This window comes from Malurus melanocephalus, unplaced genomic scaffold (genome assembly GCF_030028575.1).
Source record: "Malurus melanocephalus ecotype Western Australia unplaced genomic scaffold, MMel_1.1 scaffold_724, whole genome shotgun sequence".
In the NCBI taxonomy this organism is placed as follows: Eukaryota; Metazoa; Chordata; class Aves; order Passeriformes; family Maluridae; genus Malurus; species Malurus melanocephalus.
The window spans coordinates 42,094-107,440 of record NW_026623956.1 but is presented as its reverse complement, the minus strand read 5'-3'; the positions used below and the strand labels follow the sequence as shown (position 1 = coordinate 107,440).

Genomic DNA, 65,347 nt, shown 5'->3' with positions numbered 1-65,347 from the left:
CTATGTCAATAGTATAAAAAGGTACCTTGATCAGCACTGTATTGCCCTCAGGCCCTACTGTCTCCTGTAAGGGTGCTTGCAGGACCTGTCCCTGCTTCCCCCGTGTTCTGGCAGASACCAGGCTCTCTGCTGGAGAYGGYGTGTCCTCCGAGTCTGCCTCATCCTCTCGCTTCCTAGGAGGGGGCTTAAGAAAATCAGTTAATTCTTGTTCCTGTGTTGCTGCCTGATGAGCCATGTCTGGTTCAATACATCTGTGACCTATACTGCATGCTGAACAGCACCTCTTAACTCTGCTTTTTGTAGCTTTATTTTATCTTTCCAAAGCCACTACCATGGGGTCTTGTGGTGGCACAATCCCACAGTCTCTCTGCTGCTCAGGGTGATTTCGGACAATGAAAAAGATGTCTGCATAAGAGACCTCATCCCACTTTCCCTCTCTCCTCAAGAACAGCATTAACTGCAGGAGGGTTTTATAACCTAAAGATCCAAAAAGTGGCCATTTCGCCCCATCATCTAATTTATATAAAGGCCACCAATTGTTGTAATATTTAATAAGAAATTTCTYATTTTCCAGTCCTCTTGTTCCAACTATTTCTTTCCAGTGTACTAATATMYACCCGTGGGGGGTTTTTGCCATTATTTTGTTACCCTGGCTACTTCCAATTTTATTCCATTGTTATAGTACTCACTCCAGATCACTTGTATTATATTAACCACTTTTTGTGTACCTTTTATCTCCTTGGGTAAAACCACTGGAGTGGGGGATGTCTCTGGGTTAGTGTTCCCTTCCCATTTTTCTCTCCCCGCCCCGTTTAACTGCTGTGGCTTAAACTACCATACACAGCATGCAATCACACAACACACAGTCACAGCAAAGACACATTACACAATAAACTAATGAAGAAATATAACTTACTTCCTGAATCCGGGCTCTTGGGCAGAGCCACTTCCTGGTTCCTGTCTGTGCTTCACTTCCAGGATCTGGGTCTCCACATACACACATATACAGTCTCGGAGCTACATACAAACACATGAACAGGTTCTGCCCACCCTTTCTCCTGCCTCCTATACAGTCACTGGCAGGCCTGTACTCAGGTATCAGCAGAACTTTCGCCTCGATTCCACTTGGCAGATCTTGCGAAGTCCTTTCCTGGCCAGCAATCAGCCGGCACTTGCAAGCCTAACAGACACCTCGTTGTGCACCAGGCATCCCTGGTGTCTTACCACTGCCATGGCTACGCATACGGCTTGTAGACTTACTGATTGATATGCATATCGTTCCTATGAAGCACCAGTGGGTACTTGTCTGCCCGTGYGGTGGACGTACTGGAAGYGGGGTTCTTTCAGGGAAAAAGACCTGGGATGCGCCAAAGAGTGCAATTCTGGCCAGGCCCTGCGCCGGACCGAAGCTCTACTGGCTGGTTCGCCAGAATGATCCAAAAATGATCTGGGCAAGACTCCGCAACTTATATAATTTTAAGTTGTGAAGTAGGTATGTTTATTGCAGCRCCAGGTRTGCGGAAAGTATTCCTCAAAGCCGTGCACACCCCCAGCATGGCATCGCTTGGTATATATGTGGTTACATGTTACACATTCACTGAGTTTCAAAATTCGCCTATACATATGCATGACATATCCCCACTTCGTATTATAATGAGTTCAAAAGTTTCAGAAGGGGGTCTCGAGAGGAAGTAAAATATTCATCCTCTTAACTTGTGTTGGTTTTGCTTGGCCCAGTTTTTGGAAGTTGGGGGGCCAAAAAGATGGCTCCTGTGAGAAGCTTCTGCAGGCTTCCACCATGTCCAGCAAAGCCAATTGCTTTTGGCTCTGAGGATGATGGACATGCCACTGACAGAACCTGGGCCAATTGAAGATGGTGGTTACGCCTCTGTGAAAACATATTTAAGAAGAAATCAAAACAAATGGGGAGACACAGTAGTTTTGCCAGAGGAGGAGGAGGAGGCTGAGAATATGTGTGGGAAGCAGACACCAAGGTCAGTGGAGCAGGAGAGGGAGGAGCTGCTCCAGGCACCAGAGCTGGGATTCCTTTGCAGCCTATGGTGACGACCATGGTGGAGCAGGCTGTCCCCTGCAGCCCATGGGGTCCACAGAGGGAGCAGAGATGCACCCGCACCCCGTGGAGGAGGGAGGTCCCCACGCTGGAGTGGGCGGATGCTGAGAGGGGGCTGTGTCCAGCAGGATACCCGTGGAGAGAGAGGCCTTGCTCCCGAGATGGAACAGCCTGGCCTTGGGCCTGCACCCAGGGGACGAGGGACCCCACAGTACAGCAGTTTTGGAACAACTGTCTGCCTGTGGGGGGCTCATGATGCAGCAGATGTGTGTGGACTGCTGCTCGTGAGAGTGGAACCACACTGGAGAGGTTCACCGAGAACTGTCTCCCGTGGGAGGGACCCCACGGCAATGCAAAGGAAGGACTTCTCTCCCTCAGCAGCTGCAGACTATCGGGTGATGAACTGACCAACCCCCACACCTTGTTCTCCCCTCCCCTGCTTTGTACTGTTGGTGGGAAGTGGGGAGAGAGTGGGGAGAAGGTCRGTGTCTTTGAGGGTTTTATTTTATTTCTCATTCTCCTCCTCTGACTTTGTTAGTAAAAAATTCATGTCATCATTTAAGTAGAGCCTKTTTTGTTCTTCAAGCATTTCCTCCCTGCTCCTTATCTCAATTAATGAAYCCTTTTGTTAATTATTTTTTTCCTTCGCTCTTCTCTGCCCAGTGGTGGTGGGGGAGAGCAAATGAGCAGGTGTTGTGGGTGCCTGGCTTTCAGCCAGCATTCTAAACCACAACAGAACTTTTCACCGTTCTGTCTTGCACATGCTCTCTGAGTCCCTGGCCCAAGTCCAAACAACTCTGGTTTTAGCCAGCATAGGGGTTCCACGAACACAAGCTGGATCACWGTCCCTGCTTTTGTCAATAATCTTTTACTTCTCATTCTGCTTTGACAAACACAATAAATGTTAAGTAAGCAATATACACTGTCTAMCAAGCAGTTAGTGATATATACTGTTTAGCAAGCAGTTTCTAACAAGTTATCCCGTAACTTCTAACTTCCCTGCATCACAGCTACAGTGGATAGCTATCTCCTTAAGAATTTCTATTTAATATTTATCTATGTATATCTTTTACTTCTGTATTAATTTTTATCTCCTGATTGTTTTCYAATAGCACTCATGATGCTACGAAAAGATGAGGAAATGTCAGAATATTTGAAAAGTTTCTTCTAAATTTTATTAAAATCATATTCTCAAAAAAAGTTCTGAACAAATGTGGTAGTATCCTATATTTCTTTATGTTTATATGCTGAAATGTATGGCCTRAAAAAGCCCAGCCCAAAATTAATTGAAGCACTTCAAAAGAATATGTTTTTTTCCAGCTTTCAGCAGTTTATGCTAGGATTTAAGAATCAAGATAGATTCAAATTTTGTCTCTGACACAATATATTGTTTTGCTTTGCACATTTGTTTTCTGTTTGCACAAACAGAACAAATCCAGCTAGTCTTTATTCCTTAAAGTGTAGTAAGGAAACATTTACAATACTCTGAGCAGATGTACACATTTTGRAATATATGTATATTCTCATGTCCTAATTTCAAGTCAATATACTTGGTCCATGGATTATTTTGAAACCTTAAATTTGATTAAAATTGTGTTAAGATCCTGTAGCGATGTGTTTCTATGATTTCCACAGGGTTAGATTTGGAAATTACATACATTCAAAATAGCAAAATTTCCTTCAAATATGAGTCTGAGGCAGTACATTACAAATGGACTCTACACTGTGCTTTGCTGCCCTCAAGCTGRTGGATATTTAGCTGTATAATGGTCTGATATTTTGCAGAGCTCAAAAAGGTGTATATATAGAATGGATTCAAAATATTCTGCATGTATTTAAAAGCTTGAAGGCACTGTTACTGAAATACTGAAATGAATCTTACAAATAAACTATCTTCAAAGTCTACTGATTTTTCTTCCTTTGCTCTATCTTTTGTTAAACTCTTATCAATTATTTTGTCAAGTGTCTTTTGCCTTTCCATTAAGTTTGGACAAATAGAAATAATTGTAATACATTGCATTATGTTACTGCTTTTACTATTTATTTCTGACACGGTTTTGATTAGATGGAAAGAATTGTTGTCTTAAGCACTTAAATGCAGTGTCGTGAGTTTAACACAATTTTGTACTAAAGTAAAAGACTGCTAATGTTTCCAAACTTCAGGACTTCAAAATGCAGCATTGTTTCTTTGGGCAGCTACGGGAATGGGAGGAGGGCTCCAGTAGTACCTCCCATATGTTCAACAGAAGCTGGGTGGAGTGGTGGACGTTGGCCCTCACAGGTTCGGCCAAGTCTTTAGGGCACCCCTGAAAATCGGTGCTCATCTGTTAAAACCAACCTCCAACAGTGCCCTGCCCCGCCCAGGATCTGTACGTGCTCCCTTGGAGCATTCCTAACTTAAGAAATTATTCATCATGTATTTGGCTTCTCTTCAAGAAAAATTATAAACAGTTCAGCATTGAAAAAATGCCACATGTAGTGCCACAATGTAAGCATTACCATTTACAAAGCGTTATACTTTTTGTGRGCAGCAGAGCAGGCGAGTGAGGCTTTGCCCAGGGCCCACTGCTGCTCTAGAGTAGCTGCACCCTCAGAAGCTGCTGGAGCGARCTTGGCCCTGGAACAGCAGCTGTTCACCCCTTAAAATACAGAGCAGCTGTAAGCACCAGGTGGCTTGAGAGTGTTGTCCAAGCGCTTTTTAAACTTTGACTGGCTTGGTGCTGTGGCCACTTCCCTRGGGAGCCCTAGGGTGCCTGTTCCAGTACCCGACCACTCTCTGGATTAAAACGTTTTCCTAATATTTAACCTAAATCGCTTGTGACTCAGCTTCATGCCTTTCCCTTGGGTCCTGTCATTGGTCACCGCAGAGAAGAGATGCCTCCATATCCCTCACGAGGAAGTTGTAGACTGCTTTGAGGTCTCATCCAGGTTGACTAGACCAAGTGACCGCTCCTCGTATGGTTCCTTGGGTTCGAGGGTGGCGGGAGAAAAGGAGGGACACAGGGAGGGGCTGACGGGCGAGAGCGGCCGTGCTGTTCAGTCGTTTCCGCCGCCCCGCTTTGAACTTCCCGCCCGCCGCCTGCTCTTCCCGTTCGCCGCCGCACTTTCCAGGCTCTGCGGGCGGCAAAAGCAACGGGTGGCCGCGGCCTCTGTACGTGCCCTCTCGGGGCGGTGCTGAGGGCGGCCACCGGCCCGGTCCGCCCCGTTCCCTCGGGTCCGCACTGGGCTGGTGCCTCCGGCGGTGGCGAATCTGCTGGGCCGGTCCCGCTGCTAAAGCGGTTTGGGCGGTTGTCAGGGAGAAGCAAGATGGCGGCAGCGGCGGCGGAGGAGGATACGGAGCTGCGGGACCTGCTGGTGCAGACGCTGGAGAGCAGCGGGGTGCTCAATAAGATTAAGGTGGGCGAAGAAGAGCCTCCCGCCGGCGGGGAGCGTTGGCTGGCGCTGGCGGCAGCTCGCGGCCCTGYGGAGTGTGGATGAACCGAGGTTCTCCGGGCTTCGTCCCCTCTCACTCTCGCTTCCATCTGGTGCTCCCGGCCGGCGCTCTCCCTGGGCGTCGCGGCCTGGCGGTGGCGCCTGCTTCCCCGTGGCGTTCCCGGGCCGCTCGTGGTGGAGCTTGTTCGAAGGCCCGGGGCCTGACCGCCGCACGGCGCTGCCCTGGAGCCGCGGGAATTTGAGGTCCTCCGGACGGGCAGAGGGAGGAGAGCGCGGGGCCGCCGCAGGGAGCGCGGCGCCGGCGGTGCGCGTTCACCGTCGCAGGTTCCGTGTGCCCGCAAGAGCTCCCTTTTTGCCACGAAAYTGGCGGGAAGCAGTGGGCAGCCGGGTGGTGCGGAACCGGGTGGGTAAAGTTAATCGCTGCTTCGATACGGAAAGCCCTTACTGAAAATTTCAAGAGAGTTGTTGTGGGTCGCTATTAAAGCACTTGTTACTGAGTGTGGGTTGCTTCAGCTGTGCCTTGGAAGGCTTGTTAAGTCTAGAAACTGGAGATGCTGGCTGCTTACAGGGAGCAAATAACGCTATGTTAAAAAAATATACGGAAGATAGTGGAGTGCACACTACTTCTGAGTCTGTGGTGCAGCCTGAGTTTGTGTCAAAAAGGGTAGGAAAATTGGTTCCATGGATTCTTGTTCAAATGAGAAACTCTCAGCTGTAATTATTTGTATATTAGAGAGCAACACAGGTATGGAAGCCTAAAAAAGCATGGGTTTCCTTCAAGGCTAGAGGAGAAAGGAAGTGTGGATTTCAGATCAAGGATGGTGCTGTTGATCCACAGTGATCTGTTTTAAGCTTCCGGAGGTGGATGGTCGTTGCTGATACTTCAAGAACAGTTCAACTAAAGTGGTTAATGAAAGTGAGAGCATCTTTGTGTGTATAGTTTCAAGTCTACTGCATTTTGAACTAGTCATACTTTTCAACAAAATAATATTAAAAACCATATTGTTCATCCCTTTCAAATGGATGATCCTTATTTAAAATCTGTAAGTAGATAAAGATTCTAGCTCACGTAGCTGTGTTTTAAATAGGKAGAAGGTTTTTCTAAAAGATATGAAATAGGCATCTTGGGCCACCTGCTAACCACTCACATACTGTTAAACAATGCAAGTATAGTGATAATAAAATTGTAATTAAAAAAAGAATGACAAGACAATTGGGTCATATTTAGCTCATGAACTGTAGTTTCTTAATTCCTGCCTTTGTGTAGTATTTAAATTTTCATACTGTGGTTTCCAATTCATCGAGTTTTGTGTAAATATGTTTATTGTAGTTCACTATTCTATAATGCTTAAAGTGTGTGGTATCAGATATTGTGTAAGGTATCATTAAGGCAAACTAGCAAATTACTTAGAAAAATACAAACTGCAACCTCCTTGCTAGATTATATCTTTTTTTGATACAAGATGGGACTGTTCAAAACTGGTATGCTTATRGCTAAGGCTGTTGATTAGAGGAATTCATGGTGGTTTTTTTTCTTAGCTGTAAACCTTAATTGGCACGTGAGTTTGATGACTGTTGATTGGTAATGTTGAAGACTTACACAATTTGTTCCATGGCTATCTGACAAAAAACCCATTGCTGGAAGAATTAAGGTTCAACAAGGCTTCTTAAACGGTCATCTTTTAATTGTAATTAGATTATACCATTCATTTAAAAAGTTGCAGTCATTGTTTTATTAAAAYTACTTGAACATAATTTTGTTCAATTTCTTTTTATTCTGGGTAGAACTGAATGATTACATGTTATCAAATAGTTGCTTATTTTATACTTTCGAGTGAGTACTGATCATTTTTCATGATAGATGATGATAGAAAGATGTAATAATGCTTTTGTGATTTACTGAAGCAGTTACATTAAAGAGAAAAAATATGCGGTCAATGTATAGCTACACTGGTGTGAAGCACTATAGATAAAAACAGCTCTGGAGGGRTTAGAATTCAAGGGGAATTATTTCAGTGGATGGAATGTATTGGAGTGTCATACATTTGTAATGTAATAAGCGTAAGTTTTAGAAAAACTTATTGTGACAACTTCGTTCTCTGATAAAACATGATTTTATAATGGGTTGCAGTTAATTMGTGTATTCTTATTTTGAGATTAATTTCTTGGGTGCATTGGTGTTAACATAAATTATTTAGCTGAAAAATGTTACTTGTATGACATTTTAAAAATTTGTTCATGGATATGTCTTAAAGTTTGAGCACTGGAGTAATTAATGAAGTAATATTGTGAAAACTGGAAGTTATGTAAGCGTGTTTGCTGTTTGCAGTTGAGAATTTCCTGTATTCTCTAAGCTGCAATATGTGTGTGTAGATATATRCACACAAATATGTATAGAGAGAACAGATATATACTATATATAGTTTGTTAATCACTGGAATTAGTCTGATGGATAAGACAGCTTTCTAATGAATTCTGTAAGCATACAGAACGTAAATGTAGATATTTATACTTCAGTGAAAATTATCACTGTTTCTGTGTGATAGTGAACAAATAGGGATGTTGTGTCTTGAAAAGAATATGGTCTTTCTCTGAGGGAAGCTGTCATCATCTGAGCAAGAGAGGCCATTATGCTTCTTGTCTATTTCTTTATTATACTTTGTTTTGGTTTATATCTTTTAATCTCTTTTGTTTTGGAATAATTTAAGTTTATACTACCTGCATTTTTCATCTTCTCTGGAACTTGCTGTTGCTACGGTTATGACAGGGCTTAGCATCACTAATGCCATATGCCTAGTGGAGTATTTTTGAGATGCCACCTAAGAAGTGTTTGGGAAGCTTTTGAGATAGTAAGAGCTGCTGTCATCATTTCCAAGGAATCGCAGATGGAGGGAGCTGTTTTCCTGGGCAGTACTTAGGATACATACAAAAGGCTCTGTATTTGGAATAGGATAAACTTACCCAGGTTCTAAAGAAGGGTACTATAGATCAGTGCAGAAAAGACCCTTTTTTCATGGACTACAACTTTTGATTTATAGTCCAACAACAATCAGTAAAAAAGAGTATTTTCTGATGAGCTGTAAATGCCTGGAAGGAAAAGGGGAAATGTACTTTTGTTTCAAAAAACTGACCCATACATTTCTCTAATACAGACAGTATTTGTCATGTACAATGTTAGCCTTACTTGTTCTAGATCAGTGAAACCAAATTGCTGTTTCATTGACATGAGCTCTTGCCTGATTAAACTACTTAGGGATAGAAAAGAATGGGTACCTTTCACAGTGTGAGAAAGAAGTATGTAGGCTTGATGGATGTTAATATGGTAGACACGTACTCATCAACATCTGTCTCTGTTGACATAAGCCTGTTTTACTGAAGACTTATAATATGGTGGGGAATTTGAATATCAAGCTTTGGTCTGCTTTTACTACTAGACTGAATAAAGTTCTTCACAGTGTATTTAGATTATGTTGAAAACAGCTAGCAGAATGAGGCAGCGTGGAATAGAGAAATGTAGAAAATTATAAGAGCAGATTGCAACAATGTATRGAAAGCATTGGACTGGTGCCAAAGRGTGCCAGGGCAAAGGCAAATGCAAACGGTTCGCACTGACTGAAAACAAAAATGTGAGAAGAACACTAAAAATGGATTCATCTGTGTAGTTATATAAAACTTCCTATCTGCTGGTGGGAGCAAATTGCTGTGGCCATACCTGATGACCGTGATCTCAGGTTCAAATTCTCTGACTGGAATCAGGTCCTGAAAAGCCTTCATGGCATTGTCCACCTTACTGGTGTAGTATGATTAACCTTCTAGTACAGTGATTATTTCTTTGGCCTCAGCATTGTTACTGTTACTTTATACTTTCTTCTGCATGAACTTGAGAATCACTGCTTTAACCTYACATTAATTCTAGTGTATGGTTCTTTGTCTAAATTTGTCAAGAAGATATTTTGAGAATATTTTGCTATGATCTGAGCAATACCCACCTCAAAGTATGCAGGTCAGTGTCCTGCAGTAGTGTAAACCTTCCTTGTGGRGATAGGAGACAGTAGAGTGTTACTTCAAACATTGTAATGCTCACAGAAGTGAAGGGTCAATTGCAGGGCTTTGTATCAGTGGAAAGGCTTTAAGGTGGTATTCTACATGATGCAGGTAAGCTAAAAGGAGATGTAAATACCATTAGCATTGTCTTCTGGTGATCAGCTTGTGATCTTAAGTTTATTAATTGGGCACTTAGGTAAATAAAAATGAACCAGGKATTCACTGGAAGTGGCAACATCTGGGAGAAATTGACCATGTGTCATCACATAAATAAGAGGAAGAAAAGCACCTCAGTTGCTTTTCTGAAAAAATCTAGATTTTTTTTCTGAAAATCCTAGAAGCCATTGGATTGGACGTAGAGGAGCGGAGCAGGCAAACAATCCCAGTTATGTGAAAAAATAATGACAGTTGCGGTATTGTTCCAGAATCTCAGAACAGGTCAGGCTCTGAATTACCTGATGTACTGCCAGCTACTTTCAGACTTACAGACTTTGTTCTCCAGTCCCATGATCCACACTCGTAGGGMTGTTTACTCCTACCCATGAGCATTGGCTGGTGTGTAATATTTTGAAGAGCTGTAATAGCCAGTCAGGAATGCTTCATTGTTTTTGTTATCCTCTTATGTAAATATATTTGTTTTCTGTGGCCTAGGTGACAAAGAAAGCCTTGCAACTGTTTTACGTTTATCTTAGTAACGTAAGACTAAACAAACAAGTTATTAGCTGTTGGTTGCAAAGTTAAATGAAAACTGATTTTATAAGAATAATATTTAAGTTAATGGGGTGTAAAAGGTGGTACTGATTGACAACTGTAGCCCAGCACCTGAAAAAAAAAGGTAAGAATAATAAATAAATGAATTGCTTATGAGAGGATTTTCTGATTGAATGCTGTATCCCAGCAACTGAGAAAATGTGAGTGCAGTGTCAGTATGACCATTGCATAATATCGTAAGCATTTTACTCTTCTTTTGGTGAAAAATCATTTTACCTTTTTTGCATTATTTTTTGTCCTTCAAAAAGGTGTCCAAAAAGATGTTTGCTTAAAAAGAAATGTTTGTTTTTCCCGTGAAAGGTGTTTGGGTTTGTTTTTTTTTTGTTTGATTGTTTTTGCATTGGGTTTTTTTGGGTTGGTTGGTTTGGGTTTTTTTTTGTTTGTTTTGGTTCTTTGTTTGTTTGTTTTGGAACAGCTACAGGGTACTTCATGTGTAGTTACNAGTTGCTTTTGGGGCTTTTTTTTTATGTGATGGAACAGCTACAGGGTACTTCATGTGTAGTTACCTTTTGTAATAAAAATGAGAATGTCCAGTCATTCTTAATATTGATCTTATTCTTAGTTATGAAAATAAATCTTTCTTTAAAATTCTGCTTAATTTTTTGTTCTTGAGAAAGCATTAATATACTGTATTTTATAGTTTATTACTGCAGTGTTATCTACTGACTTATTTCAAAATGTCAGTTTAAGAGTTCAGTAAAGTAGCAAACTACTTCATCAGATGTATGTTATCCATTTGATGTGTTCAGTGAAAGAAGCAGGAAAAGTGTAGTGTTTACAAAATTTAAAAAAATAAGTCAAGGCTTAAGCTTCAATATTCAAAGTAGTCCTCATAAGAATTCTGATTCTTTATAATAATGTATTTAGAATTAGTTAGGTAACATATTACTACCAGGAGTATTTGAATGGCTGTGATCTTGTTCTTTTCCTTGAGAAGATCTAGGGTTTTGAGTGTAATCTGACAAGAAATCATAGGAATTTGTATATCTTAATGTTTAGGTTTTTAATGAGTTATTACAACCTATTTGCTCATGTTTCCTCAATGAATTGTAAATGAAGGGTAAGTGTTTCGAAGCTGCTTGAAAAAGATGGTTGTTTAGCTCTCAAAAGAAACTAATAGGAGATAATGTCGTTACTTTGGAATCTTTGTATGTACAAAGAAAAAAWTTAGGAAGTCTTGTATCAAATTCTGCTTCCCCCTGCCTTGTTCTCAGACTGGGAACTATGTTTTCTCTGCCTCAAGTCATCCTGTCTGTAATCTTAAGTGTTTTAATTGCACTGGTGTAGATTAGAGTCCATGCCAAGTTGCTTGAGGAGAAACAAATAGCTATAAAGCTACTTGCTAGAGCTCTTTGCATCCTATTTGCATAGTGCTTGTAGAAATGCTGTTTGTTTTGTTTTTTATTTGGCAGGCTGAGTTACGAGCAGCTGTGTTTTTGGCATTAGAAGAACAAGAGAAAGTAGAGGTAAGAGAACCTTAAAAATAATTCAAAAAGRAAAAATATGTTTCATGTAGAATTGAATGTAATAGCTTTAATTCTTCCTATTTGTAACAAGATAAAAGTATGCATTTCTGCTTAAGAGCACGATGCATAAAGACCACAAAACAGGACTATCAAGGTGTTTCCTGATGTTTAAAAATAGGAGTTGTTAAATAGCCTTTTGAAATTATAATTTTAAGTATCTGTCTCTGCTGGGTTTATATGGCTTCTGTCCAATTGACCAGAGTAACAGAAGATTTTCTCCATCAAATACATCTTTTTAAAAAGATACCTAGTTGACTGATCAAGATTTTTATCAAATTGGAATAATATCTTTTGAAATTGAAAATATTATACTGGGATTTTTTGACAAGTGTATTGTGAAAGCAATTTTATGCAGTAAAATGCCAAGTATTCTATTGTTATGGTATTTCCCAAAAGGATGTTGTAGGCTTGCTTCAGGATAATTTGCTTTAGTACTTAAAGATAAATTCTTAGTTAAGAGATGGACTATGTACTGATACTTCGACAATAGATAATATTAAGGGAATGAGATACTATAATAATTGCATAACAGTAGTGCTGTGGTATACAGATACCAGTTTTGTGACTTTCTCTACTGCCAGCTTTTCTTTATTTCCTCTGTCTTATCCATTTCCTAGAACTGGAGAGTAGAGAGTGCTATATGTCCAGCGTCTCAGCTTCAAAAAGAGAGGAGTGTAAAACTGTTCCATTCCTCTACTGGTTAGATGGTTGTGCTTYTTCTGAAAATTGCTTAAACGGACAGTATTGTGATGTTTGTAAGGAGGGGTTGTAGTTTTTCTATGCTATGAGATTCCATATTCCAGAAATTTAACATAAGATAGCTGGAGAAGGCATGATGGAAGAGTGATGGAAGAACAGTGCCATCTCTTTATGGGAAGCTTGAACATATTATGAAGCACTCAGAGAAAGCCTCCCATACTACCCGGAGAGTAATAGCACTGATGTGAGATATGCTACAGTAYATTTCAGCTCACCATTTCTCAAAAAGCTTACATATACCATGGTATTTTAAATTTACACTGCAGACACTGCTGACATGTTAATACTTACCATTACTCTGAATTCCTAAATATTAAGCCAGATAGATTTCCTTTTTTCAGGTAGCACTGTCTTGTGTGTTAGCATTTGCAACTGCAGTGATAAATACCTGTAACTTTTCTTACCCAGATTATGCATTCCATTGTAGGAATAGCTTTTAGAATTTGTTTTGAAAAATTCCAGAACAATTTTGACAAACCCAGACATACCATAGTGATTCCTTTCTGTTTAAAAATTGAAGAGGGCAAATCAAAACAAGGGGGGAAAACGCATTTTTTAGTATCTTTGAACATATTTTAATTAATAGAAGATTAGTATTGATTTGTGCTCCAGTAATTTGTGCACCAGAACTAGCATGGTTCACACTTCATCTAAAAGGTTTGTAAACTTGCATTTTTTATAAGGATGGACTGAATTTTCTTAAACAAACTTYGCACTGTATTAGAGCAGCAACTTGGGAAATTAATGGCTTAACTTATCTTTTGAGTTGTTAGRTAAATAAAAATCAGTATGTTTTCAAGAATTTTGATGAATTACTTAAGCTCCAAGCAAACATAATTTGCCTAAATTAAGCTACTGCTATATAGCTTTTACTTGTAGTTGTACAATTAATGCAAGGCTAGATTTTGAAGAAGTGAATTACATGGRCGAGCATCATTATGGAGCAGAGTACACCACAAAAATTGGTTGCTATGGTTTTCAGTTTCTTTTTAGCATGAGGCTTTATTAATTATTGTTTGTTTTTTGCTTTTTGTACAGAACAAAGCACCTCTGGTAAATGAAAGCTTGAAAAGTTTTTTAGGTACAAAAGATGGTAAGTTCTTTGTTTAGTATATACTTCTCAAGATAATAAAAATAGGAGACAGAGGATTAAATCTATGAATCTTATTAACAGTTCAGTCTCCATGATTTTAAGTATGCTTTTGTTCCTTTCATGTGTCCTAATTACTACTCATTCAGAATAGAATTCAATCTATGATTTGTAAAGTTAATACTGCTGAAGCTGTATTTTTAGCTGAGTTGATTAATGCATTGAAATTAGTATTTCATTATGATATGGTTGTGCTAACTCAGAGACATTCTAGACCAATAGAAGCAGTAACTAGTGCAAACTAAAAGTACAGGTACAGGAGTGAATGTAAACATAGGACAAATGTCAGAATAGTGTTTTTAAAACAGATGAATACTTTAAAAATTTCTGTGTAGCATTAATTTTTTGAGTAATCTGTATGCTCTTGCAGTATTACTGGCTGAAATTATTTTGATATGACAGCAGAGTTCGAAATTAGGGAGTTTGTATACAAACTTGCTGTGAGGTGGTAGTTTGCTGAATGGCTAAACTWTGTTTATACTGAAGCCATGTGTGCTGGTGTTAATGTTAAATCTTTGAAGTAAGATTTGTTTCTGTCTGGTGTATCTTTACTCTGCTTATTTTCTTTTTAGGTCGCTTGGTAGCAGGTCTTGTTGCAGAATTTCTACGGTTTTTCAATCTTGATTTTACTTTAGCTGTTTTTCAGCCTGAATCAAGCACAGTAAGATATACTGGTTTTGTTTGTATTCTATGCTCTCTGTTTTAAGTGCAAGGCAATGAATGCAGAAGCGATGGCAGATTTGTTTAAACCACTTACTTGTTTTTATTTTAAGTAAAAWTTTTAAATGTTTTGTCTGTAAAAGGTACCTGCTGTCATAAAAAGCATGTTTTTCAGGAAAGTGGRCAAATTTCAGGATTTTTCTCTGTGAAAATCAATGCTAGATAATAAATTAATTTGGAATCAACAAGCTGATAATTTTTATGAAATCATGTCATAGTATACAAATGCTGCATACCCCTGCAACTTTTCTTTCCACTAACTTTACTATGTCATAATATTAAGTTAGTATTGTTACCTGAAAATTAAAATAAAGTCAGTCACCTACTCTGAGAGAAATGTCAGTGACACAAAATACTTTGTGCAGACATACTTGACAAAAAGTGATTGAATAGAATAATTCAGTTCAGAGCAACCTACAGTGATCATGTGGCCCAATGGATTGCTTTAAGGTTTTAAATACTGAATTAGAGGGTTTTCATTATGTTTGTCCYTTTGTCTCTTTTTATTCATGTAAAGGTTTTAATAATAAGTTTGGGTTTGAAGCAGTTTCATTTCACTGCAGAATTTCGTGTTACATCTCAAATACTTTCTTTTTCTTGAAGTTGGTTTAAATAGTTAATACATTAAAAATCCARTTCTGTCAAATTAATCAGTTAGCTGACTTCTGTTTCTCAGAACTTCATGTTTCTTTTTAGAAGCTTAATCTAAGAAGATCCCATACACCTTTTGTTATTTGTCAAATATCCTTAGCTAAATTATTTAATTTATTAAATTAATAATTAATAAAATTAATTCCTAATTATTGCTAGAATACATCTGTACAAAGATTCATGGTCATGCTACCAAATAGAAACAAAAAAAAGCCAGTCACGCTTTGTGTTGTTGCCACTCATCCTTGGAAGCAGTGCTTAATTCGCATTGTAAAGGCATCTTATGCTTTTTGAAACACCCCCGTCTGTTTTCCAATAAACGTGTCCATTTCACCTATTGCAGTCCATAAAGGAAATTTGGCTAAAGTTAAGTAAGCTGACCAAGCCTGCTGTGTACGTGTTGAGTAGTTAGGTAAATAAAAGCAGTATGTTATTAAGAATGTTAGTGAAATTTGCTGAGAGTTTGATTTTGCCTTTCTCTACTAGCCCTGCCTCTGARCAGTTTGTTGTGTTGTCTCTTTATCCACCGTTTCAATGTGCTTGACTAGTGGTGGCTCACTTCAGTGTTTGCTTGACCAGCATTCTGATAGGAAGTGTGACTAAATAATAGTAAGAGATCAAGGTAAACTGGTGCTCTTTCAGTGTTGCTRTCTGGGATTGTGCTAACAAACATGGGTTTGCTGCAGCATTCTGCTTTTCCTCTCGTGTGAAATTCAGTTTGAAGAAGCCTTGTTGGGGGTGTCCTAGTTTTACTCGGTCCAATTTTTGTGGTGCGGAGATGGGACCAAGAAACCACAAAGATGTCTCCTGTCAGGAAGTTCTAGAAGCTTTCTCCTTCTTCTCCAGCAAAAGGAGCCCTACCCCAACAATAGGGTTTTAGAACCAATTCATTGTGGCTCTGAGATTGATGGACAGGCTGCTGGTCAGGCCTGGGCCAATTGCACATGCTAGGTACACCTCTGTGATGACGTATGATCTTGTACTTAAGAAGAATTCAAAACAAGATAGAGTGGGGCCGCCATTTAGTTTTTTAGTTAGTATTTCGTTTTAGTATTATGCACTGGGGAAAAACAGCAGGAGGGTGAGGAGATGTAAGCAAAAACRGTGACCCAAGATCACAGTAAGCAGAAGACAGGTGCTGTGCCATTGCTGTGGTGCTCGAACATGGAGAAAACAAGCYGTTCTCAAAAGGACTATTTCTTCAATGGAAGACCTATATAGAAAGAAAGAGAAAYCTTGCTCTGAGAAAAAACCTGGTCTTTGACTGAGCAGAAGCCAAAAAGGGAGAAGAGTCTTGGYCCCTTCACGTCTGAAGCAAGTTGACGCTTGGAAGAARTTGTGTTCTGCAGGGGGAAGAGGTGCTCCCCCGCCCCACATMTGAAGCAAGTGTATGCTTAGAAGATACTGTGTTCTGCCAGGAGATTTGTGATAGTGGCCTTACGCCGCCAAAATCATGCAGTCAGCCCTGGGGAACTGTTTTTCCTTTCTCCCACAAGGTAAAGAAAAGAAACCCATGCCATCAGSAGTTATACACTGACTGTTTCTTGAGAAAAGAGCTTCCACAGCTTGGAGCTGTAAGAATGCTTCTCCTGTGTTGCTGGATGATAACCGTAATGAGTAGTTTGATCTGTTAAACTTTCATCCCTGCCCCCTTTGCATGTGGGAAGGCATGGGGGATGGAGAGGGACAAATTGGAAGAGAGACAGGTTCCCAGAAAGAATAACAGGTGTCTTAAAATGTCCRTTTTTATTTTCTTCTCCTTGTAAATTTTCCCCTATCTTTGTTCCCCTCCCCGGTGCGGTAGTGTTTTAGTAATTTTTAGTAATAAATCTGTTTTGCAACTTAAGTTATTTCAGCCTGACCATTTTCTGGAGCATATACATATCTTTCTCTCAATTATGTTGTCTTATCTGAAAGCCATAAATTTTAGTGTTAATTGGGCTTTTGCTCTCCCTTCTGCCTCTCCAGGTGGGGGGGGGGGAAGGATATCGTTGGATGCTTTTGGCTTTCGGCCCAGTTCAAACCACGACAGGGGGCACTATTTTGGGTTTTTTTTTGGCTGATAAGGAATTGCATTCATCCCTTTTTTTTTGTCCAGACCCATGGGGTTTTTTATGTGAAACAGAGACTAAAAATAAGCATTGACCTGTGCAGATTAATTCCTTGGAACTGCTGTTTGGGTGTTCTTAGATCTTTAGATCTGCTTTTAAATGTGATAGGCTAAAGTAACTTGATCATATAAATTCTTAAATCCCAAAACATGCTAATGATGGCTTCTTGTGTGTTTAAAACAACTCTGCATGATCTGCGACAAGTTCAGGTACAGATCAGAAGTAAATTATGCAATTGGTGGTATCTAAAAGATGTGTAGATGTGGCACCTAGGGATATGGTGTAGTGGTGGACTTGATAATCTCAAGGGTCTTTTCCAACCTAAGTGATTCTATAATTTTATTGCTTTAGTCCACAGGAAGTCCAACAAGAAATAATCAGTTTAGTCAAAATAGAGCTGTATTAAATAGTACTTTTTTTCTATTTCCAAACGTGTGTTTTGTTTTCTGACAGTTATTGCTATGTTGTGATTCTTTTTTTCTGTTGTCCCCCAGCTAAATGGCCTTGATGGTCGAGAAAACTTAGCTCGAGATTTGGGAATTACAGAAGCAGAAGGTACTGTGGGTGCTCCCCTGTTGTTGGAGGTTGTTAGGAAGTGTCAGCAGAAAAAGATTTCAGGTGGTGGAGAAGTAAGTAATATTAACTTGTAATTTCTTTCTATGTAATTCTTTATTCATTTTTTTAAATGATGAAAAATAAWCTGGAATTACAAACACTTGGCTATTGTATTATTATACTGTTTCAGGTCTTTATTATATTATGCCTTCAACTTACCAGAGAGATAAGAGATAAACTTTGTGGCTATTGTATTTAGTGCCACTCTAGGGCTCTGTATTAATATTCTGCTACAGCATAGTAGCACACAGGAAATCTAGATAAATATCACAAAACACTGTATCCCTTATTTTCTAGTTTCTGGTGTGGTTTGGTAACACTTTTATCTATACCTGTTTTCCTTGGCATACTTCTAACTTTAATATGATCTGAAAAGCCTTAAATGAGTTTTGTCAAAAGCTTTAAAGCTCTTCTGAAAACATATGTACTTAAATATATCAAAGTATTGAACTACTTGAAGGCAATGACAATAGTATTTGAATGGAATAGATAATTAATATGTTAATTAACTGGATTAAACCCAGCCAATAGCATTTGATTTTGACTTGAAAGAAGGTTCTCTACACCCAGGATGCATTCAGTGTCCCCAAAGAAAGCTTAAATTCAGAAGTAGTTATCATAGACTTCTTAACATAGCAATTTTCAGTCTCATAAAAAGGGGCTTTCCTTAAGCCTTTAGTGTTTGATCAGTCTGTGAATGCCCCAAGACCCTTGTTCCTGGTTAGTCTGTTGGTGTCCTCTTATGGGGACTCAAGTGAACAGTCCACTGTGTTGGAGAGCATAAAACTGTCTTGTTCAGGGACTTGTGCCAGTAGTTTATTGGAGTCGAATTCTTTAGTACAATTTAGAAAGGGAGAGCACTTCCTGGATCTCCTCAGTTTTAGCTGAGTATGTTCTCTACTGCTGACAGCTGATAGTGTCCAGGAAGTACTTGGACTAAACAGTTTAGAGAGTAACACACTTGATTAATAATCACACTGATAAGAGAAAATTGTTATAGGCTGAGGCTTGAAGATCTTTAGTGATAATAACAGACTGCAAAAATGTATTTAAAGCAATATACAGACAAGCTCTAACGACCAACAAAAGCTAGCACAAGTTAGTCACTCAGYGTGCATCCAATATGGTCCTTACCAAAAAGGCATCCCAACTGGGGTGAAGACAGATTCAGGTCATCATCTGATCCCAGAAGTTATGATGGAATCTTTCATAACTCCTCCCCATTCTTAACTTTTATACTATTCCTTTACATTTAGTTGGAGCTTGAATGACTGTAGTCATGCACACGTTTGTTAATGAGTGGTGTAAAATTCTCTAGCTTCACTCTTAAAGATATGGTCAGCAAAATGTAGAGTGCATGCTCAGTGAGGGGTGGGTGTACCTTGGAGGTGGGTGACTTTGGGATGAACGTGTGTGTTGCTTCATTATAATCTAATTGTAATACTGCGTTCATCCAAGTAGAGTGAATTTGCCATGGTTGCTGCAGATTCACAGCAACAAGACAACATCTCCATCTGCCTTGGCGGAGAGCTACTGTGTGGTTTATGTRGTACCATCAAGTTGTCATCCTTGTCAGGGTTACAGCAGAGCCTGGCTGCAGTGTCTTCACTCTTCTCCATCCTCTGTTTCATCCCTCTTAACGTGTGCTTAGGGATGCCGGCTGCCTGGTGTGTGGAATCATCATTGAATGTATTTCGTGCATGCCAACCACATTCCATTCAGGAAGTAGCAGCTGCATTTCATCCTGTAATTTCCATACTGTGTGTGACTATAACTTACCGGTTTTCTCTCTACCCCCAGTTGTCTTCCTGCACATGGTGTCAAGGTTTGCATATTGTGCAAGTGAGGATGGTGGCCTTATTTCTTGTTGGATGCAATTATTGTAGAATCAGAGAATCATTGAGGTTGAAAGAGACCTTTAAGATCATCTAGTCCAAGCGTTGGCATAGCACTGTCACTGAAACCCCTAAACCACATTACCCAGCAGCAGATCCAGATGCTTCTTGAATACCTTCAGGGTTGGTGACTCCAACACTCCTCTGGGCAACATATTCCGATGCCTAACCACCATAACAGTGAAACATTTGTTCTCCCTAATATCTAATTTGAATTTCCCCTGTCTCATGTTAAGGCTTTTTCCTCTAGACCTCCTACTGTTGGCATCGTAGAAGAGACTGGACACCACCTCACTACAACCCCCCTGAGCCTCCTGTTGTTTAGACCAGCTCCCTCAACCGTTCCTCTTAGGACATGATTTCTAGCTCCTTCATGACCCTTATTGCCCTTCTCTGGACCTCAATGTCCTTTCTAATGTGAGGGGCCCAAAACTGAATGCAGGAGTTGAGATATGGCCTTGCTAGTGCTCATTATGACAAAATTAAATATGTATTTTAGTAAGTGCTTATTTGAAATTTCTTAGGTGGCTCCAGTTCTAAGTGACAGCCAGTGCCCCACATCAAAATCATCTGATGGAAGGTCAAGTGCACACTCTCTACCAAATAAGGTAAGATTATATATAATGAAAAGCTTGGTAACATTCATGAGATGAATAAAAGAGAGAACTCCTATGAAACTGCAGGTATGACAGCATTCACTTAAACAATCTGCAATTTGAAAGTATTGTGTCACTTCAGCAAAACTTTCATATATGATTTCCAGCTAAGACAAACTGTTGTGCTTGTACTTTTCTGGGATGACATAGTAGCAGTTTGTTCCCTCAGGGCACAGAACAGAAAAGTAGCTGTAGCTTCCTTTTTATTCCAGTCAGGCTATCGTTAAGTTCTTAATTTTCAAAAACAATTCTGTTCCTCTAGGATAGGAAATAAAAATATTTTTACTACTGCCATTTATGGATTTAAGTAGCTTTTCCTGCCCTAGAAAAACTGAGCTGCTGCCAGCAATTGAATGTGATTCTGTGACAGATAAGCTAGCCTTGGTATGAAAAAGACCTGCCAAGGTAATTTTAACTTTCATGGCCTTTACTTTGAAGATTTTGCTTCAACTTTCTGAATGAAAGTTAATATCTGATAAAAAAATACCTGGGACAGAACAACATACATATATATTGGCTATCTAGATTAAATTTTAGTTTTATATCAAAACTGTGCTGGTATTCGTTTGTAGAAAGGAAACTAATGTAATAAATCTTTTACTTCTTCCTTTCAACAAGTCTAGGAGAAAATAAAAATAGCAGTAAACATTGTTAGGTAATAGTATGGAAAATACTTTTCTTTCACAGCAGCTTGATTATCTAGATAAATTAGACTATTGTTCATTAGGCCACAAAGCCATGTTAAGTGACTAGCTTGAGTTGTATGACTTGATGTTCAAGGTAGAAAATGGAATTGTCCTTACATTCTAGACTGTAAGTCTGGGCCATAACTATCAGAAAACAACTGAAAGTGATGTACTTTTAAAGTGTCACTTTTACCATTTTTGCTTTTAGTATTTGAAGAGAGAATGTGTCAGGAACTTCACTTTTCTTATACTATTACTTTACAGCCTGACCTTATATTGCAGAGGTTACCGTTTAATGGGGAAGTTAGAGTAATTTGCATGGATTTAAAATTATTCCACTTGAAGACAGTGGAACTTTCTTACTTTTAAATAAGAACCTTTATTTGTAGACGTGTTGCAAAATAACATAAATAAAGCATAAGAATCAGTCTGTCTGTAGATTTCTTTTATATTATTTTTAAAATGGTTTGCTTTTATAATAGAAGTGATGTAGGTAGCATAGCAATACACAGGATGGAACAAGATTGTAATGACAGCAACAATAAAGCAACGTTTTCCTGGTGTGATTCTTATAATGAGCTCACTAGTATTTCTCAGGAATTTGAGGTAATATTTTAAAAAGTGATGCTAGGTGTATATTATGTGTTGTACATTTATATATACACTTAGAATATTATAGGACATGAAAACTTCTTTCATTCTTTCAGGCTGCTGAAAACACTCAGAGTGACACAAGCATCTCATCAAGGGAAACGAGCAAAAGAAGTATTAATTTTCTGCCTAATGAAACAAAACTAGATTCTCAACTAGAAAACAAAGATTTGAATACCAAAGAAAAAAGAGATCCAGTTGTGGATGAAGATGATGCAGAAGGAGATTCTTTCTTTGATGACCCTATACCCAAACCAGAAAGAACTTATGGCTGGTAGGTAACATGGATGTTCTACTTGATACATGGTTTATTATGTCCTCTGGATGCTTGCAGACTTTTGAGAGCTAGTTGTTAGTTGATTGTTTGTATCTGTACTTGTTTAGATCTGTAATATTTTATTTCCAAACTACTAGTTTTTCTGATTCTGTTGTATTGTATTGTTCTATTTTATGTACAGTGTCCTGTGGGATCTCTTGGATGTACTATGAGTGGAAAAACTTGTACCACTTTAAGGTGCATCAGTGAGGGTATCCAATGTCCCCAGCCTGTTTCTTTGATGGAATGAACATGTATGAGGCACAGACATCAGTATTTCTTCTTGCAACAGAGCTGCAGTGGTGATCTGTAGTAAAGGAAGTGGACAGTGACAGAGATAGCGCATTAAATATCTGTATGGCTTTGGAGGGAATACAAAAAGTACTCTAAACTGGCTCCATACACTGTAAGAATGAGGGAAGTTTTCTTACAGCTGAGGGTTTCCTCTTCACATTGCAACACCTTTCATGTGCAGGTCTGTGTTTTCAGTGAAGTGTTGTTATTTTTGCATATGCCAATTTTGCAGATGCATCCAAAGCACGCCTTTTATTTTTCATTTGTGAAGTCTGGAAGATGCCATTTGAAGCAAGAACTAGTGACTGAACTATTCAGCAGCTTTATTATAAAGCTGAAAAACCTATCTTTGTGTAATCATGCTGAGTTATCTGGAAGCTTAGCCTAGACTGAGAATGCTGCAGTATCGTTTCATGATGTTCTTTTGCTGTGCTCAAGTAATCAGAGAATTGTTCCAGCTTAGCAGACATTAAGAAGATGTTGCAGAATCATTTGTAAGTCAGTTTGGCTGTTGGCCTTTCTCCCCAGCTACACTGATAGTGGGCAGAGCAACATGAGCTTTTTTGTAGTACTGCCACAGTAGATGCTTACTTTTAGAACAGGATCCTTCTGGTGGAGCACAAAGTAATAATGCCAGGTAAACTGGTCTCTTTCCAGTAAATGACTGGACTCTTTGCAGAAGATTATAATACAGCATTTGTTGAATGATTTTGGTTGGAGTAGACTTTTTTTCCTCAAAGAGCAGTGGTTGTACTCTGGAAAATTCTTTGTTGCAAATGACCCTGCTATGATATTTCTTTCTCTTTTGCTAATTGTTTATTTCAAGATTAAAACTGCATCTGAATGCATTTAGTCCTCCTTACTTAAGGCCCATTTAACTATCGTTTAACCATAGTAATCGTTGTAGCAGGTGGTCTAAATGGTAAGTTGGGGAAATGAGAAAAGTCTGGAAAAACTTCTAATAAGAGAATTTTAAAATTAGAATTATTTTATCTAGAATATTTTTAAAATAATATTATTTACTAATTTCTTATTGTTTGAGCATTTTCATATGACAAGAAGGGAAATTCAGTTGTAACTGGGTAGACTGGATTTCTTTTAAAAAACCATCCAAGAAGGTCTTTCTTCATCTGAGAATCTAAAAGACCATCTTTAAAAGATCATCTTTAATTATTTAGTAATTTAGTAAAGTAAGGATTTTTTTCCCAGTAGAGAAACTCCCTACAGAAGAGATTTTCTGAATTATGTGTCTGTAGTAGAGTCACAGACCACCAAGTAGTGATTTGTAGCACATAATATTGTTGTGATGCACGTAGTTGATTAATATCCCATAATAGTGTTTGCTGAATATATTGTCAACCAATGAGCTAGAATCTATTTGTAGATGAGCTGTGTCTGCTGAATTGTTCATTTCTACCTTCCTGACAACTCCACTAGAGGACAAAAGCCCCCCATATTTTTCAGGTGAAATCCCTTTGTCATACATTGTAMGGGGGTAAGTAAGTAGAAGAGTTGTCAGCATTGCTTGCATTGCAGAAAGGTAATTCACCTTTGCAAAAAGGTAATTTTCCTTCCTGGAAGTCTTTCCCATTCCTTTAAGATGGGTTCCCTGGAAAGGAAAGGAGCAAGCAGTTGCTGATGAGAGTGTGAGAGATGATCCAGGCACTCATTATCTCTAGGTCTCTGACCCCTTGTTCAGAACTTTGAAGCATTTTAATGTGTGATGTTACACATGATATTTTGATGATCTAGATATAATGAATGATTCAAATGTTGTCCATTATTAATAGGAATGGAATCAAAATAGCAAGCAGTTCTGGCAATACTTAATCTTGGTGAAAATCTTGGTCCCTTTTAATTTGTGTTTCTTCATCCTTTACTTGCAAGTAGGATTTGAACTAGATAGTAGCCAAATGAACTTTAACATGTGGTGATATCTATCTTCCCCCCAACTGAGTTGTTTTCATTCTGTGAACTGACTGTTCTTAGAAGTAATAGCTTCATAAGACATGATCTACTTAACATGTAAAATAAACTGAAGTACTGATTTATATCTGAATCTTTGTTCTTTTGGCTGGATTTACATGTGGGGATGATGAAAGGTCCCTTGACATAAATAGGGATGCTGATGAAGGTGCTCTGTCTGTGAGAGAAGACAGACGGAAGTATTTGCATGGGTGAGAAAGTGACTTCCTCAGTGAATGTTGTACTTAAATCTTGTGCCAGTGAACTGCCTATTGCTTTTAAGGTTGCAGAATAAGTAGTCCTTTTCCTTTGCTCTTTTTTGCTGTAATATTGCTATTCTAGTGTTGTGACAATTCAATAACAGAAAAAAAAAGTAACTATGCATATTTTACAGCTCTGTGGAGTAYTTATTTGGTTTGTTGCAGGAAAACCGAAGCCAATAAAGTAGGAGGTCTAGCATCCCTTTCTGATGCGCCACCTCTAAAAAGTGGATTAAGCTCCCTGACTGGTGCACCTTTGCTAAAGGAGTCTGATGGTAAGTTTTCATGTATGTTTGCGTTTTGATGATTGTGAAAGGTATTTCCTGTAATGATTGCGCTACACATTCAGAAGAAAAAGTGACAGAGTATGGGGCCCCCTTCTGACTGTAATGTGCTTTACAATAGTGCTGTCTTTCTGAGTGGTGGCATATTGGTTTGGATATATTGTGCTACAACTGGGGCATGTTATGCTTTGGGGTATGAAACACTTACTACCTCCCTTTTTTGTTTTCATATAAAGTAGTTTTTTGTTTTCATATAAAGTAGTTTTTGTTTTCATATAAAGTAGTTATATGGTCATATGGTTGGCTGGTATGTCTAAGTGTGATCTTGAAGAGTCACAAGTCCAATTTCTGATATTAGTGCTTTTGTTTACAGATTTGGACAGAAACTCTGTTTTGAAAGACCTGCGGTTGGTGAATGCAAAGCTGGGATCACTGGAATTAGGCAAGTAACTGCTAAACATGAGGAAGCTCTGATATTTTTGGTTGGCTAGAACTGATAAATTCTGGCCCAGCTTCTTAGAGGAGTCTGAGAAACTTAAATACATGTTTTGAACTAAAATCTTCAGCTTTTACTTTTGTCATTCTATGGAACATAGATTGTGAAGCTTAATGTGGTTAAGAGCAAGCTGTGATCTAAAGTGTGTCGTGTGGATGAATATTTTACATATGGAGCAAAAATTTGATTCATTCTTTGCATGCATTTACAAATATTAAGGGATGAATTTTGTTGTTGAGTTTTCTACAAAAAGAGAAGGTTTTATTTTTAGTATGAGAAGTCTGATAAATTTTACTGCTTTTCAGTGGCATATTTATTTGCCCTCCACACCTTTCGAAGTTGCCTTGCTCTTGGTGCAGTATAATGGAAGGTTTGATAGAAGCATTCTCTCAGAATAGAGCTTCCAAGTATTTAGGTTTTATATTCAGCAGTACAGCTGACATCCTGAAAACACATGTTCAGTTTTGAAACAGTTTGTGTTAATAATATTGAGATTAATTAATGACAAGCATAATTTTTCCTTCTAATCTACTTTAGTCTTTTATTCTACTCCCACTTTTTGCTGGTCATTAAACCATGTATTTTGGTGCAGGAATAGATCCTCTTTTTGTGTTTCCTGAAGAGAAAACTTGTTTGATTAATAGTTTTTAAATCTTATTAAGGAAATGGAGATGATGATGAATATGCTGATGACTTCAACAGGTAAGAGAAGGATAATACCTCAGTAAGACAGTGAATCTCTGACACATTGTGAAATAATTCAAATATCCTAGTGGATATGCCTATAATGCATAAAATACTATCACTGGAATCTGTCAGAATTTCTAAACTCCTTTAAACTTCAGTTTGCTATTTTAACAGATTTAGTTAAAAGTTAAAAAAAAACCCCACACAGCCAAACCAGATCCTTTTATGTAGGGAGTTCCTTAAAAACCTACTGCTAACTTTTAAGATGATCCTATGTTGGGTTGTTTTGTGGAAGGGGTTTGAGATTTGGGGTTTTTTTTCCCATGAACCTTGCACTTAATAATGTTTTAACAATTTATGCAATTTGTCAATAATTATGTTTTATATTGAGACATTCAACTGGAAAATAAAGCATAATGAGTAGTCAGTAATTAATATTTAACAACCTCATGATTATGATGTGAAGGTACTGGTGTTGTAAACTGCATGATTGAGGCCTAAGTATTTCTCAGTGTTTATTATGGCTTCATCTATGTAGAAAGCCTTTAGTTGTTATGGGATTTTAAGTAACTATATCTAACTTGCTAGGAAGTGAAATTCCAATCAAATGTCAGTTGTGAAGTAAATGTCATACCTAGATGTTTGATAAGGAAGTCTTATTTCTTTGCTTATGGTTTTCTTTCTCTTTAGTACAAGTCATCGCTCAGAAAAAAGTGATATCAGTATCGGTGAAGAAATAGATGAAATTTCTGTGGGAACGGAAGAGTCAAATGTCAGTGACAAAGTATGAATATTTTAAAATTTTTGTTCTTTGTATTCTTTTAATCTTGACTTTGTTTTCAACCTTCTGTGAAGTAATGTGCTGTTATCCTAAGTTCCTGGGTTGTATGTTAAGGTTGTATTATTTGTTACATTCTGTTTTTTACACCTAGTATTCTTGCTAAGTTATATACTGATTTAAAAAAACCCAACGAAACAAAAATCCTACAGCAGCTTTTCGGTAGCACAATTCACTGTGCCTTTCTCAGTGTGTRGTGTAAAATGTATTTGAGGCTGGTTCAGTGCCTAGCCTATAAAGGTTTTCCCCAGTATTTCAAGATCTGAGTACCTCCTAAAGAATTGTGTAATCTCACTAAAAGAGCTTGAGGGCAAAAGGTGTATAATAGCATATGAAGGAATACATGACGTAATACTTACTGGTTTTGTGATTTCTGAGTTTGCAATTTTATTTGTTTTCTAGCTCGAAAGCATCACGCAAGACCTTACCATTTCTCAGTTTAGTGATGTTGCAGATTATCTAGAAGATGTGGCATAGAATTGGAGAGCAACAATATTTCATTGTGCTGGCCTTGAAGACTTCTGCGGACTATTAATTTCAGACAATCATCTTTTGCTGAAATGTCCACTCCCTATTTGTGCCTTGTGTTTCAAAAAGACTATAGGTGAAGAAGGCTTTTAAATAGCCTTAACAAGAACTAAATGGAGCGGTGCATTCCCATTTGAGTCTGATATTAGAATTACTTTCTTCATTTGGTTCTGCCAATCCTTTCACGGCAGGAGGTGGATTTTCCAAGCAGAATGTCCATTGCTGGCAGTGGACATAATAAAAACCAACTGATAAGAGAAAATCGAGAGAGAGGCATGTGGCTTTATAGTGAACTTGCACTGTTATTTTAACAGTCAGATTTTGGGTTTTTTTTAAAGATAACCAAAGCAAGAACCTTCAAAGGTAGTGGTTCAACTCACATTTCTTTGAACACAATCTTGTCAAGTCAGCATGTAGTATATATTTATGGTAACTCTAGCCACGATACCTGATTATTCCAGACTTACTTGAAATTGCTGTTTTGGAGACTCTGCTGAAAGTTGGACTTTACGTTTTTTAAAGGCATATTAAATTGAATTAAACTCTTTAATCTAAATTTAGCTCTATTTAGGAGCTAAATTTAGCACCAGTCTTAAATCAGAATATTCTTGTTTAAATATGTTTGTCAGACCATTGATRTTAAGACCTAAGCTGTTTTTATATATGATAATTTCATCAATGTTTGCTGTTGTTAAATCGTGAAAAGTAATTTTGTAAAGATTCGCAAATCGGTAACTAAATCTTATGGGGTTGTATTAAGTTTTTAACAGTGTGTAATGCTTAGTGGAGCTTTTATTATTAAGGGCTCTTCTCAGTTGTAAGATCACTTTCATTCTTGAAAATATTTTAAGTAAAAATGAGTACCAAAAAGTGAAACTTCTAACCTGCTTTTCAGATTCTGACTGCTGTACAAAGTTAAATGCAAATATTTAAAAATACCATTCTGAAGACATTATGGACACTAAGTTCTAGCTAAGAGCAAATGTATTTTCATGATACTCTTGCAGAACAGGGTCAGTCATAGAAACATTGATAGTTCTTTAACGATACCATTATTGGTATTGCAAGTGGCGCTGCTATAATGTATAGGTCATGGACATTTGTAATACTGAAACAAGACTTCAAAATGTGCACTTTCTGAACATTGTGAACACATCTGGAAAATAGACATGTAAGCGAATAGAAATAATTTAATTTTACCTTTTCTTCTCTTTTTAGGCTTTGTAATTTTCTTTTTCAGGAACACTGTTGGCCTGTCATCAGTAGTCGCCTCCAGTGGAAGTAGCATGCTAAACTAAAGACATTGGTTAAGCAGGKAATACTGCTACTAGCACTGGAAGTTGACGTAATTATTTTTTTTCTCTGGGCCAGCAGGCCTGGAGCAGTGCTAGGAAGTTAGGCTTGTACATTACATAAATGATCTGAGAGGAGATAGAAAAAGTGTGCCTTTTATTTATGTTCACCCCAAAAATAGCCAGCAAAAAAGTGTCAGAGTATTTAGTCATGGTATTAACTATTAACTTTATGCCATATTGTAGCAGCGGAACATGGAGGAGAAATTTTTTCACCCCAAAAAGTCAATGTGCCATAACTTCGAATAGAAACAATGTTGTAACACACGACATAACCTGTTAAAAATACATTTAAAGATGGGGGAACCTGTGCCTCAAGATACTGTGTATGAAACTCTTGGACTGGACATTTTTTTCCCCTTTCTTTTTCCTTATTTTTTTCTTAAGAAGAGCACCAGCATGTCTGAATGAAATAAAATTCCACATGAACAATTGTTTTATGGCATTCATTTTTAAGGTGTATGGAATAATGCAGAGACAGTATTGTTTGCTTTTTTACATGCCTTGGGAAAACATGATGTTGCATTAACTGTTAGCTGTAGGATATGTGGCAATTTATCAAAAGACACCAGAAGTTTATTAAAATATTTCTAATTGCATTTGAAGATGTGGCCTTTTCAATAACTGATTASTATTTTAAGCTTTAGCATGACTTGTGTTAACAGCAAGTATTGGGAGTTAATTGGAGCTCTTGCACTTTGGCTCTAATTGAMGGAAATACCAAAAAGTGGTAAGTCTCCATACTGTTCCTCCTGCTTTTACTTAATTGTAAATAATAATTCAAATTGTAAAATAAAGCTGTTATGCTGGCTGAATTGTGTTTTGAAACTTGTTGAACCAGAAATCTTGACATTTAGATAAATTAAACGCTGTGGGATTTGAGGGGTTTCATAAAGAGTGCCTTTTTTTTATAGTCCAGTCTGCAATTGAGAATTCCTTCAAACCCAAAGGCTCTTGCAATTCCTGATGATGAATCTGATTAAGACTTGACTGAATTACATCAGTGGGATCAGGCCAAGTTGTCATATGGTCTGTGATTCAACAGGCAAAAAACCAATCCTGACTGGCAAAATTTTGTGTTGTTTAGCACTGTTAGAGGTATTTAATCATGAATGACAGGTTAAGCTTTTTTGAATGCTGTTTCACTGTATATTTCAAACTATTGTTTAGTATTTCACCTTAGGCTTCTCCCTGAAGGACCAATGAAGGACCAAATTGAGTATCCCAACTCAGATACATTAGAATTGAAAACCAGAGCCCTGTCATAAAAGAAGGGAACATTTCTGTGCGCAGAGAAGCAAGTGTCTGAGATGGGCATTGATGACTGCTCTGTGCAGTTCTGTATCAACTAGGTCTGGTTAGAAATACTCTTATTTTTCTTAAACACTCTCTAATTTCTTTAACTAATCCTGTGATTTTTCAGAAGTAGAAATTTAAGGTTAAGACTATGGCTGACAGTTTCATAGCATTAATATGGTTCTTATAATAAGGATGGGTTATAAAAATTAGAGCTGTCTTTTTTTTTTAGTGAAGTTAATACATTTCACCTCAGTTTTTTTTAAGTAGGAAAACACAGCACATCTGATAAAATATTTGCTTGTAAGTGATGCTTTCCCCAGATACAATAAAATTGCTATCAGCTTTGTTTTGACAATATATAGATGCTACACCTAGCTCTTGAGAGAACTGAAACACTTGATGATTAGGTGATGATTTTAAAGAGGAGGTTTACTACTTTGTTGKTTTTTTTTAGTATAGTAATTTTCACTAATTAAATAGTATCAAGAAAGACCAGCCTTCTCTTCAGGAAAAAAAAGTGCATCCATGGGTATTTGTAGATAAAAAGCTAACAAACTTCTAGTTTTAGTGTTGTGTAGGCAGCAGGAATTAAATCTTGTCAAGATGACTGCAGTACTTTGTGGTGCCAGGTGCATCTCTTTTGGCAGGTACTTTGGTTTGATGTTTTCCTTGTAAGGCAGAGCCAAGAGAAATTGAACTGTATTACAGGAGGTAGATTTGTAACTGATTTCTTTCATACTGAAGCTAAATCCTCTACAAATGCCAAAATCTCCCAAAGCATCTCTGTAGCCAAATTGCAGACTGGCTGGATAAAAAGCAGCTTTGCAGAAAAGGGCCTGGGGGCAGCTGTGAAGAGGGAAAGCGTGGAAGTGTGTGTCTTTGTGGAGGCTGAGGGAAGGGGTTATTTCCTCCCTGTTCCCTTCCTTGTGAGATCAGTGTCTGGAATATTGTGCTCAGCTTGGCTCTGCCAKTACAAGAGCTGCCAACAGAGCCTGGTAGAGGGGCTTAGAGGATGGTGATGGGGCTGGAATATGTGATCTGTGTTGAACTGGGACTGTTCTGCATGTGAAAAAGAAGGTAAAGGTGAGCAGCTAATCTGAACTTCTGTGCTTACAGGAGACCATATGGAAAACAGACCTGTACTCTTCCTGGAGGTGCCCAGCAAAAAGACAACAGTCAAACTGCAGAGAGAAATTCCAGTTGCATGCATGAAATACGATCTAAAGAATCACCATGAAAATGGTCCAGCACTTAGAGCAGATACCCAGAGAGATTGTGAAGTCTCCATCACTGGAAATTTTCAAAAATCAACAGACTCAGAGCCAGCTGATCCAGCTTTCAAGTTAGGTCTGCTTTGAGTAGTAGCCTGGACCACCACCAAGGCCTTTCAACCTAAATCATTCCATGATTCTCTCAAAGCACACCTCTGTATGGAAAACCTGTTTTTATGGGGATAGACAGACTCTACCTGGCTGCCTCTGTGTACAAACTACCCTTTTGGCAGGCAGAAGTAGTTTTGCTACAATTTATCAACGCAGGTGTTTATGTATGTGCAGACTAYCCCATGGAGAAAGGTCAACATTTGCAAATACAGTCAGGTAACATTTACTCTTCTTTAGGGTTTCAAATCTTATGTCCTTAAAGGAATCTCTTAGAAAATGTGGACTTAGAACATAATTGAATAGTGTGCTGTGTGAATAACTGCAGCTGGTCTTTACACTTGGATGTAAGTTTAAAAACAAGATGTAAGGTTTCTAAAAGTTGTTTTTCAGTTTTACAACAGCTTCAAGTGTTTTGTTTTAAAAGTTCTATGCTATGGGGAAACCACAACAGGTACATGGTAGTAAAATCAGGTCATTCRCACCTTCATAGCAAGAAACTGCTTCAGCKTTTTTTTCCCTGAAAAGGTTTCCACCTTGTGCTGACAACGGATCTGGTTTGGCTGACAGGTGTCCTTCAGGGCATGCTGCGAGGGGAACTGTTGAGAAAAGGCTTTTGTGTGGCAGAGCAATGTTTCCACATACATTTTTGGCTTAGGTGATGGTGACAGACTTCCTTTTAAACTGATAATTCACATTATGTTTCAGTAATGTGATTCTGGTGAGAATATATATAGCTGTGAGCTGATGGTGGGATGTTGGAGAAGACTATCTGGGGGGTGCATAAGTCCTGTTCTGGGATATTTAGAGCCAGAACTAAAAGGGAAGAAAGGGGATTACGGCGGTTTGGAGGAACAAGCATAGGCAAAGAGAGGGAAAGGGGGCAGTTGTGGGCCAATAGGCTGCTGCTCAGCAGAGTATCTGGCTCTTCCTACCCCTCACAGCTGTCTGCTCTCCCTGAAAATTCRTTCCAGTTCTTTCTAAACATGAATAAAATGCTCAAAACAGTCTAAGTAATTCTGGCTTGTGGATAAATTAAAGATGAATTTAGGCAAAATCTAGAAGCATACATTTCCTTGAAATCAATGTGATATTTGGCTACCTAGAAACGTTCAACGGAGGTTGGGTTTTACAAGATTATTCTGGCAACCTTATAAGAAAAGCACCTTTATGTTGTTAAGTGGCTGATATGCTGACTGATATTTTCTTCATCTCCTTTGAACTGCAAACTAGGAGGTCTGTGCTCTGCTCATTAAAAGGAAACTGATAAAATTGAGAGATAAGTAGTTCAATGCATTCCAAGCAAGATAAGATGAAATTACAAAATATAAGGTCTGGGGCTTAGAGACTAAAGCAATCCTAGAGGTGAAAAYTATGTTCACTTAAACTTCATAGTTCAACACATTTTCATGGGAGAAATAGGAAATTTAAAATAATTCTTTAAGGAATTAATTGTAGATATAAGAAGTAGGCTGTCATTAAGTAGTAATACAGGCACATACACATGTGCCAGTTGTTAATTGTAACTCTGCAAACCTGGTRTTTGTCAGTTACATTCACTCAGTAGACTAAGTTAATTAAACTCTAGTGAAATTTGAAATTAGGCATCTGAATAAAAACTGTTAACAGAATGAGAAAGTTTGAATTTTGAGCAGGTTTTGGCAGTGCAGGGTCACAAATGTGGAGAGGTGCTGATGGTGTCAGAGGAAAATAAGACAAATTCTCAYGGTCTTCTTCCATGAAAGAGAAATTAAAATTAATACTTTCACWAGTTTCTGATTTCAGTAAATATGTGCTAATTTGCTGGTGCTTAATTTGAAGTAAAACAAATGAATGCATTCGGACTGTAGGTCTCATCTGACCTATGAAGCTGGAGTAGGATACACTGGTGTGATGTTAATGCATAGTAGCTCTTCTGCACTGATTCCTTGCATGCATGCCTTTGCATTAAATATCAAACTGTATTGAGATAAACTGCGGAAAAATACAAAGGAACCCAGAGAGGTACAAAAATATATGCATAAATCAGTGCCAAGTACCTCTTTGAAAGAACCCAAGTCAATCCAGTTTGTACAAAGAAAAATAAATCAAGCACATACTCGTGAATTGAGACTAGCCCAAAGAACAATGAAGGTGAGAAGGCAATGGGTGGTAGCAGAGAGTGAGTTATGTGAAATTAATTGACACAGTAAAAGAGCTGGCAGCCTCACAAGGGCCATGGCTTGGTGCAGAAAACTCCTTTGCACTGACAAGGGATGGCTGAGGCTGTGTTCCCTTCCCTGGGGCACAGGGAACATGTAGATATGTTTATGGCAGTGAAGCAGATAACAAAATTGGGCAGTTTAGAGCAGGAAGGTGAATTAATTTGAGTTTAAAAATTTGAAAAATCTGAAGAAATAGCAGCATCATGTTAGAGATTRACTGTGGGGAGCACACTAGTTTTGAACAGGAAATCATAAACAGAAATCCAAAAGGTGTTCCTTAGTTTTGTCTGTCTGTGGTGGCCTGATGTTGTAGGGAATATGCTAGAAAATCCATTTGTTGGGAAAAGATGTAGCAGCTCATGTAGACTACATGATCTCACAACTCTGCCCCACGTTTTTTTGTGTCACAGAGATACCTTATAATGCTGCAGTTCTAGCAGTACAAACCTGCAAAGAGCCTGTGAAACACATGATTTTTTAGCSGGAGTGACTCCCCTCTCCAGTGCTCATGGTGGGAGCAGCAGCCCAGCGCAGTCACCAACACAGCCCCACGCCGCCTGGGGCTCTGGCTCTGCCGAGTAGCTCCAGCTTGAGTGCAATTCACACAGAGGTGCCTGAGGGAGGAGGCTTTTTGTCTCTTTCGATGTCTTTCTTTGCTGAAGAGCAGCATTTAAGGTCTGGTTCAGGCTTAGAGCTACGTGGAAGTGCTGGGTTAGAGAGCCGTGCACCTCATTCAAGACAGTCTACAAAGCTGAAACAAAAATGGGGTCACAAATATAGGCCAATTGCCCATGCATCCCGGAACAGGAAATCTTGCAGAACAGCCTTTTTCATTTGCTYATCTCTCAATGTAGTTAGAATTTTTTTTTAAATTCTAACTGTTTCTTACTGTTGTATAATAATATGATCTGTTTGTCATGAGTAGCAAACTGAACGCCATCCAGTTGTGTGGAATATGACAATGAATAGCATCTTACATTTTCTTGTCAATACTGTTATTTTGCTCAGGTTGCCTGGTTTGTTTTTTTTCTGCGTGGTAGAGCCAAATTCTGCTAATGAATCATTTTATAGGTACTTGATCCTCTCATCCTTGAGGGGTTGGTGAAGGGAATTGACACAAACTTTCAACAGGCAGGAACATAAAAGAGAGCACTCAAACCAAGCAAACTTAATTGCTTGGAGTTTATTTTCTCCTTCCTTGGTTCCAACAGTATAGGAGAGCAGAAGTTGAGCTATGACAAGCTACTCACACATCTAAAGACAGATTCCTTTCATGAGAATGGCTGCCCCTTTCCTGGCTTTTGGTCTTAACCTGAGGGTTTAACCTAAAACCACAGCAATTTGTTGTTTGCTTCCAGCCTGGGGCACACAGTTATTTGAAATGATTGTTAGTGAACTGTGCACTTTATTTTTAGTAAATATGATATTTAATAGAATTTAAGGCTCCATCTCAAGATGTGGCAGTGCAGAAAATCTCATGTGATATAAAACTTGCCAACACTTTGGGGARAACAGAAATTTTGAGGTAGTGCCCATCAGTGCAAGTTGCTGAGAGGACAGTCCCCCCTGACCATTTGCCCGGGAAGGAGCAGTGTTTGCTCTGTGCACAAGGTTGCACTGGGGAGTAGAATCTAATATTGTTATGTTAACCTACTGAAGGGATTAAGTGCAGGGACACTGATGTCTCTTATGGACTTGTTTTAACCTCTACCTTCAGAAAACTACACAAACACAAATTTTGGTCTAGTCTCAGGCACAGAARGGAGGGAGATGAAGGACAGTGGAGGATCCTCTGTTGTGTATTTGGGGTGTGAACAGCCTATGGTGAGACAGTGTGGGATCAATACTGAAGTCCTGGTGCAACATGGTGAGGCACACTCCCGCTGGGTGGTGCAGAACCTTCCCCTCTCCCGGATTTGTGCAGTGGTGTTAGCAAGAAGCTGGACTCTTCTTCCTTCCCATTGGCTTGATGGTTTGTGAAAAGGTAGAAACCTCTGATCTCAGAAAAGCCCTCTGCTTTCATTAGTCCYAAAGCCTGTCAAACTGAGAACTCTGCCACTCTAAACATAGCACGGGTAACAAGAAGATTGTTACTTAAAAAAACCCATGACTGATAAGGGTCTGAGGTGATGGCAATGCTAAAACCTGCTCTGGTGTTCATCTGAGCTGTTAGAGGAAGTCAGAGGGGAGAAAGAGACAATAGGCCCTCAGTGGGAGTAAAGACAGTTCAAAATACTTCTGCATTTTGGTTGGGAGGCCTCACTAATATATTTACTGGTCTTCCAGATCCCTGGAAGAAAACCCTTGGATTGCCTTCAAATCAAGTGGATTTGGTTTTTCCCTTAAGAATTCTGTATAGTTCCTGAAGAGTTCAACAATGGAAGTTGCGCTTGTGTTGGTACATTAAAGCTGTTATATAGTGGGAAGAGATGCTGGAATCAGCAGACTGAAAGGTTAAACTTTTGGGAGGGGCTTTGAGGCAGAATTGGGCACCCCAGAGATGTGCTGAAGTGTCCTAGTGCAGGAGCTGTTCTTCAGACTCCAGTCTGAGGTTCAGAGCTCTGGAGTGGTATGGGGCCAGAAGAGTTCCTTCTTAAGAGAGCAGGCAGGCCACTGGCCCATGGAGAAGCTGCTGTTGATGGCAGCTTCACAGGCTCACGGTGAGTTGGCTACTACTGTACTCTAACATAGACTGAAAACCACCCTGGGCCTGCAGGAGTGCAGAAAGAGAGAAGATGAAAGACTTTTAGAGTAGGATGTTGTCACCTCAGATACAACAAGACAGAGTTGTAWGCCGTGAGAAATCTCTGCATGTATGACTATTAAAAGACATAAGTCTAGTATTTTTCAATTATTCTAGTATTTTCCAGTTATTAGAATAAGATTTTAACTTCATCAAAAATTCTCTTAAGCCCTCTCCAAAAGTAGTACCCTTAGTTCATGGCTTGTAGCCAATTGAACTCTAGCAAAACTTCTTTCTTTTTATTCAAATAACAGCTTTTTAATTATAATCAGAGGGGAGCTTTTAAGAATAAAACCTTCTGCTGCTTTCAGTGAGGAAGCATTTTCTTGGTAGAAGCTCAAAATAACTTTTAACCACAAATCTCCTGTTGCTTCTAAAAATCTTGCAGTCTAACATTCTGTTTTGCCTGTTAAAGTCTGCATTCAGGGAGCACTGCAAAAATACTGTCTCTTCCCACACAGCTTTGTCTTGCACTGGACCAGCCTCACATTCATCTTCCATTTCATGTWACCAGGCGAGGTGACTGCATTTGAGAGCTACATTATGTGCTCAGGGGCTCCTCTCCAGCTTCTGGCATGGCCTCTCTCTCACCGTCATAGGGTGACACATCTGAGGAGAAGGGGAGATTTTGAAGTTCAGCTTTTCCCTTACAAGTCTCTTGCATTGAGAAGTGTCTAGTGTTGAAACTTCACAGCTGGTTCAGGTGATGAGGAACATGCAAGGAGATTAATTACTATTGCAATACCATACCTTAACAAGAATTTGGGTTTTCAGTCATTAATCCTGCCATTGGTTCCACTTCTGCAGAGCCAAGATAGCTTCAGAATTTTGAGATGTAGCTCATGGTTATCAGGCATCTGAATAGCAGAGAACATAAATCTAGTAATTWGTGTAGTTTCTTTCATAGTTTCTCTTCAGTAATACAATTAAGTGAGGTGTCACAGTGCAAGCTCTTCTGTTGTATTTGTTTGTATTAAATTCTTTAAGAGCCTGCACATTATCACTTCATGCTGTCCAGGGACCTTCTGGCTGAGCTCAACAGGTAGGAGTCCATCCCTTTCTCTAGCACAGCTGCGTGGCATTCATCATATAAAATCATTGGGAAAAGTGCAGCAAAAATCCTGTATCAGTGAAAGCTGCTTGCCTGTTTTACCCCCACTGAAGTATTAACAGCAAGGGTTCTTTGACAGGGTACAAGCCAGCCTAAAGCCAGAGGTGATCAGGTGGATCAGGTTTGTCAGACAGGTCTGGCAGCATCTGAAGGAGAACAAACCTCTGCTCCTACTGTCTACATTGACTGTGGGAAGTGTCATGACATCTTTCTCTTTTCCAGCCATGAAGGCTGAAACCCTGCTGACAGGGAAGCAGATTTTCCCTCCATTCTCACAAAAGACTGCAAGTAAATTTTTATCATATATACATTGACCTGTATATGTCAAAATGGAAAAAGGAAAACAACCCCCTGGACACATCCTGGCTGACAGTGGGTTGCTATATAAACTTGGGCATGAGGAACACAATCCTTTGCAGAGCTGGTTGATGAAGATAATGTCAGAGACCTGGCTTGGCAGTGAATGCCAGTCTTGATGTCAGTGTGACAGAATTCTCTTTCTGTTGGACAGGCTGAAGGGTGTTCCTGAAGGATGGGCTGCTCTGTGTGCCAGCTACAGCAGGGTGACCCAGCATGACTGGCACACGTGACACATCATGTCCTGCCAGGAAGACATAATTTCCCCTCCAGAATCCGTATGAGGCTTAGGGGATCCTTTTCAGACTTTTCATGTTGCTGTGGGTTGATATGGGCAAACTTGACCCGTGTGGGTGACATCTTCCCTCTTGGTTGCAGATGGGAATGACACCAAGAATCCTTGTTCCACAAGCACAGGGAGGGGAGTTAAGCTAAACCAAACCACATTTAGGATCAAGGTCTGGGCTCTTGTTGTTGGCTTTTGCCTGACCCCTGAAAGGGTTGGTTTACTAAACAAGAGGAAATTTCTCACTTTAAAAAGAAAACAAAAAAAAAACCCCACACACCCAAAATTCCAAGCAAACCAACAAAAAACAGCATAAAACAACTGAGAAAGAAAATTAACACTTTTCTGTTGTTTTATCAACCTAAGAGAGTCACCAGGGGAGAAAGGCAGGTGCCAGAGCTCAGGAAAAGGTGCCTATGGCAACTGCCATATTGGCCAACTGTCTCTTAAAACCATACTGAAAAACACCTTTGAGATTATTCACACATTTAAAATAGGCAGAAGTCTGAACACCTCTCTAGCGTGAGACTTCACTGGCTCAAGAGGGGCTGGAAAGTCAGTGCTGCAATGTTAAATGCAATGTAGTGGTTAGCTGGGGATGTGTTGACCCTGTGCCTTCAACCAACGTCGAGAAGCCAAGGAGCAGATTACACAAACCTCATGTAACCAGCACTGCTTTGAGGAGGTGACTATCATTTTAGATTCTCGTTTTGTGTATTTGGTTCTGGGATATTCCCAGAATGGTTCCCAGAATGCTGTGTGCCATGAGAGTCAGAACACTTAGTCCTGGCACTATGGATTGAACAGGGAGCAGATACGCTTGAGACAAATGGACAAAAGGTGTAGAAAAACAGCACCTCTGCTGCTACAGCTGACATCAGGCAGAAGGAAATTATTAGCTGGGCCAGGTCTCACTTCAGCACTGCAGGTAGCAATGGTCAGAGGTATTTTGGGAGAAACTGAGCTTGGAAGTAGCAAAAGGAATATTGTGCCTGTGAAGTAATGAAAGAACAACATTGCTGTCCCAAATATTACCAGGTGAGTTGTGATCCTGACTCCAAACACAGACTGGTGAGGTCTGTGAACATGGACAGAAAGAATACTTTGAAGGTGACAGAAAAAGTGTCAGATGGTGGTCTTTGTAGAAGGAAGCAGAGAGAGCCAAGATTTTGTGTGGAGCCACAGAGAGCAGCAATGGGGAGCAGCAGCAGATCCTGCTGAGGGTGTCCCAGTTGGCATTTAGTGATGATTCTTGGAACAGGCACTAAAGCTTCAGACTAGTGAGAGCCTACTGGGAATGAGTGACAGACCGGTGCAAATTTAGATGCCTATTGAACCTAACCAGCAAAATGGGAGAAAGATGAAATGAAGCAGGATGTGATRAATGCTAGTTCACTTCTCAAAATCTCAGTGGTGGAGGCAGCCAAAACATGCTGGGAGGAAAGGACCATAGGTAGCTATCAGTTACAAACTTTCTTGAATGTGTCCTCACAGACACATGTGCCTTTCCCCCTCAGTAAAGAACATGTTTGTGCTGCTCAACACAATCATATAATTATAGACAAATAGAATAGTTTGGTTTGGAAGTGGCCTTTAAAGGTCATCTGGTCCAATCCTCCTGCAGTGAGAAAAAGGACAATGCCATGAAGAGATGAGCAAGGTGCCTGGGTGGGCATCAAAATTAATCTAACTTGGAGCAAGACGAATAGATCATTTGGCGGCTGTACTGCATCTGCCACCTGAAATATCTGGCATAGCTTTACACTGGGTAAGAAAGATACACTGAGAAACCTTTAAAAAGTCTTGCTGCAATTTGTCGGAGTGGCCATTTGCCAGGGGACAGGAGAGAGACAGAAAYGACCTCRTAGACGTGGTAGAACGTGCCATCTCTCTCAAACTTCATTATGCGGTATGGGGGTTTTTATACCCTTGGTTCCTGACGGTAATGGCAGTCACACGTAACGCTTTTTGTAACAGGAATAACAGTAATTTAATGTTCACAAACCCCTACAAATGCCATATAATTCCTTATAAGGCAGTTCTGCCATTGCAGAAGGCACGTGCTGACTCCCCTTGCCATATAGTTACACTGGTGGTTCTTGTGGCCACGAGGGTACTCGAGATAGGCCCCACTGGAACTGTTACAGCACCCRCCGGCTGCTGGCCAACTGTTCAGACTGTTCCAGAACCTTCACGGGCCTTCTCTCCCCTGACCAGGCCTAGGCCTCATAGTRGCTTACCACAGCTGCAGATGAGAAGTTTCTTTGACAAGGCTAAGAGGCATGAATATATTTATGATTTTCCAGGTTATATTGGGTTTATGTGGCAATGTTTTGGTAGAGGGGGTGAGGGGTGCTACAGCTTCTTCTGTGTCCAACAGAACCAATGCCAGATGCTCCAAGACAGATGCACTGCTGGTCAAGACCATCAGTGGTGGTGACATAATTAAGAAAAGGGGGGGAAAAAACCTTCAAAAGAACAGTTATGGTTAAGAAGAGAAGAATAAGAACATATGAGAGAATATGACAGCTCTAGAGATGCCCAGGTTAAGCAACTGCCTTATCTCAACTCCTAAGCCTTTCATTATATTTTCACTCAACTATCCATTTGAGGAGGGGAGTGGTAGAACAGGTTTGGTGGGCACCTGGCCTCCAGCCAGGGTCAACCCATGAGCCAGCTCTGAAGTTCAAATCAGTGCCAGAATGCCTCCATAACTGACCTGTCCCTTTGTGCTCCTGGTGTCACCTGGCAGTACAATACCTGGGTAACTGGGCTAGCCATTTACCGTTCTTCACTCTCCAGGCTGTTGCTGTGGAGTATAATTTTAGTTGGTTTACCTGCGATGCTCAATTCACTAACACATCTGCCCCACAGCAATAGCAAGTTCCTGTTTTTGTGCAGGCTAGATTATATTAATGGAAATAAACCCCTTATCCCTCAGGAAAGGATGTAAGCACATKCCTGCATTCTCCATGGAGCACAAAATTAATCAACAGCAGATGTTAATTTGTTTCTCCTGTGAAGAAACGTTCAGTAATGTGCCTCCTGTTACTTCTTTGGTTTCTTTGTTTTCTTTTCTTTTACCACCTTTGAAATCACAGTGGAAAAATCAATGTTATCAAAGCCCTAACCACAAGTGACTGCATGCATATAGACTTAGAGATCAAATGATAACAGCAGCTGCCCACTTTTGGAAGGGAAGTGAAAGGTTACTTATCTGCTGCAATATGAATTCAGACTGATGTGTTAGCAGTGCATAGCAGAGGATCCTGTGTCAGCAATTACTCTCTCTCATCTATTTGGCACAACATAGCACTGTTGCATTTCCTTTCTCCCCTAACCTACACAGAAATTAATGGGTAGGATATAAAAGGGAGCTAAAGGCTCTAAAGGGATCATGATACAACTCTTCTGCTGTGAAATTTAAGTGCCTGAAACATTTAAAACTTATTAAAAGCAAAATTATTTAAATGTGCTTGATCATCTCACTGATTAATATCTGACCATAGAGAGGATACGTGATTAGGACACAACTTCCTTCCTACACCAGCTTGCACAAGTGGCATCTCCGTGGTGGCTGTTAAGAACAGTAATTCTGCTGTCCAGAAGACCTGGAAGGAGATTTTCCTCCTTGCAGAGCAATCTCTTGTGGCAGTTTCTCTCTGAGTAGCCTCAGGTCATTGGTGTGGCTAGTGGCTGCAGCCTGCACTATGGTGTAAATGTAAAATGAGGGAGTCATTGTCTCATTGAAGTGGCCAGCCAACACCTCCAGCTTGTCTTTGCAATCAGCAAAATCACAGTTCATGCACTGAAAGGCATGTGCTGTACTTTAGTCCRTGCTGGAGAGAAGAAATTATCTTTGATCTGTATCCAGCCTGCATAGGGACTGCATATGGTGCAGACACAAGTTCAAATTTCATTCTTCCATTTCACCATCTGTGGTTTTAAGTGGGATCTGGTATCCCAGGTGCCTTAAAATTTCCATACTACACAACCAATTGCACCATTAGGTATATGAGCAACTTTTAAACACTGTTTTAGCTCTTACACAAGTCATGAAGCCCACTGCTGGAGAAATGAGATTGAGGCATTCTTTGGTGTGGGTCTCTTGTAAAAAACAGTCATATGAAGAAAGTACAAGTCAAAAGAAATCAGGTCACTGACTTCAGCCTATTCAGGTTAAAGATAAATGTTTGGGAGTACAGAGTGATGACAGGCTCTGAGAAACTACTTTGGTAGTTGTTTCAATGAGACATGAAACAGAGAGCAAGTGACTGAGTCAAGCAATAAAAAGAGGTACCACAATGGGTATGGTCTGACTACAGGATCAAAAACATAGAAATTATGTCATCAACTACATACTTGACTCTTCTTGTATCTTTRGTTTGTGTGTGCAGTATTTCTAACATGGAAATTCACTTGTCTTCTACAGCCTAATGTAAATTAGTCAAACACTGGCAGACAATTCAGCAGAATTTTTTGCAGTAGAACATTGACTTCAGAAAGCAGCAGTTATTTGGAAATATTTTGCAATATTTTGCAATATTTTGCAATATTTTGCAATATTTTGCAATATTTTGCCTTGTGGTGGTACACTTAATCAAAAAAAATTAGATCCGCTTTAGCAAGAATGTGATCTTAAACCCTCAAAGAGGGGACTGTGACTTGTGTTACACATTCTTTCTTGGGATTTCAGGAGCAAACATATGTTTTCTGGACTACAAAACAGATTTTTGTGGGTTGAGAAAGTACATAAGTGAGATTACAGGTGCCTGGCATCTTCACTCGATTGGCCCTTGGTAACACGAGGAAAGTATAATTSTATTCATCACTGTAAGGGTTCACTACTTCTGGCATAACCTAGGGAGGTGCTTTCCCCAGAAATGGTTTTTAAACCCTTGTAAGATAAGCAGTCAAAGGGGAATAGTAAGAAACAGACCAAATACAGCATAATCTGGAAAAAAAAAATTCTCAAAAGTAAAAGCCCCACCATTTCAATAAACCATAGCTTTCCTTTGGAATGTCTTTACCTATCCCAGAAACATTTGGATGAAAAATTGAAGCCTGTTAATTGGAAAAGGCTGGTCTTACGTCTCATGGAAGTTGCTGTTCCTGATGATTTGTGTTCGTTTTCCTATCTAAGCTTCTGTGATGTCTTAGGCCATGGAATGACATTACTGCCAGCTTTCTCTGTTCAAAGCTAGGAAACCTAGCCTTATTGATAAGCTCAGACTACAAAAGAGAATAAAAGCATAAACAAGCATATAGTAACTAGGCTGTTGAGTTACATAGCTCAGCTATAGTAACACAGCTGTTGTGCATCTTGGTGCATTTTATAAACTAGCATTTTTGCTATAAAAATTTCCATTAAAAATCTGATAATTTTTTATTTACAKCTTTGTTTTACCAACGTTTTATCCAATATTATAAAATTTGTTTAACTGGCTCATCTGAAGTCAGTGATTATTAACAGGAGGATACATTTACTACTCTTTATGCTTCTTTCTGGAACTCAGGCCTGCTATAGACTTGGCTGGTTCTAAGAAGTGATGCTGCAGTGAAGCAGAGGAGTGCTCTGAGTATGACTCTGCTCCTCTTTCAGAAATTCCATGTTTAGTTGGCGAGAAATCACATCTGAATCTTTACCAACATGAGAAAACTGTTTCCCATTGGGKTTTTTTTCTGTCTCACTTAATTTTTGAGATAAGTAGGAAGTGCATTGGTGGAATGAAAGTGTTGGATTGTGATGTGTTACAAATGCAATAATATCTTGGGCTAGAGGTGAGACCTAAGCACTGACTGTGCARGCCCTCTCCATCCCAAGTGCTCATTTTACAACTGTACCCATTTAATCACCTGAGCCCTATCTCCCCCGCGTGGAAAATAAGCCCTTTAGGAGGCCTCTGTTTTCTCTGACTGGTTTGACAGAGATGATCCAGTTATTAAAACACTGATGGATGCCAGTCAATGTGKGATGGATATCACTCACTGACATCTCATAATGTGAGAGGAGGGCTGCATCTGACAAGGGGATAATGGAATCAGGTGAGAGTGAGGTTGAAAACGGGAAGAAAAATTATCAAAGGGGAAGGAAGTTTGGCATGGTGATACACAATATAATGCTGGAGAGAAATTATGAAGACAACAAGAGATGGGAAAAAGAGAAATCTAGAAAAGCTGAACGAAGAAAGAGGAAGAAATAGAGAGAACAGAAAATGAAATACAGAAATACTAAAACCAGCAAAAAAAGCCAGATGCAAACAGAAGAAGGGAAGTTTGATAGAATTAATGAGAGGAAAATTTATATTGATGATGAAGGATAGTCATGATGAAAAAATTAAATAAGTAACATAAAAACAAATTGAATGTAAATACAGTTTACATTCTATAGTCCAAAAGAATGATGAAGAGACCAGAACCTCAGCTGATGGCTAGATTTTTTAATCAGATTGTGTGATCTAAATTTAACTGAAGGAACATAAAAGTAGGATGGAACCACATTGGGGTGCATGCTACCTTTCTTTTAAAATGAAAAAAGGCAACATACTGAGTCATTCCAGAAGAAATATGTGGATTCTAGAACAACTCAGACAATGGCTCTGTTTTCCTTATCTTTAAATATTCTCTTTCCTTAATTTATGGTGGCAGAAAACTAACGTGGTAGGATTTGAGAAACCACGATGACCATATTAGTTAAATGAGAGAAGATTTCCTTTCAGAGCTCTAACACATGAAGCAAAACTAGCTACATGTGAGGATTTCATTTGCATAACATGCAGATTATGGAATAGTTGTACTAAAATGAAAAATCTTTTTCCACTTGCCACAGTGTGAAGGTGAAGCACAAAGCGTCTGTAAAGAAGGCTGATGGATTAAAAGAAGCTGTGTTGAAAAGGTAGGTTGGAACAGCTACCTGGTATTAACTTCGGAGTTCACCAAATGGTAAATTTTTCACCTTCTGAATGACTGTTATTTATGCTGGATATTGAGTATATTACAGACTGAAAACCCACAAGATACCTTTTAATTAGAAAGCACCTGATTGCAGAACAAGATGAGCCATAGCTTTTGTAATGCATCAGCTTAAACTCTGATATACCTTTTAATTAGCAATTAAGAATCTGATTTATTTTTGATGACTCTCATTCCACGAAACTATGTTGATAATGTTCAGCTTCTTTGCAGGCTAATCTGTTGGTATTCCTGAAGTAAGTTGTTGTCTGAGAGAGATAATGGAAGCTATTACTGGAAGCTTGTTTGAATATGTATTACAGTCATGATGGACTTGGTGGTTTGAAGTCACAGACATTTTTTTAATAGAAGGGGGTTTTCTGCTCCTCATTATTTGCTGGTTACATGATTGGCATGTGTTAGGTTTGTCTTTCTTTAACGAAGTTTGCTTTGCAAGACACACATYCATCTCTTCACTCCCAAAGTTATGAGAAAGAAGCACTAGAAAGGCTTCAGTGAAATATCCCACAATGACATGAGCAAATTCTTTTCCCAACAGAATGAATGTACTCCTACTATGAATTTTTAACCGGGTTTGAGCCCTTCTTTCAAGCAGTCAGAGACTGCGAACAGGAATCAGTTGTTTTTCTTCAGGGAGTGTTTACAGAAAATGAGTTCTCAGTAGACAGGATCTAGGCTGTTAGATATAGTTATGCTACTACGAAGAGATATGCTCCTCAGTTTATCAAGAGTAAATGTACTGTTCCTTGCAGCACTTGACGGACAGGAGATTTCAAAATGAAGCTTTTCTTTTTCTTTCTAAGAAAGTCCAGAAAATACWTTGCAAGTCTCATCTCAAGTTAGTTAGATGATTTGCATTACTACAATTTGACATGCAAATAAGAGCAAATTAGCAAAAACAGAACAAAGACATAGTTACAAGGAAAGTCAAAGCCCCTTTCACAAAGGTTCAAAGAATGGCCTGAAAACCTGTGAAGTTTTAATGATGGAAATTTTTATGAATTATAAAATTATAAATAATAGAATGAAAATTACTTTGCTATTGTGATTAAGAATGTCTTGAAAGATTCATAGGGACTTCTGTCTTCACCTCCTCTTCTCTGCACTTCTCTCACATCTTCTTTTCTCCATGTTACTGGACTTCAAAAAAACGTTTTCAAGTGCTTACCTGTGTTATTGCTTTAATCATAACCTGCTCCTGATCTGTGATGACAGAGAGTGGTTTATTCCAAACAGGGATAAGGAAGTCAAATTAATCTTATAGTGACCCCACTGAAGTTGAGTCRCAGATACAGTCCACACTTTTTTGCTTTGTATGTATCAAATAGTGAAGATCGCCATTTAGCAGTAACAACCAAAACATGCATACATTGTGTCCACATATACATGCACATTTAGGTAAAACAGGACTTGCATTTCAGGGCTTTCAGGTATCTTTTTGTTACATACAAATGTATTTTATAATAGCTGAAGTCTTGGATCCAATGAAAACAAGCCATTGAGAAAACGACATGTGCCTGCYTAGAGGGTTATGAACCATTATGACATACTGCTTTAAATCTACCAGTCCTCCTTTTGACACTGAGCAGTGTTTTTGTTTAATCCACTGGGTAAGTGAAAACAGCACTAAGTTACTGAAAAGTGTTGTTACTGTTAAGTGCACCAAGCACTTTAGCTGCTGGGGGCCTCTGCTACTGTGTTGTGCTCACTTTAGAAAGAAATAAAAAAGAATGAGCAGAACATCTATGATCCCGCATTTCTTTAGGTCCAGTGTTCTRTTAATTTAATCATGTCTTAGAACCTTGTGAGACTGTCTGTAATTATGCCATATGGCATCTCTAATGAGATTGCAAACACAATATCTAAAATAAATAAGGAGTTTAAAGGGGAGGGTATCAGGTTTTTTTCTTTCCCCCCCCCCCCCCCSTTGTTGCAAATCCAAATATCTAAGTTGTATTCAGAATCAAAGTCTTGAAATGAAACATGTTTGTGCCAAACAGGCAAATGCAACTACATTTACTTATTTACCTGCATTTACACATTTTATATTAACAGATCAGGACAAAAGTTTGGGTTATGTGCACCTTGACGGATATATAACAGAATATTTTTTGTTGTTGTTCTATGACAGCTATTAATCAATTTGGTAATTATTACGTGTCACATTTCACGGTTTTACTCAAAGCAATCTTGTTGATTTAAATGACTGATGTTGAGACTACTCATCTGCATGACATTAAGTGCACCCTTTGCAAAACCAGGTCATTCAGGAGCACAATAACAATCACCGTCCTGCTTTTTATGATTCTAACTTTGCCTTGATTATTTTAAAAGTAATGTCATTATATAGGTAGACTAATAAGTAAATTAATAAAATATTTGCCTCCAGCTTGCATGCTTTCAGGAAGAAACATTTTCCTTTACCTAAAAAAATGGGTTATTGCTGCTGCTTGTCAGGAGGAAGTGGTGGTGATTTCAATTTAACTCTGTACCTTTAACTAGTGCTGTTATTTCTTGTTTTCTAAATTAAAGTATATTCCTGTTGAGGCTGATGGTAAATGTGCTTGAGGCAGACAAAATAAACTTTAAAAGAATCACACATCCTCTTTCTCCTGGCCTTCAGATGATTTTCAAATTGGGTAAGTACTGAAATAAAGCAGGTCATCTATAATCCATGTATATATGTGGCAAATGTATTAAACTGAACATGTAAGGGGAATTGTACTTATAAAGGTGCACTACTCTTAAAAGTACTTAATGACCGATTTTTTTCTTCATAGAATTCTGTCTTTTTCCTTGGGTTTCTCTTTACTGATTGTCTTTTGTTTGTTAATTCAAATAGTATATTTGTTCTTAAGATTGTGGTTTACACTTACTTTTGAGTACTTCCACACTGCTTTCATAGTGAAAAAAACGTGATGATGTGGAAAAAGTGGAAAAATATTAAGCTTAAAAATTCAAGGCTTATATATTTTATTTAATATTCCGAACATAAGTGCTTTCGAGTGCATATGCATAGACATATGCCCATATGGAGGACATAACCAATGTTAGAACATATGCAACACCTTATATATATTTTTATATTTACCTAATACATTAATGCTATATAAAGATGTAAATATGCAGATTATAAAGGTGCCTACTGAAATACTGAAAGAAAGATTTAAATCAAAAAGGAAATTTTATTTATAAGTTTTCTGATTCAATTTCCTCAGCAGCCAGTGCATCTTTTTAATAACTTCAAAAAGCACCATTTCAAATTCAGAAGAGGAAGTCAGCTCAAGAGATTTAAATCAAGTCTAAATCCGATCGCTGAAATTCTGATTTCAGTTTGAGTGCTTTGCTACAACTCTTATACCAACCATCCTCAGGAAGCTTTTGCTGGACAGTGGAAGTAACTTCATGAAYATATGTGTGCTGGTGGTGCCATTGCGAATTCCTGTAGAATAAGGGAGAGGAAGCATCTGTCCTGTGATGAGTGCTTGATGCTCTCTATGGGATCTCTGCTGAGATCTTCTGAGAACTAAAGAGCCTTTCCTCAGTGACAAACTGAAGAGATCTCCCTTCTTAGCCCTCCTTGCAGTCTGTAGGGAACACAGGTGTTTCTGCTACATGCCTTCACCCAGTCATCTTCCTTCTATTTGTTATGTCAGTGTTAAGTGGAATGAAAGGTGTCTTTCATAGAGGAGATARGCTGCCAGGCTCTCTTTGTATATTTTAACCATGTAGGTGTTAAAAAGTCATGAACAGCAGGCACTTAGAATGGTTTTTTTCTTGCAACAATAAAATAACATTTTCTAAAATAATAACCTAGACATGTTAAGCTGCTACGCCTTAACCACATCATATAGCCTGGGTCTTTACCCACCTGCATCACTCTGCCATAAGTCAGCACCCCCGCATGAGTCATCCTCATTATGTTTTTGGAGAGTGTTCTGTTCTTTCCCTCCCCCAATTTCCCTGTTATATCAGGACTTCATCTGCCCTGCTTTTAGAGATTATCTGTCTCTCTCTCTCTTTCAACATTAGGTAATTCCCAAACAAGAAGGTTTTGTTTGTGGAGACTTAAAGCCGACCCATGTACTCTTCCCAATTAGCAGAACAGCTAGCAAAAACAAGGCAAGTCTAGACAAAACTGCTCATCACAGCCTTAGCAAAAATGGCATCTCATGCAATCCAGTCCCTGAAATTACTGCCTTGATGACAGGTGAAGTTCTCAGAGAGCAGCTAAAGGAAAGAAGGGAAGGATTGAACACATGCAAGGGAATGCTGAGGAATTTAATTTCCTGCCCATGAGTTCCTTTGTGAGGTGGAAAAAGTTATTTAAGCCCTGCTTCCCACATGTGGCCAATGATGGCAGGCTCCCCATTTTATTTTTCTGTGACTTTAGACTCTGTGATCTGATTTGCAGAAGTCTGATCCTGAATGCAAACAGTCAATGGATTTAATAATTTACATAACTGAAGTCCTTCATCATTTTAAGTGCTCTTAAAAGTGATGTTGAGGGGAATACTGTCCCAAACTGAACATCTCAAGTGGATACTTAACTATAATGACTCAGGTTCTCCCTTGTAAATAAATGTGGTAATACTTCCTCATCACAGGGTGCTGTGCAAATTAAGTAACCACCATTTGTAAACTAGTTAGGTATCACAGTGATAAAGAAAACAAACTGTTTTCATGAGGTGCTGTCAGAACTGCACACTGAGCGCTACACTTGAAGTCCATGCACTGAACACCTGTGCTCAGTCTGCTCATACATTGTGTACTATTCTTTATACTATAAGAATCTACTATTCTGGTGCTTTTCATTTACCTCACTAGCATAACAATAAAGGACAGCTAATGTGAGGTTGAAAGCTCTGATGAAGAGTCAGAGTGGAAAAAAATGAAAGTGTTGCATTACTGTTATGAAGTAATGGGAGTGCTGTTTATTTTTTCCATATTTCCTCAATACACTGATTGCCATTGTCATACAGAATTTCTGAAAATAAAATTTGATTTATTCTAATTTCTTGTGCTGTGAATTTAATGTGAAGTAAGAGTCTCATATTCACATAGATCACTTATGAGCCTATAGACAYTCAATATGAAAGACTGTGCTCTTAATGATACTGATACAAACCATTCACTTTCTACAACTGCACATTCTGCTGTAGAGATGTATGATTTGTTAACGTGCTCCAGTGATGAGATTCTGTTTTGAGTAGATGTTTTACTTCCAGTTATGTTTTTCTACTTGTTTACACTTCTTGTGCTAGTTTCCCAATCCAATCTACTTCCTTTTCAGAAATACTTGGGAAAGTATTTTGAAGTCCTTCTGAACATATTTTTCTGAGAGGTCTACTGCCGAAATGAATTTTGTAAGTACCTAATTGATAAACTATATTAGTACACCAATAAAGCAATGACTCTGTAAGTCCCAGATTTTTGAGGCTGCAGATCCAAAATCCCTAATTTAAGGAGTGATAAGTTGAAGAGATGTTTCTGATAGCAGTGTTCACTGTCAAAGCACACTGTTTATTGGATTTGCCCTCTCATAGCTACAAGTTGGCTTTTTGTGGTGCAGGTAGATGTATCTCAGGCTAGCTGTCATTGATTGCATGTTCTCAGTAGAGAGAAGTAATCATTTTTGGGCTTGATTTAGTCAAGCTACATTAGTATGGAATACATAACATGGTAGAAAGGCTCATTTGCCTTGCATATGGRTAAAGAAAACTAGACCTCTAATTCAATTTCAGACTTTTGCACCATAAAGTCTTCTGTGACAGCAGACTAGTCCTTACTGCATAATGTATTTAAATATGGAGACCTTTGGGCCATCTAAAAGGATTACTTCCATGTTTGTATTTTAAGTATTATTTTATGAAATTTCCTACACAGTTCTTACAAGTCTCCTCTGTAGTATTAACTGCATTTGCAAATGAAATATGTGGTCAGTTATCTACCATGTTTCTACTATACAGGAATTAAAGATTAACATCTGTATGTTAACTGGTGTTTTCCTTTTTTACAGACAGACCCTCATTCCACAGATTACCCCTATTATTCAGACTATGCTTCTCAGATCACACAACCTTGTTCTAAGCTGGAAGTCAGGAACTTCACAAAAGCATTTCTGCCAGTTGCATATTCATTGATTTGTATCATTGGCCTCTTTGGTAACATTTTTGTGGTGATGACCTTTGCTTTATATGAAAGAACCAAGTCCATGACAGATGTGTACCTCTTCAACATGGCCATAGCAGACATACTGTTTGTTCTTACTCTTCCACTGTGGGCAGTGAATTATGCTGCTGATGAATGGATTTTTGGTGATTTCATTTGCAAAATGACCAGAGGTATATATGCAATCAACTTCAGCTGTGGCATGCTGCTTTTGGCCTTTATCAGCGTGGACCGGTACATTGCTATCGTACAGGCAACAAAGTCTTTTAAAATCAGGGCAAGGACTCTTGCACATAGCAAGCTCATTTGTTTGGCTGTGTGGGTATCATCAATTTTAATCTCTAGTTCCTCTTTTATGTACAGTGGAAGTTACAGCTTCTCTATAAATGAAACCAAAGAGCTTTGTGATCACAGATTTGACGGAATGTCTGAAAGCACAATGCTGAAATCACTGCTGCTGTGGCTACAAGTTGGATTTGGATTTTTTATTCCTTTCATATTCATGATTTTTTGCTATACCTTCATTGTCAAATCCTTACAACAAGCTCAGAATTCCAAAAGAAACAAAGCAATCCGCGTGATTGTATTAATTGTAGCTGTTTTCCTAGTTTGCCAGGTACCTTATAACATTGTTCTTCTCATCATAGCTGTCAACATGGGCAAGATAGACAAGTCTTGTGAGAGTGACAAGATAATGGCTTATGCAAGATACACCACTGAAGCCATAGCATTTTTACACTGTTGTGTGAACCCTGTGCTCTATGCATTTATTGGAGTGAAGTTCAGAAGTTATTTTGTCAAGCTAATGAAGGACCTATGGTGCAAGAGATACAAGAAAGACRGTAAACATAGTTCAAGGACAAACTCCGATATTTATCATTCAAGGCAGACTAGTGAAATTCTGACTGACAATGGATCATCCTTTACTATATAATACAATTCAAACAAGATTATTACTGAAGGACTCTTTTTACTAAGCAACCCAAACCAATGTCACTGTGCATGTGACAGCAAGTCATTTGAGCTTCTCTGTGCCTCTAAGGGAACTCCAAAGAYTCAAAACTCTTTTCAGGAAATGAATTAAGATAAAGGAATAGTACTGTTCTGTGTAAAACTAAAACCTTATTCACTTCTCTTAATACTCTTCTAAAGTACTTTCTCTTGGAATTATAAGGAAAGGGAAGTTTACAGAGGAACCCCCCTCCTTTTTTAAGGAAAAATTGCATCTCATCTGTCCTACAACACTGAAATATCTCCAAAATAATAAGTAAATGAATAAGGTTATGTCCAGGCTCATTTTTACAATTATGTTTTTCCTGTTAATTACTTCTACTTGGAAATCCTATTTAAGTGTAGGTCTCTACTGTACTTATATTGCATGAAGGTCACGTTATGACAATACTAATCCAAAGAGATGGCATTTTGAGCAAAGGCACGACAAGGAATGCAAACTGAAAAATGAAGAAAAAGACTCAGGATTGCTGACATATCTGAGCTTAGGTGCTTGGTCTTGTAAATCTTTGCCCAGGGCTATTTTGAACTGAGAATGAAGCTTTGCTCTAGAGTTTCTTTTTGTTTGATGCAGGATTCAGGTGCTGGAATTCAACAAAGCTGATAATTTGATGAATGTCTGTTTGGGAGAAGTTGTCTCTTTCTAGCTGAAATTCACACTTTTTAAAGGCAACGAAGTGTCTGAAACTGCAATTACTCCAACACATTTTGTTGGAACTTGACTGGTGACAAAATATGAAGCATTTTTTTATATTTAACTACTGCTGGCAAAGTTTCTGTATGAATGGATTTACTAGCTCAAATATGCACAGATATAGTTTCAAAACTCAGCAAGAAAGTATTATTTTAAAAAATAGCAGAATATTACTTAATTGAGACAGAATTTTTACTGAGTCAGTACTTCACTCACTATGAATATAGGAATATTTATAATAAGTGCAATTAGTTTTACCCAGCCATGACTCTTCAGCAAATCCTCAGAGGATCTTCTGCTCATTGAGTGATCTTCACCACTGTAGCAGTCACTGTGGGACAGTAAGACAAACAGAAGCAGGAGCTGAAGATCACAGGAAGGACGGAGGAGAGAAGACGAGTGTCAGTGTTTGCAGTGTGCTGAAGTACCTACCATTTCTCTGCAGTTCCACAGTGATGGGAGTGTATGCCATGACAATGCCTGGATTTGTTGTTGTGTGGGACGTTGCATTCCTTCGGCTGTGAAAATCACCACAATTTCCAGCTTGCTTCTTACCTTGGTTGTTTTTTTTTTAAGTTCATGGTTGAAGAGATGGAGGACCTTGCATCACAAACTGCACTATTCAGTGGCAATGTAAAKGTCCAAGAAGAACAGTGTTGAGCTGAAGATCCCTTGAGGAAAGACATTAATATGGCATGTGGAACTAGCATGATATAATATAATATAATATGGCACTGCCTTGGCTAGTTCTATCCATACTTATTACCACTTCAGTGTGATGTTTCTAAATATCAGCGCCAGATGTGATAAAGACTGCATATATTTATAATATCTGAATTGCAATTCTGGCCAGAATATGATAGAAAATTATGTAAATACAGATACATGCATTTGCTGTACATAGCAACGATGATTTTTAGCAAGAGAATTCAGCAAATAAAAAATGTAACTGAAAAGGAAAAAAATCCCCACAGATCTAAGAGTTCCTTGCTACATGTATTGCCATGAAACATTCTCTTATTCAGTGCAAAATCTCTCATATCTGAACAGTCTGTCCATCAGAGGCTCCCTAAAGGAGTGTGCTCCAGGATGGGAAGTTCACAGCTGAAGCAGCTGTGGCAGGACTTGCGCAGAACCTCACAAGGCTCCAAAGTGTATCCCTCACCCCCTGCAGCCCCACTGCCACGTCTGCATCGGCCTCCAGGCACTGAACCCAAACACTGCCCCTGCAGGGTTCGCGGACAAGACTGCAGCCGAGGGTTGTCACTGACCTGACATGCTCACTGTCCCACCAGAGGTGACTTGCTGACAGATCCCAGGAGAGGGCAGGGGAAGTGTGCCATAACCCTTCTGAAGCAGTTCCTGGCCAAAAGGACATCCTCCTTCGGGCAGAGAAAGAGAGCAAAGCAGGGTCCTGCAGACCAAGGCTTTCCCTAGAGAGTGGGGCCARCCTGAGGCCTCGTAGGCCACCAGCCCCTCAGAACAGTGAGGGATCCAGGCCAGCTGGGAGTGGGGCTGTGGGACATCCACTTGGGCAGGAGCGGGCCCAGCCTCTCAGCTGCTGGATTTTGTGAGGGTAAATGCTTACTGGAGGTGACACTGAAGTGTAGAAAATGTACCTAGCTGCTCTCCAATGCACGTGGGAGCGAAGTCCTGCTGAGGGAGGAGGAATAGGTTACGTGTGTAGGACTAAAACAGCACTTGGGGTATGAATTGTGCTGATTCCAAGGCCTTGCCAAAAGTCCTGCTTGAGGTGCAGCCAAAATCTTGATTGCCGTGAGTGAGTACTCTGTCCCTAGGAAAGGGACAGAGTGGGAGTGAAGGACAGGGTGGATTCCTATGATGGTTTAACACGTCTGACTTCCAAATGTCCCCCAAAACCTCTCTATCACTCCTCAACTGGWCAGGGAAGAGAAAATGAGAGAATGAAAGGCTCATGAGTTAAGATAAGGACAGGGACAGATCACTCACTGATTGCCATCACAGTACTTTGGGAAGCTAATTAAATTTATTACCAGTCAAAGTTAGAGTAGGATAATGAAAAGTACAACAGATCTTAAAAATAGCTTACCCCCACCTGTCCCTCCTTACTGGACACAACTTTGTTCCTGATTCTTTACCTCCTTCCCCACAGCTAGCAGGGAGATGGGAACAGGGGTTGCAGGTAGTTCATCACATTGTTTCCGCCACTCCTTCCTCCTCAGGAAGAGGAGTCCTTTCCCTGCCCTAGCTTGGGGTACCTCACACAGGAGACAGCATGAGTTCTCTCCACAGGCTGCAGCTCTTCACAAACTGCTCCAGCGTCGGTCCTTTTTCATGACTTGCAGTTCTTGAAGAACAGGCTGCTCCAGCATATGTTCTCTGTGAGATRAAAATACCTCCCAGGAAACCTGGTAGTATGGGATTCTCTCTCCACAGTGCCACAGGTCCTCTCAGTAGCCTGAGAGGGCTTCCTGCAGAGCCACAGTCACAACCTTCTTTCAGGCATTCACCTGCTTTGGTGTGGGACTTCTCCAGGCACTGCAGGTGGATCTCTGCTCCTCTGTGGACCTCTGCAGGCTGCAAGGGGACAACCTGATTCAACATGGTCTTTATCATGAGCTGCAAAGATATCTCTTCTCTGGTTCCTGGAGAACCTTCTGCCACTCCTGCTTTGTTGTCCTTGGTGTCTGCAGCATTGGTTCTCTCACATATTCTCATTCCTCTCTTCTCTGTCTGCAATTACTTCTGTACAATAACTTTTTTTTTCAGTTTAACATTACTACCATGGCTGACTGGCTCAGCCTTGGCCAGCAGTGGGGCCAGCTTGGAGGAGCTGACTGACATTGGCTCTGTTGGACATGGGAAAAGCTTCTAGCAATTTCTCAGAGAAGCCACCCTTATAGCTCCCCTGCTACCAAAATGTGACCACACAAACCCAATATAATTTCCCAGGGGCTGCTGTGCAGGGATAGCCACAGCTCTAGCCAGTGGGATGCTGGCTTTCCTAAGCACTTTTGAAGCATAACTACAGGATGGAAGGGTGGCTAGCTAGAAATTTAATTTAGATGTAATATCTTCTGGACATTACACAAAATTTTTTTGTGAAATCTATCATAAGGTAAAAGAGAAAGACCGGAYCAGAGCAAAAGCAGTGGAAGAATTACTCTGCTCAGTGTCCAGATGACTACAGTGTCCAGTAGTGACTGGCTGGCCAGYGGATCTGGCTGATGGGCCCTCAGATATTCTGTCATTCTTTTGGTGACCATGTCAGTATAACCAACACAAGAGCTGGGACTGATATTGGTGGTTCAGGGCATGAAAAGAGCACAGATTTAGAGGAGCTTGGAAACTTAGTGATCCTTTTAATGCTTATGGAGCAACATTTCAAAGCTTGCTACTCATACTGCATTTCATTGTGATTTTTTTCTTGTTGTGGTAACTGTGTGTGAAAAATATATGGTAAGACTTGCTTTTTTTTTGTTGCATGTATTCCATCTGGAATTTTTGGAAAGAAAAGACTTGCTTTTGCACAGGTTCTTGCTTCCCACCATACTGAAAGAGAGAAGGATACAAACAGTGTTGTGTCATGACTTACTGACTTATAGATTTACGTGACAGAGAAGATATGGCTGATTAGATTCAAGAAGTCGATTCATATCTTCCTCCAGCTGGGTACTGGAGCTGGGTTGTGGTATTGGCTGCATGCACACAGTCTCCCTTGTTAGCAGGTTCCATTCTGCTTTAGGTTGGTCCRTTGTGGCCCTGCTTCACACTTCCTGTTCTAGCAGTTCAGGAGTCAGGTCATCAGTGCACACTGTTAAACAAAGGCACAATAGCTCAGAGAGTCTAAAACTAAATCTCTTTCCTGACACACATGATCCTGGACCTGATTTATTATTCATCTCCCCACAAGAAGTGACAACGGTCTTCACACAGTATTTGAATTTCATGTGTTATCTTTTCTGTTTATGTATTGGATTTCTTAGAATAGTGATGAATATRAACTGGTGAACCTGCAAGAGAGTTAAAGTGGACAGATAAGATCAAAGTCATCTGGGCCTTACTTCTAGCACGAAAAGGCAAAGGAAAGAAAATGAAAAGGTAGAGGCAAAGGTAGATAGCATGTGGAGATGATGTGTGGAAACTGAAGGGAAACTTGAAAACAGTCTAGAGAAGGACATCTTGTTATGGAAGGTTATTAATAATGATTAATTACATACAGATATAACTCTGCTTTGGATCTTTGTAAGGCAATCTTGTTATTGACAATTGTGGAAATTCTGGGGAAATTTTCTTTCTACAGAAGTAGCAAGAGATAGTAGTTGAAGCTTTAAAAAATTGGACACAGTTGGAAAAAGAGTTTCAGATTAAATGAAAATTATAACAGTTTCAAAACATCAAAACATTTTGTCTCACGAAGCATCTTAAAACATTTTGGCATATCTGGTTAGTTTTCAGATACTATATAAATGCCAAGGAAATGATTTCATAAAACCACTGAAAGTGGTTTCTAATCTACTTTTTTATGCTGCTGCCTAAGTAATCAGGGTATTCCCTCAAACCATCTCCTATGGCAGGGGGTACCAATCCTCTGTCACCACTCATGAGTTAAGAGCTCATACTTTCTTTGAAACAATCCATGCAAAGTATAGTTTAAAAAAAAAGTGGTGAAAATTTCACCCTAAAATTTTCATTCACCAATAAATCTTATTCTCTTCTTCGGGTTCTTCAGGATGAAGAGGAAATTAAATGGCATCTCCTCTACTGTGGATGAATGACACAAGACCTGGTGGTAATGATGTGACCACTAAGAAGAGTGTTGTTCTTTAGGCCACTTGGAGCATATTTCAGTTCTGCTTATGATGAGTTCCTCAAAAYGATTTCTTCATTTTTGTTTTAATTAATGCCATTGTCTAACCTGGGTCAAAAAGTGCTGAAATTTTATTCACCCAAGAAAACAAAACCTAGTAATTAAGAAAATATTTTGGTGGTGAAAATTCTTGTCCAAAAAGTCGGGGTTGCTTTCCCCCCCTGCAACTGAAAAACCCATTGCCTGTACAACTTTCTAGCTTTATCCATAGTCAGGTTTTCTTTGAATTGAAAGTATCATGTAACCCTACTTTAAATCCTGATGCACCATTCATATTTTTAATGAGATCTTCCTCTTTAACTTATTTTTTAATTTGGTTAGAAATATATACAGAATTATTTCATTATCAATTTGGTATATATATATTATGCTGAGCTAAACAAATCAAATTAATATTCTTCTATCAAAACTTTTTTGAAGCTCTCATTTCATTTTAGTATAGCTTTATCATTCCCAGATATTTATTTTAGTTAATACAAATTGATGTAATAATATGTATMATATGTATTTAATATATTTTGTCTGTAGTGACTGGAATTAATTTATAAATTTGTGATTCACTGAGGATTGGGGGAAGTAGAAAACAGTTGGCTTCTTCCATGAGAAGCAGTGGCTGAACACAGTGAAAGCTTTTTCAAAATAGAAAATGTGTGAGCTGGATTTATGCCAATCACAGACAGCCATGATGCTTCAGTACAAAGCATGGTAGTACTATTTCTGAAGATGATCTGTTTAGTCCTATTAAATGGTTGGGAATTATAAAGTAAAAAGCTATCTAATTACCAGAAAATTGGTGATTTTTTTCATTTGTTTGTTTCTTATCCTGGATTAGATCATCCAGCTGTTATTTTTGTTGTGATTTGTGGTCCCATTTCTGAAAAACTTTTATAGAAATATGAAGCCATTAAAGTAGTAACTGCTGGAACTCTACTTGCTAACCTTGATTTTCTTTGCTCATCCTTTTACTTTCAGATTTAAACCTATGAATTTCTTGTAGGTATCAGATCAAGTTTGGTTCCAGTCCATGTAATTTTTTATTCTTTTTTTGCTCATATCAAGAATGTTTTTATAAAAACCATTTCTAGGTATTGCATGCCATTACAGAACTACAGAATGGAAGAGAAAAAGTAGYACAGGAAAAGTACTGTTGGGTAGAATGCATGAATTATGTGCTTTTATGGAAGGTGGCTTGATTTCTAAAAGACATTTATGAAAATTAGAAGAGTCTTATTAATGTATTTCAGTTGAATTATGATGTATTTGAATGATCTTCCTTGTAAGATTATAATAGAAAATTGTAAACATCCTTGTATGTATTTTTTCTGATTCAAATTCAAACCAGATTCAGCTCATACTAACAGTGGTAAACATGATACTATGTTCAGAGGTTTTTTCCAGTTTACTGTATTTTCAGACCAGTGAGTATGTATGTTGGTTTTATGTTTCAAAAGCAACTGCTAAAAGAAAGGACAGTATCAGCAGGCATATAAATAGTGAAAACAGAGATTTAAGAACCTGGTGTACTTTTTATGTTGGAGTTAATTTGGTAGGAACACAGTGTTTATTACTGAAATTATTGTGTACTCTGGGGTCTTCATAAAACAGGGGTTTTTTAACAGACTTATCAATGCAGGAAACCTTTTCTACTTTTTTTTCCATTAACCTCATGTTCTTATTTTAGGCTGCATGAAGCAGGTTTCATTTAAAAATTGTTTCCAATTACTGTTGTGCTCTCAACTATTTTCATCCCTCTCAAGTTTTCTATAAATATCTGTTGATTTTTAATTTGACTTTAAAATACATTACTAAAGAACACCATGGAAATCACGGTATAACCGTGAGATTACTTCATTACTCATACTAGAGGATTTAATTCCTGTTCACTTCTTCTGTTCTTTCTTTTTATATTTGTAAAGGTGCAATTTTTTTTTTTTTTGTAATAATGATAAAGCTCTGCAGAAACACATGAAGCTTATGAAGATGAGTTGTGCACAAAAGGAAGTTAGGGTGAGATTCTAAAACATTTTTACTTAATTAAGAACCAAAAATCCATCTATCAAAATAATACTGCTAATGGAAGTCTGTCTTGCAAAGGAACTAGGGATTAGTGGTAAGCGGCAGAAAGTCAGTTTTGTAGGTGTGAGCTGTATCCATATTATTGCTGCTATTACCTGTTACGGCCACTGTAGCTGCACTGGCAAGGTGCTCTTGGAAACTTCATTCAAGGTGAGCTTCACTCAAGATGGAAAAGTGGATGCCATGGTATAAGATGGAGCCAATTATGTGACATCACCTAGTTCAGAAACAGAAAAGTACTCCAACTTAAAAACTGTCTGCAAATCCTTGTTACTGTCTTCTTGATGTAAGAAGAAGATGTAAGTGTGGAGGCTTGGTCATATCTAGAAACCATTTGGGCTTTTTAGCCCCAAACTCATCCCAAACTCAAGGCTCAGTCTGTGCTTAGTAGTCATTGGGATATATAAATGTACCACTGTTCATCRAGTGCATTTTTTAAAATTTCACATCTAATAACATGTTGTGAGATGCTGCTAGTTTCCCAAGAATCCCTTAAGGTTTCTTCAGAGAGCACACATTTCTTTTAGGCCTAAAATTAGTTTCATTGTTGCTTTTTTGAAAATTATCTGGGTGCTTCGATTTTAGTCTCTTTGTGCACTCAGACCGGTGCAAAATTTCCCTCTAGTCGTTACAATACGTACGAAGTGTCTGAAAGCGTATTGTCTTGTCTGTACTGTCTCGGGGATTCCTCATTTTGCATTGAAAAGATGCACAGGTATTACAGAGCTTAAATAGATATTATTACTTTGTAGGCATAATCAAAGTTTCTTTACAGCTTGAATGAACAGAGTCATATCACACAACTCAATGTAGTCACATGTTTTACTTTTTCCCCAAGTCAGACCTTTTTTCATTGAGGGCGGGAATTGTCTTTTTGTAATAGAGAATTTGTAACCAGTTGTATCAGCACACATTACCAGTTGCTTGAGCTTTCTACACCAGATGGGCAGGTGTGAAATCCATTCTCAAGCTGTTTTTAATTATTATTCTCTTTTGGGGTTTAATTATCACAGAATCACAGAATAGATATAGTTGGAGGGGACCACAAGGGTCAGCTGGGCCAACCTCCCTGTTTATACTCAGTTAACAATGTCTACTTGTTTTGTCTTAGGGAGTTACTGGTTTTTTTTATTGCACTGGACAATAGGTAAATTGCTCCTAGTTCCACCCAGAAAATTCCACATATACTTTATTGCCAGGTATTCAGCTGTTGAAAAGGATTGCACTCACCTCGTGGCAGTCCACTGCAGATGCAAGTGTCTCTCTATATAAAGCTTTCTCTCCAGATTTTTTTGTATGTGGTACTAATAGCTTCTTCATAAGCTCTATGTGACYAAAAGGTATATTTATGTGAATATTTGCATAAAGGTATTTGGTTTTATATATTTATTTACATATTTTTCTATTTATATGTTTATTTATTCATATATATGTACATACATATATATATATATATATTATAGACACGTGTAGTGCTTCCTAGTTAGTGAGATTCCAGGTCTTATTTTCATCCAGCTTTCATCTTCCTTAAATTGCTTGTCAGAGACCTTTGCATCCTAAGCATCCTGGTGTTTCATATTTATTTGCTTTAGGATCACTTCCTCTGCTAGACAGCCCCTGACAAACTTTACAGCATGGTAGAGTTCAGGTGGTTTGGGACTGAGTTTTACTCCCATTATATTAGTGCCCATTATATATTCTTCTTGAATATGTGTTTGGAAACCAGAGGATTGCTAACATCTTGCCATGTTAGTCTCATGGATACTGAGGATGTGGCAGCTCAGTCACTGCTCCACTCTGGGACAGAGGATTGGTATCAGAAGCTTGGATGAGAAATGGGCAGTGAGAGAAGTGTAGCATATGTATAGCAGGAGACCACAAGAAAAAAAGTAGGGTGCTTTTTCATTTCCAGAGAAACTTTTATTAGGACATGCTGACTGATYTTGTTTAGTTTCATGTAATTTGAGACCTCCTTCCACATTTGCTTTCAGTTCCAGCCTAGTCTTTTTTGGTGCCRGTGAAAGATATTGAGGGAGAGAACACTGCTTTGAGTTTCATTTTCAGAATGTTGATCATATTTAACAGGTAGATAAACCATCCTGCATTCAATGGAGGCATGGTGTACAAATGAGAAAAAAAGAATTTCCAAACAAAATTAATTTGGAAGTTTTCCACTGTCACAATAATCCTGCTGTGATGAAACTTGAATGGGCAGCTTGCAAGGCAACAGAAATCTCTCCCAGGGAGATTTTACAGAGGCCAAGATAAATTATATGCAACWCAAACACCCTGGAGTATTCTAAATGGTAGACAGGAAATGAGCCGCGCTTAAATCAGAATAGCTCATGGTGCCCAGATTATTGCAGTGAATTGTGGATACTGTTACTAAGTTGTTAGTGGTGTACACTCAAAACCAGTAAACAAATCACAGTAACAAGTTACTAACTCAGGAAGAGCAAGCCCTCAAGCTGTGCTGTTGCAGCTGCAGGAAGTCATGGGCTCAGTCTGAAACTGCTTACCCGAAAAGCAAAAAGGAAGTACCATAAAGCTGAGTTTGGAGGTCACACTGCTGTTATATGCTTCCACGATGCAGGGAAGGCTGCCTGGGGCAGATACCTGATCATGCTGCCAGCACCTGAGTGAGAAGGAGTGATTTAAAAAAATAAAGAGAAATATTATGCTCTACATTGGGGCTGCTTCTAAAGACTCCAGCTTGCTAGTTAGGCAGCTGGCAGCATCTTGCCAGGAGGAGACCTCCTGTTCACTTGGAGAAAGGAAAAAAAAAAAAAAAAAAAAAAAAAAAAAAAAACAAAACAAAACAAAAAAAACCTTAGGAACATGAATGTTAAGGTGTGGGCACTTTTTTTTTTCAGAAAAATGTTGCAGCTGCCCAGGTGTCAGCCAAGCTACTCTCAGCTGGGAGCAAGGATCAGTGTCATTCCATGGCACAGGATGGRCCCCAGTGTTGGTCCTCTCAACTTCAATGGTACAATGGATGTTCCAGTAGCACATGTTGAGACAGACAACATATGTGCATTAGAAACAATTTGTCACTGATGTCAGTGATCACAATAATGAGTTTTATCAGTCATCAAATAGTAACTTTCAAATGCACCAATCAGCCATTGTGGTCAAGTAGCAACTTTATACAAATAAATGTTCCTCACTTTAAGCAAATGTATTATTTCGTATTATATTATCAAACAATTGTACATTATATGAGAAGACTAATGAAGTGTAAGGAAAAATAAGCAAATATAAACACGTACCACAAGCACATTAATAACTTAAAAAAGCATGATTAACTAATACACTTTCTAAATGTATTTGTCAACACATCTCTTATGACAAAAGACTTGAAAATGATATTTAAATCCTAAACTTAATTAATCCTGGGAACTATCTGGAACTCCATTTTATTTCGTTGATACCAGATACTTTTCGCTTACATCACTAGGAGATGGAAAGTGTTAGGTATTGCTCTGATAGCTAATACTGATTACTGATAAATTCAGTAATATCAGATTACTGATAGCTCTGTTTGTCTCTATAAAATCAATTGACTAGCTAAATATTTTTGGAAATTATTCAGTAGTATTGAAAGAAAATATCTAATGGAATTTTTTGTGTTTGTTTATGGTATTTTTCATTGCATCAGTTTAAACATGTCCCACAGTATACAGAAGCTAATGCAAATTGTTGCCAGACTTCATTCTTTTTATGTTATTGTTGGGTTTTATATTGTACAAAATCATAGAATGGGTTGGGCTGGAAGGGCCCTTAAAGTTCTAACCCTCTGCCATGGACAGAGATGCCACCCACTCAACCAGGTTACCCAAATCCTCATTCCAACTGGCTAYGAACACTTCCAGGGATGGGGCATCCATAACTTCTCTTTACAGTAAATAATTTCTTCCCAATATCTAATCTAAACCTTCTCACTTCTAGCTTAAGGCCATTGCCCATTGTCCTGTCACTCTATGGCCTTGTGGAAAGTCCCTCTCCAGCTCTCAYGCAGGTTCCCTTAAGGTACTGGAAGGCTTCTGTGAGGTCTCCCCTGGGGACCTTCTCCAGGCTGAACAGCCCCGTCCATGTCAGTCTGTCATCACAGCAGAGGTGCTCTGTGATCATCTTCATGGCCCTTCTCTGGACTTGATCCAACAGGTCCATGAATGTCCATGTTTAGAGAAGTCCAATATAACCCATATACTGCACACTTATTTGCATAAGTAGATAAAATAAAGTGTTATTTTGTTATGGGTTTCTATGATTTCCAGCAGACAAGGATCAGGATCTGTGCCTGGATTGTTGGGTATTGGAGCAGTGCAGACACAGAATGATAAAACATTCATTAGATTTTGGAGAATGTAGTGAGTGCAGGATAAGTCCAGCACTTCAATGCTTGTTGAATATTTTATATCCTGTGCTACTTAAAACAAAATTGTCACCATTGATTTATGTCTCCTTATTCTGTTTATCTATATGCCCTAAATTTATGGCTGCTGCTAATAATGGCTGTTTATGGCTGCATGTTAATAATATGATTTTAAAAAGCAAAATAGCAATTTACAAAGAATAACTTCTCATTGCTACCTCCAGTAGAGAGAAACTTGCGCAACTGCTTCGGGATTCAGGAAAATTCTTCTCCGAAAAGTGCTTCAGAGCGTGGAATGGGTAGGACTTTCCCCTGTCTTGCCAGGAGCAGGAGTGGCTTCATKTGGTTTTGGCTGAGGTGCAGACCAGGAAGAACTTCACGGTTGAGTGCTCTAGGTGAGAGCCTGCGTTTACTCACTACTTCCCTGGCAACCAACAACCATGAGAAAGCAAACACTGAAAAGKTTCATGATAGAGCAAGTTTTCGTGTTCAGTTTCCTATACAAATTAATGTCAGTTATGAGCCTAGGCAGTTACCAGCCTAAACAATTTCTTGGCTATGAAACACCATTCATTAGAAATACATCCCCCACTTTCCTGAACTTAAATTGTACTAAACTGATGAAGAAGGTAAATTATGATGGGCAGTTATCGGAATTTCATTTATTTTTGCTGGGATAAAAGCTGACACTGTCACATTTGCAACTAAAACACCTCCTTATCAAGGCTAATGTTGGAATACCTTTTCCTTGATGATGATGTCAAGGAAGCTGCCTCACAAAATCCAGTTCTTCATAATGCCTTACCTGAGGTGCCTAGAGTGAGTTCGGAGAAATCCTGGCAAATGCTGGCTGTTTCCAGATCCCACCATTCTTAGTCTTGTGGACATATTTCCTTCATTTATATTTTGGAGAAGGCATGACTAGGACATAGAGTCTTCATGCACCTGGTACAAAATGTGATGTCAGCGGGACAAGCCATCAACAGCCTTTGCATTGTACCTTATTACTGACAAATCTTTATGCTGGCAGCTGACAATTGCTAAGTGCTTGAACTTTGT

The 65,347-nt window shown here is 38.8% G+C and overlaps 2 protein-coding genes across 3 annotated transcripts; both read left to right on the top strand.

Moving 5' to 3' along the window:
* Positions 1-5,220: 5,220 nt before the first annotated feature.
* CEP43 (centrosomal protein 43) lies at positions 5,221-30,269 on the top strand. 2 transcript variants are annotated; one of them, XM_057384626.1, is made up of 12 exons: positions 5,221-5,467; positions 11,731-11,784; positions 13,642-13,696; positions 14,326-14,414; positions 17,730-17,864; positions 20,270-20,353; positions 21,795-22,012; positions 24,739-24,848; positions 25,231-25,299; positions 26,016-26,055; positions 26,731-26,812; positions 27,281-30,269. In XM_057384626.1, the coding sequence occupies exons 1-12, from the start codon at positions 5,378-5,380 to the stop codon at positions 27,353-27,355; spliced, it is 1,101 nt and encodes a 366-aa protein (XP_057240609.1). In that variant the 5' UTR covers positions 5,221-5,377; the 3' UTR covers positions 27,356-30,269. The 2 variants fall into 2 exon arrangements, with proteins under 2 accessions (XP_057240609.1, XP_057240608.1); XM_057384625.1 differs by having other exon boundaries at positions 5,228-5,467; positions 26,731-26,824; positions 27,281-30,268.
* A 20,139-nt stretch (positions 30,270-50,408) lies between these two features.
* CCR6 (C-C motif chemokine receptor 6) lies at positions 50,409-53,579 on the top strand. Its single transcript, XM_057384630.1, has 2 exons — positions 50,409-50,475; positions 51,129-53,579. The coding sequence occupies exons 1-2, from the start codon at positions 50,467-50,469 to the stop codon at positions 52,212-52,214; spliced, it is 1,095 nt and encodes a 364-aa protein (XP_057240613.1). The 5' UTR covers positions 50,409-50,466; the 3' UTR covers positions 52,215-53,579.
* The last annotated feature ends 11,768 nt before the right edge of the window (positions 53,580-65,347 follow it).

What these genes read in the sequence shown, in the direction of transcription:
- CEP43 (XM_057384625.1), top strand. Translation starts at nt 5,378, where the DNA reads ATGGCGGCAGCGGCGGCGGAGGAGGATACGGAGCTGCGGGACCTGCTG. An exon ending in TTTTTTAGGTACAAAAGATG is followed by an intron (nt 13,697 to 14,325) that starts GTAAGTTCTTTG and finishes TTTTCTTTTTAG; the next exon opens with GTCGCTTGGTAGCAGGTCTT. An exon ending in AGTCAAATGTCAGTGACAAA is followed by an intron (nt 26,825 to 27,280) that starts GTATGAATATTT and finishes TTTGTTTTCTAG; the next exon opens with CTCGAAAGCATCACGCAAGA.